Raw genomic sequence first — 72089 nt, 5'->3', positions numbered from 1 at the left:
AAAACAAAAAAAGGTTTTAAATACTAAAATTAACTAAAATATTCTAATGCATTGAGATTGACCTGTATATAGAGGGCTGGAGTTGTTATGTGTTTTGCAATAATAATCAAAATCTGCAAAGTAACTATAGTAACTAAAGTCTTCAAATAAATGTAGTGGATACAACATTTGCCTCTGAGATGCAGTAGAGTAGAAGTATTGGAAATTGGAAATACTCAAGTAAAGTACAAATGCAACAACATTGTACAGTATACTTAAGTAAATGTACTCAGTTACTTTCAACCACTGATTAATATTGCAGGAGCTGGATGGAGGATCCATCGATGGTCCCCAAATGCAGGGAATTGTAGCTACGCGGCTGTGCATGCGGCTTCCCCCTGCAGCGCTTCAGAGAGACTGACGGAACGGAGGAAGAAGATGAACAACGAGAAGGGACGGACGACGGAGACGTGGCTGTGGAGGAGGAGGAGGACTGAGGAGCAGTGGTGCAAAGCAGTGGTTCCCAAACTTTGTCATGTCAAGAACCCCCAAATTGAACAAACAGGAAGGTAGGAGTGAACACCAGTAGTGGGGAGGTGCTGACCGCAGGAGATAGAACTATGACTGAGAAAGGAGAGAGGCCGCACAGCTCGTAGTCACGATGCCATCAAAATCTTTATTTTTCCAACGTTTCGGCAACAAGTTGCCTTCTTCAGGGAACCCCCAGGGAACCCCCAAATTGACATGAATTAGCCCCGCGGACCCCCCATTTGAAAAGATATGCCAGTGACCACCATAAGAGAAGATTTTTACGGCTCTAGCAGTGATTCTCAACCCGTTAATTTTCAAGGCCCCATGAGTTTGACATGCATTAGTCTACGGACCCCCATTTAATGGCATTTCTATCTCTGGGACCCCCAATTTATATTGTAAAATAAATGTTAATTTAACTCTGAGAGTGTACAAATCTAACCAAATGTACGTCTCTAAATGTTTTGATGATTTGAACATGGTGGACCCTGTTGGAAACAAGTGTAATGCTTAATTGGGTCGTCCACTCACAGTTAACAGCCTTTGTATTGAGTTTGTGCTTGAAATGTACTGTAATTCTGCAAACTGTTAATAAATTCTTCAATCAATCAATCAAAAACCCGTTTAGGGTCCATTTGTTCGACGTTGTGCGTGCGCATGTTGGGGGGGGTGAGAGGAAAAGTTGCAACCTTTGACCATTATCTTCATATAGTTGGTTCATTATAAGACATTTCTGTCTACTTGCTTTGTCTCTCGGAGGAGGGCTGTGGGCAGTTCAGAAACCATTCAGCGGTTGCATGTTGTACAACTGTGTTGTGTGCCAGTGTCGTCGTTCGCTGAAAGTGTCAGACGTACAAGCATAACGTGTCACAGCCTGCCATGACACGGGCACAGGCACGGGGTGCATACTTAGTTTAGACTAGTCATTGGTTAGACATGGGTTAAGGTTAGGTTTAGGTGTGCTGCCCCGTGGGAGGTTAGGGTTAGGGTGACGGTTTGTAGTTGTAGGACTAATAACTGGTCTAACCAATGACTAGTCTAAACCAAAAACTGTTTAAACTAAGCACTGCACCCACGGGCACACGACACCGTCGTACGACACAGGGGGTGCATACTTAGTTTAGACTAGTCATTGGTTAGACATGGTTTAGGTTAGGTTTAGGTGTGCTGCCCCGTGGGAGGTTAGGGTTAGGCCGGGTGAGGGTTTGAGATAGGTTGTAGTTGTAGGACTAATGACTGGTCTAACCAATGACTAGTCTAAACCAAAAACTGTACTGCACCCACGACGCAGCATAAATGAAGCAAAGCATAGATGTCTTTATTCGACGTTGTGATCTGGCTTCAAAAGGAGAGACCCAAAAGAGTGGAGAACAGGACAAAGCAAACGAGATTGGAGGGGGAGAGAGAGAGGGAGGGAGAGCGAGAGAGGGGGGGAGGGAGGGGGGAGTTAGTAGAGAGTGTGTTAGAGAGAGAGAGATAGAGAGAGAGGAGGGGTATAGGCTCCTGGGGGTTGTATGACTCACCGCTGCAGCTTTGTGCGTCACAGACGCTGGTGGAGGACACACACACACACACACACACACACACACACACACACACACACACACACACACACACACACACACACACACACACACACACACACACACACACACACACACACAGGGCTGTGCAGGAGGAGATAGTCAAGAGGGCTGTATGCAGTTAATTACAGCTTGACAATTCACATACTGTCTCATTCATTCTCTCATTCTGTATGTCGTCCTCTCTCATTGTCTCTCTCTTGTCTGTCTGTCTGTCTGTCTGTCTGTCTGTCTGTCTGTCTGTCTGTCTGTCTGTCATTGTCTGTCGCTCTCTCTCACTGTCTCACTTTCTCTTTTTCTGTCTGTTGTACTCTCTCTCTCTCTCTCTCTCTCTCTCTCTCTCTCTCTCTCAGTCTCCTCTCACTGTAAGACACACACAAAATATGCTTTTTTTTTAAATTGGTAATCACCATTCTCATTCTCAATCACCAATCATCATTCTCTCTCCCTCTTTCTGTCTCACGTCTGTCTCTGTCTCTTTTTTGTATGTTGCTCTCTTTACTTTTCTGTCTGTCTGTCTGTCTGTCTGTCTGTCTGTCTGTCTGTCTGTCTGTCTGTCTGTCTGTCTGTCTGTCTGTCTGTCTGTCTGTCTGTCTGTCTGTCTGTCTGTCTGTCTGTCTGTCTGTCTCTGTCTCTGTCTCTGTCTCTGTCTCTGCCTCTCTCTCTCTGCGTCAGTGTCTCTCTGCCATAGTCACAGTCATCAGATCAAGCAGCAGCAGGTGTGGGTTTAGTTGGGATGAAAACACAGAGACGATGAATGAATGAATGAATGAATGAATGAATGAATGAATGAATGGGGAGCAGAGTCCCGCACTCCACAGTTACCCCAGAGAACTCACCGCAAGGGTGCCTACACACGCACGCAATCATCATGCACGCTCGCACTCGCACGCACACACACCCCCCCCCCCTCCCCCCCCCGACAGTGAAGGAGAAGGAAACCAACGCAAGGCACCAATAACCTGCTGTGTCTCGCTCAGACACACACACACAGCTCCTGATGGAGCTGTGTGTGTGTGTCTGAGCGAGACACACACATGGTGTGTCTTGCATTGGTTTCCTTCTCCTTCGCTCTCTGTGTGTGTGTGTGTGTGTGTGTGTGTACGGTCACCTATGCTGGACACAGTCACCTGCTAACATCTACAGGTGCCAGACGAGTCCTCATGGATGTACACCAGCACCAACAACAACAACACTGGACTGGACTAAAACTCCAAGGGAAGCTTGCATGTCTTCCCCATGCTGATCACTCCGTTTCACACGCATTCATCAAGAACACTGCACTCAATGAGGACATTATCACATTTACAGTTAAGGCCAGACTACAAGTCCTTCCCACTAGACTCAATCTATCCATCTGGTTCCCCACCACTCAGGTCCCTCATTGCTTGCACCACACCACAGAACAGATCACTGAAACACTGTCACACATCTTGAATGGATGTTATGCATATAAAGGAATGTACATAGCACGCCATGATAGAATAGTGGAACTCATAGCAAAGGATATATCAAAATACCATGCCTCTTCAGTGAGAATGTACAAACATTCCAAGGTCATTCCATCCATGTTCCAACTCAGTGATAACTCAGATACCTTTACATCTCTAGCAGCTAATACACCAGATATTGTTGTGGTTGATGAAGAGTCCAGAGAAGTGTCTGTATTAGAGATAGCCTGCACCTTTGACCACAGCCTAGAGGAAGCCTTTATGACCAAGGTCATAAAATACCAACCACTTCTACATAACATCTCAGAGCTGGGCTATAGGTGCAGACTATTTGTCTTTATATTTGGCAGCCTAGGGCATATGCACAGACTGGTTGTTAGAGGGTTCCAACAACTTGGGATGCCCAAAAAGGAGGCAAAAAGGCTGGCAAGGTATTGTGGTGTCTCTGCTATAATTGGCAGCCGTCATATATGGCGGAGACGCTGTTACTTATACCCATAGAGTACTGTGTGACATGCCTGTTGTATCACGAAAACACATGCCATGACTTTGCAAATGTAACTCTAATGCACCTATAATATTTGTGTCCTTGTATGCATACCCTTTGTGTGGACATAAATAAATGGTTAAAATGTGTGTGTGTGTGTGTGTGTGTGTGTGTGTGTGTGTGTGTGTGTGTGTGTGTGTGTGTGTGTGTGTCATTCACAGTGACGACATATAAACACCACACACATGTCCCGACCTCATTCTTCATGTGATTGTTGGGAAAGCAGAGCAGAGACACAGAAATAGCACCGGAGAAAGAAAAAAGTTTGTCCAGGGCAAACCTATTTTCGACGCTAAAGGACGGCTAAACCTATAGGGTAGGCTATACCACCAACATCATCGGCTGACCGGCAGTAATCACACCAGCCCCGCTCAGCACCACCCTGTTGCTGCTTTTACATTCACTAGACTAGACGAGTGCATGTGTTTGGTCCGACTAGTCATTGGTCCGAAACACGACAACCCACCTCAAACCCTAACCTAACCATAACCGCAAGTACGGGAGCAGGCGCTAGTCCGAGGTGCGGACGCATGTCGAACCAATGCTCCGTCGGACCATATATGCCTCCCAGACTAGACCTGTACGTGCCCGTCGGCCTACTTGGGAACAATGCAACTTGGGAACCTAATAATACCTGTTGTCATAGCACCCGTTTTAACTATCTGTCCGTCCCTTTTGTGCCCATACAGATCTAGTCTATAGTTAGACTAGATCCTTTACATGCCCGTTGGCCACCGGTCTACTTGAGAGCGATGCAACTTGGGAACGTAATAATACCCGTTGTCAAGTTGTTGCACCCGTTTTAACTATCTGTCTGTGTCCCACATGGAGATCTCTGTATCTGCCAGCTCTGCCTGTGTGTGAAGAGTGCAAACTGACTGTGAAAAGTGGAGTGGTTAATTAATCAATTTGCAGGTGTCGGGTTGCCATGGCAATCAATTGGCTGAGGCAGAGGCTGGAAATTGCACGGGTGAGGGGATTTAGGCTGATTAGGGTCACTGGCAGAGCCTGAGCAGAGCCTTTTGTGGTGGTTCTGGAGAACCGTGGGTCCGACCGACTCGATACCGGGCACTGCACTCCCTGCGGGGGTGTGGAAGGCGTGTGTTGAATGTGAAGTTGGTGGGGCAAACAGTTCTCGAGTTACGTGCATTACAACCGTACAACACACATGTACGCAGACACACACACAGGATTGTACTGTCGGTCTCTACAGAGGAGGAAAATCTGCAGTATTTTCAATAGGCTACTTTTAACAAAGTGTCGCAAGCTTGTAGATCTGCTATTTTCCAAAGATTTTTATACATTTTGTCTATTTGAAAACTTGTGAAATGGGACATTCTGCATAATGAGTACTTTTGGTACTTTAAAGGTATATTCAGTGATTTGACTTAATTCAAATATAACTTATTTTTTCTTTTTTTCTGGATAATCCTCCCTACTATAGAGTGTGCTGACCATATAAGGAGTTCCTCCCTGTCCCCAGTGAGCCCCTGGGGTCAAAAAACCCTAGTTTCAGTTTTGGTGGCGGGTGGCAAAACCTTCATCCAATCAGGATAAGTGGGGCCTTCCTCCAATCATGATCGAGTGGGGGCGGGCCTTGGTGCACATGCTGTTGGCCTGTTGCACTTCCCCCCACTGTAGAGCGTGCATGTGCACATTTTGTTACCGGGGCGGACTGGGTGGTTTTCCAAATCATCCAAATCACTGAATGCTCCTTTAAGTGCTTTTTGATACCAAGACTTTTGTACTTTTACTCAAATAAATGCTGAATTCTGGACTTTTACTTGTAACAGAGTAAGTATTATTGCAGTATTGATAGTTTTACTTAAGATACAAATTTGATTAGGCCTACCTTTTCCACCACTGGTTAAATCTTGCACGCATGCTTCCTTTTCTTTCTCTTTTTTTCCTGGGTTGTTTGTAATTTTGCTGCATGGATTACCTCAACTCCACTCTCCTGCCATCTCTTATGGCGGCGATTAACAGCAGTCAAATTTGCAAATGTGATGTGTGTGTGCGTGTGCGTGCGTGCGCGAAACTCATCACACAACGTGTGAGTCATCATGTTTGGGTGGCTGAAAAAGTCAACGATGCCCTTGTATGAGTGTGTGTGTACAGTACGTGCCGTGCGTGGGTTTAAAATACAAACTGATGTCTCCGTATATACTCTCTCTGGCAGGCACGTCGTGCACACATAGGGGCGACTCACACGGTCGCAACAGATTGATGTATGCTTGTTGTATACAAAGGGTGTGATACATCTTGCCCCAATGCATTTCCAATGGGAGTCACATGGTTTGACACAACATTTGTGTTGTATGAGGGGGTGGGGGGGCAGTCGAAACACAGCCGAAAGCCATACAACAGCTTGTAGTCCAAAATGTGGACTACAAACCATGTGACTTCCATTGGAAATGCATTGGACGCATGACACTCACAACATTCATACAACAAGCATGCATCAATGGTGTATGCTAGATCGTTAAGGTGTGAGTGAGGCCCTAGACATCAAAGGGAGCTTGAGGCCCTGCTGTTTTTCCCACTGGTAAAAAGGTATAAAAAAAAAACTGCCCTAGCTCTCAAAGACCATGAATGCAGCATTTACTATGGTGAAAGAAATACAAATGCCCCCTCTCTCCAATAGACAGCATTCAGGAGAATTGCCTTTTTCCGAACCCTCCTTCCTATAACCCTCTGTGTATAGAATTCCATGTCGTATGCTGCATCTCCAGTAGCTAAAGAGTGCATGTCCAAAACAATAGCTGATCTACAGGTTCTCAATGCATTTGTTTTATTGTTGCAATTTTTGGACAAAAGTGTACCTTTAGGGAATTTAGGGCGGGAACCCCTTTTGGTGTTTTAAACATTATGTTATAATTTAGCTATTGAAAAATAGCAGATCTACAAGCTCATAGCGCGCCACCGAGTGGAGCGCTACGAGCTTGTAGGTCTGCTATTTTTGGAAAATCGTTAAAATGTGCCGCAAATCATTGAATATATATTTCAGAGCGAACATTTTTAACTAAAATATTTGCTTCTGGGGGGGTCCCTGGAACTACATGTTTTGAGATGGGGGTCCGTGGCCCAATAGAGATTATTCTGGGGGTCCTTGACATGAAAAAGGTTAAGCACCACTGACATAAAAACATAGGTTTTCAGAAAAAATAGGATTTAGAAGCCTTTTTTTTTAATCGACCTCAGTCCAAAATGGGTTAGGGAATTTCCATCCCCTGAAGAAGGCATCTTGTTTGCCTGAAACGTCGGTTCAATAAAAGTTTCTTGCATCGTGACTACGAGCTGTGCGGCCTCTTTTCCTTTTTTCAAGCCCCTGAGGGCAGTATTATGCGTGTCTTAAGTACCAGGTCTTATGACTTAACTTAAGACCTGGAGGCGTGATCAATTCCATTTGGCTATTCTGAGTGGCCAAACAGCATTGACCACGCCTCCAGGTCTTAAGTTAAGTCATAAGACCTGGTACTTAACTCAATGGTCGCCAAGGACTTATTTAACTTCTTTTTCATGATGTCCTGGAGCGCCAAGGACGTGTTTTTCGTGTTTTATAACATGGTAAAAAAAATACTTAAAAAAAAAAAAAAGAAAATATATATAAAATAAAATAAAAGATATATGGTGGCGGTCTGGGACTTTTGGCGCCCCCTGGTGGCGGTGGATGACACGCATAATATTGACTCTCTAACATTCTCTGCACTTCCAGTGGAGGAAAAAAGTATACACACAGTTTATACCAGTGGTTCCCAAACCCTTTCATGTCAAGGGCCTCCAAATTGACACCAATTAGCCCACCTGCGGACCCCCATTTGAAAAGATATGTGATTCTTAACCCCTTTTAATTTCAAGGACTCCCCAGTTTGACATGCATATTAATCTGCAGACCCCCATTTAAAACACATTTTGTGCCCACGACGTCTGTTTCTTTTTTTTTTTTTTTAATACAAAAAATAAAAAAATAAAAACAATGATTTTTTTTTAATACGTGGTGCCAAAGTTTGTGTTTTCGCCATTGAGAATGCATTTGGCGTTTAAATTAAATAACTGCCCACGCAGTTTTGCGTGGGCTCTAATGGCATTTCTATCTCTGAGACCCCAATTTATATTGTAAAATCCTTATGAATTTACCTCTGAGAACCAAATTTGGTTTTATTTGTACACTCTCAGAGTTACAGACCCATAAGGGTCCATTTGGTTCCTAACTATCATTACCTGGGGACCCCCTGGAACTCCCTGAAGGACCCTTGGGGGTCCCCAGACCCCACTTTGGGAACCACTGCTTTATACGTATTTATATGTAGGGCTGAAGTATAGTTATGATCAAAGTAAAAGTGTAATAATGATATAGTAGTGGAGTAGAAGTAAAAGTATTGGAAATTGGAAACACTCAAGTAAAGTACAAATACCTAAAAATTGTACTTAAGTACGGTACTTAAAATGTACTTTCCACCACTGCCATGATCTCTGGAGTCCTCGGTGTCAGGGGCCCATTATCAAACAGGACACATCAATTCATCGGATGCTGCCTAAAATGTCATCAAATGTCAGCAGGGCCATGCACTGCTCTATAACTATAGAAGTATAGATTCTTCTCTTACCCATAATACAGTAGGCTATACAATCGATCAATGATAATGATAACGAGTAGACACAAAAATAATTCAAATGGATTTCTTTCTTTTTTTTAAACATGCGCTTGCACTCAGGGAAAAAAAACATATTGGTGGACATGCATGGGGTCTAACTGTAGGCCTACTGTATATCTCAACTGCTGTGCTGCCTCTGACAGGATCAATAGGTCTATCTATCTAAAATATGACATTTACAGGTCATTAAAGGTCAACCCCTCTGGGGTCCCCAAATTATTTGACTTTTCATTTCGAGACCCAAAAGACTATAGTGAAAATAGCGGATCTACAAGCGCATGCAGAAACGTTGTGAGCTTGTCTATCGGCTATTTTCATTACTTCTTAATTATTTTTGTTTTGTGTTTGTTTGTTTAAAAATTTATAAAATATATATATTTATTTTATATTTATTCAAAAACATATATTTTTTTAAATGTAGGAAAAGAACATTGGTAGTCATGACCCATAAGAATTATTGGTCCACGACCCACAAATGGTCCCGACCGACTGTTTGGGAAACTGTGATGTAGGAGAACTATTATTATATTGGTAAAGAAAAAACTTGTGTAAAGTGTAAAGTGAATACATATACTGTATACATGTACATGACATCTTACGTCATCATTTAGTGCCCCTAAACAAACATCAAACGATTTACATCACAAGTGCTCTAAACAACCCATAGACTTGGCTTCCATATGATGTAATCTTCAAAGGCCACGTATTGGAGAGGGGCCTCAAAAACATGCACAATGACATACCATTCCTCAATCCTCATCCACCCCAATTTCCAGCTTTGGCAGACGCAAATAGCCGACATGAAAGTGTCACATTGGGCATTGTGGCTGAATGCTGCATAAACAAGTGACAGACAGCACTTACGTGTCATCGGGGAAATGCAATTTACTCTTCAGTTGAGAGTTGATAATAGCAGTGACTGATGGGAGGTACGTTGACCTGGCCTGGCTGGCAGCGAGCGTGGCACGACCACATCGGCACAGGAACATTTGTCTGGTTTCCAGGCTATGTCGACCGTGTGTGTGTGTGTGTGTGTGTGTGTGTGTGTGTGTGTGTGTGTGTGTGTGTGTGTGTGTGTGTGTGTGTGTGTGTGTGTGTGTGTGTGTGTGTGTGTGTGTGTGTGTGTGTGTGTGTGTGTGTGTGTGTGTGTGTGCGTGCGTGAGCTTGTCGATCTGCTATTTTCAGCAAAAGCTTTCCCCATAATACGGATGCTGGGGTTTAGGTGGTTAAGCCGGGCCTGCTACCCATTGTGAAGTTGTAGATCTGCTCTTCTTGCTAGTTTTGAAATAGGGTTTAGTTGCATACCGGTAACTCTCTCTCTCTCTCTCTCTCTCTCTCTCTCTCTCTCTCTGTGACGAGTCTTAATGTAACAGCACCATAAGTGCAGCCTCCTTCCCAGCACCCCATTGTCTAATGGGTTTCATCATGGAGACATTTACCATAATTATCATCTCATGCTGCTGCCACTGTTGTGGATATGTGTGTTTGTTTCCATGTGCGCGCACTGCACACGCGTAGCATCAGTTCCTCTATGTGACTGTGCGTGCGTGTGTGCGTGCGTATGAAAACACCATATTAATGACAGATACCGGTAATATAAGAAACTATTAGAACAGTGACCCCCTACAAATATGGACATTTCACAGCATCACAACACATTTCCCGCATTTGTGGCACCCACTATGGGCATAAGTGAAAGCACAAGAGGTGCGCTCTATAAAGGCTGCTTAGTTAACTCACTCAGTGCCACAGGATGCCTTTGGACGCCTCCCCCTTATAGGGATATTTCTTTAAAAAGAAAAGAAATGTTGGTCATTTCATCATCTACTCAGGCTTTGTGAATACCCCAGACAGTTTTTTGAGGGGAGCTATAGCCCCTCCTATATGCACAGCTTTGTGTGTTTGTAGTACCACGGAATGTGATGATTTGATTGGCTGAGCACGGAATGCGTATGTATGTAAGAGCGCCTCTCACTTCACACAAGTGTGATTTTTGAGGGGAGCTAGCCCCTCCTATGCCCAGCTTTGTGTGTCTCTCAGTTGGACCATATGGGTCTATTTGGTTCCATCTGTACACTCTCAAAGTTAGAGACCACTTAGTGGTCCCCAGACCCAACATTGAGAAACAGTGATCTGTCTATGCTACCACCGATTCCGTGACATCATGAACATGCTCTGTCCAATCAGCGTGCAGCTGTGATGCACTAACTTAGGAGAGTTTTGGGATATGAATAAATGTGTCAGTGCCACCCTCATGCCACACTAGAAGATGGAAGAGAAGACAGCGAGCCTCCAATTAACAGACAAGTGGAAAACACAGTTTTGTGTACTCGCGCTGGACGCGAACACAGCAAACGTAAACCTTTCTCTCTCCGAGAACTACAGAAAGGTGGCACACGCAAGAGAGAATCAGTTGCATCCCGCTCACCCGGACAGATTTGACATTTGGCACCAGGTTCTGTGCACAGAGGGTCTGACCGGGAGTGGTTACTGGGAGGTGGAGTGGAGTGGAGGGGTATCTATAGCAGTGACATACAGAGGAATCAACAGGAGGGGACAGTGTGACGATAGTCTGTTTGGATACTATGGCATGTCCTGGTGTCTGGATTGTTTTGAGGTCCACCAGGGCAACTGGTACTTTGTCCGGCACAATCGGAAGACGACCATCCTCCCCGTCCGTCCCTCTGGCTCCAACAGAGTAGGAGTGTACCTTGACTGTCCTGCCGGCACTCTATCCTTCTACAGAGTCTCCTCTGGCGCTCAGACACACCTGTACACCTTCCAGTCCACATTCACCGAACCGCTCTACCCTGGGTTCTGGTGCTGGTATGACTCCTCAGTGTATCTGTGTCGGATAGAGGAGGTACAGTAGCATCCCATGGTCCAGAGGAACCTAGGATACCGCTCACACAATAGTGCACTTAGCAGTGGCCCACGACCACCTGTAGTGGTCCGTGGCACATCCTGTACTGGGCCACATGGGAAGGATACATCTTTTTGATTGCCCAGCTTTCCGGGTCTGTGTGAACACAAACATTGGCTGATGATTGGCTGATCACACCATAGTGATGATTTGATTGGCTGAGCAAAGTCAATATTGAAGATAAATGTTAGGGCAGAAATGTGAAGATGCCAAAAGTGATTGGCCAGAATGACATTTGTGATGGTTTGATTGGCTACGCACGGAATGTGATGTATGATGATAAGAGCGGGCTCTGTAAGAAGCAATCTATACATCTGGCATTTGTTTTGTTTATCTGTCCAGGGCTTATCTGCTTACCACTGGACCCCAATCAGTCCAAGGTAATAGAATAGCTCCATTCTCTTTTTTCAACATTTTATATTTTTTGAAATATTCAGATTTAATTTCATACGTCAATTTCACTCAAACGACCGTGCCCAAGTATAGCCATACCAGTGCGTAAGGAGTCAAGGACCATGGCACCAAACCACCGAATTACAACATCGTTACCATGCATTAAGCCCCCCCCCCCAGTAAATCCGCCCCTGACGCACACACGTACGCACACACACACACACACACACACACACACACACACACACACACACACACACACACACACACACACACACACACACACACACACACACACACACACACACACACACACACACACACACAGTCTTCATGTTGTTAATACATCACAAGCGGAATGTCCATGGTGAACACTGGCAGCCTGAACAGTTAGTAAAGTGTGTAGTGTGGCTGGTCAACAGCTCACAACACAATTAACTTGCCATGCAGGCCTGTGTTAAATCCAATCCAATTCAATAAAGCCGCAAGGAATATTTCATGGCTTCACTCTTTCAAATTGGTACATCAGAAGATGTTCTCAGAGGCTGCAGAATTTAGGAAAGATATCTAAGGATCAGTTGGTTTGACCACAAAGTAATTATATTGTCTGCCAGGAATGATATTGTTATAAGTAATTGTAGCCATACATTTTAATCCATTTTGGGCGGGAACCCCTTTTGGTGTTAGCATTATGTTATGCTTTAGCTATTGAAAAATAGCAAATCTACAAGCTCATAGCGTGCCACCGAGTGGCGCGCTACGAGCTTGTAGGTCTGCTATTTTTGAAAAATCGAAGAACGACTGACATAAACATAGCTTTTTCAGAAAACTGTCAGGATGTAGAAGACATTTTTAGAATCTGATCTCAGGTCAAAGGTTAAATCACCACCACATATACACAAAGGTTTGGTGAATATTAAACGTGGCAAATTAATCAATGCATGCTCTAGTCTTTAATGTTTATCCATCCTCACCCCCAGCATGAATAAACACCTCGCCACCTCGATGTTGCCCTTGAAAACTTGTCATGATCAATGGACTCCATTTACCTCCATCCAGAGAACTGTCCAGTTGGCAGTTACTGTTGTGGAGTACCCAAATGTGACACAACAGGGACCCCTGGTGGCAAAATGCAGAACATACAGAAACCCTTACAGGTCGCTTATTGAGAACCACTGGTTTCCACTGAATAAAATAATCATGGGGAGCCTATACGGTTGTGATTTCTTGTCATTTTGTCAAGTAGTTTTTTGGTACCATATCCTTTATTGTCGCTGAACAATCAAGCACTGGCATTAAAGCCATGCATGCAACAAAACCATTGCACAATATCTACAATAAACAAGTTAAAATAGCCTATAAAAGCTTATACGTCTCATTGAAATAATCATTGTTCTATTTGCCATAGTTAATAGTAAGACCAGTGGTTCTTAACCCATTTTGGGCGGGAACCCCTTTTGGTGTTAGCATTATGTTACGCTTTAGCTATTGAAAAATAGCAGATCTACAAGCTCATAGCGCGCCACAGAGTGGCGCGCTACGAGCTTGTAGGTCTGCTATTTTTGAAAAATCAAAGAACCACTGACATAGAAACATAGCTTTTTCAGAAAACTGTCAGGATGTAGAAGACATTTTTAGAATCTGATCTCGGGTCAAAATGGGTTGTGGGGTCACAGGAACCCCCGGGGGTCCTGGAGGAGGTTCCGGGGGGTCCCCAGCGAAAACACCCCAATCAGTTTAAATATGTAAACATACGTATAGATGGCGATGAGCATATATTATGACCATGGATATGCTCTGAAAGAGTGGAAAACACCACATCCACGTCACCACGTCTTAATTTAACCTCTTTAACCTATGCATCCGCCATTTAATTTGAAAATAGCAGATCTTCAAGCTCACAATGCGTAGCGAGGCGTTGGGACACACATCTTGTATGGGGTCCCCATGGCATAAAATATTTTCAGATGGGGGTCCACGGCCAAACACACTAATTTGGCGGCCGGTAACCCATATAACCTCACACTAACCTACAGTTTGTCCGACTATTGGGATGTTGGATTAATGGGTTTGTCAGAATTATGAACGGACCACAGCCAGTAGGCCTAATTTACGGAGCCACAGTGTAAAGAAATCAAACTTGTGTGGGTACCTGTAGCTGCCACATGACATGATGTCAATGTTTTGCTAAAAGTGCTCTAAACAAACATTAAAAGTCCATAGACTTGCGGCGCGTTCGGATATAGGCACACTGAGCACACTGCCAATGCAAACGAAAAGGCGAGTGTGCTCCTGGTGCGCTTTTCCGAATGCACCCTTAGCTGCCATATGACGTAATTTCAAAAGACATTGGAGGGGATAGTTAACCTGACTCCGCCAGATGGGGCAGCAGAGAGTACACTGGGTTCCCCCCTCCTGCTCCCATCTGGGAACTCTCAGGCAGACTTGATGCCCGGGCACAAAACGGCCTGGCCAATCAGCGGCAGCTAGAGGCGGGATCAAGGTATTGTGTTTGTCAATCAGTGGACCATGACACAGGTTTAACACAACTCTTCTTTACTTTCAAACTTAGAATAGAACAACGCAGCAAGCAGCAACATCACAACATGTTGTGTATCAAGACTCAAGTACTAGATCCCAGATAATCCCCCCAATCATCACACAGGCAACACAGGAGTATGCAACGAGCGCAGCACAATCAAACAGCTGTCAGTTCACAAACAGCTGTCAGTGAGACATAACACAAGGCAGCATTGATCCCGCCTCTAGCTGCTGCTGATTGGCCAGGCCGTTTGGAGGGGGGAACCCAGTGTACTCTCTGCTGCCCCATCTGCGGCGGAGTCAGGTTAGGGGATAATGCCCCTCAAAAAGATTGCATTGGATCTATGTATATAAAACCATATCATGACGTTGTATATAAAACCATATCATGACGTCGTCAAAATACTGGATATAAGCGTGGTGCCCTGACCCAGTGTTAGAGTTGCACCTATAATTAGAGTAACTACCAAAGGTTGATTACAATTACACCATCCAATTAGTAGAGTTGCATCTGTAATTAAAGTAACTAGCTAAATTTAATTACAAACAGATGTTAAATGTGAAGGTTTTCAGTGCCGGTGTCGGTGTGGCAGCGGTAACACTTATAGTCGGGTACTCTTACATGCGGAAAAGAGAAAAAAGACCAAGCACCCTCCAGAAGGCCGTGGACGAAGATGGAATCAACCAGGCCTTCAAAGGCATGGAGGGAGAGAGGACGACCGTAGAGAGCAAGAGCCTGGAAGTGGAAGCTAGGGAGAAAAGGATCATCTTCCTGATAGATCCGTTTCTCCTCTGCTTCCACATCCTCCACGAGCGGAACAAATGGGAGAATGAGAGACTCCAGCTCATTGGGGAGAAAGAGGGTTTGTCACAGCGGTTACTCGCCGCAGAGCGGAAGAACCGAGACGCGACGGGCGCGATCCTGAAAATGGAAGAGAAGATGGAGCACGTTCAGCTGCGGAGCAGGTGTAGAATCGAGGTGATCGTGTCCCTCCAGGAGGAACTGAGCAGGGAGAAGAGGAAAAAACAAGAGGAGATACTCCAACTGATTCAAGACAAGGACGCGTTGGCGAACACGTGGGACGAGGAGAGACTCCAGTTGATTAGAGAAAAGGAAGCTTTGGCCGACAAATCAGAGCAAGAGAGACTCCAACTTATTCAAGAAAAGGAAGCTTTGGCAGACACATCGGAGCAGGAGAGACTCCAACTTATTCAAGAAAAGGATGCTTTGGCAGACCAATGGGAGGAGGAGAGACTCCATCTTATTCAAGAAAAGGAAGCTTTGGCAGACACATCGGAGCAGGAGAGACTCCATCTTATTCAAGAAAAGGAAGCTTTGGCAGACCAATGGGAGGAGGAGAGACTCCATCTTATTCAAGAAAAGGAAGCTTTGGCAGACACATCGGAGCAGGATAAACTCCATCTTATTCAAGAAAAGGAAGCTTTAGCTGACCAATGGGAGGAGGAGAGACTCCATCTTATTCAAGAAAAGGAAGCTTTGGCTGACCAATCGGAGGAGGAGATATTCCATCTTATTCAAGAAAAGGAAGCTTTGGCTGACCAATCGGAGCAGGAGAGACTCCATCTTATTCAAGAAAAGGAAGCTTTGGCTGACAAATGGGAGGAGGAGAGACTCCATCTTATTCAAGAAAAGGAAGCTTTGGCTGACCAATCGGAGCAGGAGAGACTCCATCTTATTCAAGTAAAGGAAGCTTTGGAAGAGGAGGAGAGACTCCAACTCGTAAAAGGAAAGGAACACATGGCAGAATGTTTTCTCTCTGCAGAGCAGAAGATCAAGCAGGAAGAGAGGCAGTTGTTGTCATCGCATGCGCGCAAACTCACGCTGGACCCCGCAACGGTAAACGCCTACCTTGCTCTGTCTGAGAATGACAGAAAGGTGATACGTGTGGGAAACAAAGATCCTTGTCACAAAGACAGATTTGTCTATTTGCCGGAGGTTCGGTGTACAGAGGGTCTGACTGGACGCTGCTACTGGGAGGTAGAGTGGAGCGGAGTGGTTTCTATATCGGTGACAAAGTCCTGGTATCTATTATGTAATGATGGTTCCCATGGGAACTTTTACAAAGTCAATCACAACGGGAAGACGACTGAACTTCCCGTCTGTCCCTCTGGCTCCGACAGAGTAGGAGTGTATCTGGACATGCCCGCTGGCACCATGTCCTTCTACAGAGTTTCCCCTGCCACGTGGACACACCTCTACGATGTACAATCCACATTCTCGGAACCCTTCTACCCTGGGTTCAGGTGCTGGTCGTCTGACGCCTCAGTGTATTTGTGCGAGATAGAGGAAGTGGGATGATGTGTACGGATTGGAGAGTTCTTCCCAAGGGACCAGTGAGGCACTCCAACGTTGAAGCACTGGGCCCTAGTGGTAAGAGGAGGGACTACAGGCGGACCCGTGGATTCATGACCGGGAAACCCTGTGCAGCTGGGCTCTAACATTGAGCGCTCGGTTGCACTTCCGCATTTGCTAACCAAAATTTGGTTGACAAATGCGGAAGTAGACGTTTTGAGACGGTCCTTCCGGGTGCTTCAAAACGCCACTGAGCAACTTCCACTGACATGAATAGCGGAGGGGGCGGAGCTTCGTGCCAGATCAGTCTCTATCCTTTTATATACTCTTCCCCAGGAAAGAGCATCTCGGTCAGATTCCAAACTAAAGGGCTGAATTACTGTCCGGGAAGCTAGAACGCCCGATTACGGACCATCAGCACCCGAGTCAACGAGAGAAGTGGTTCCCAACCTTTTTTGTCTTATGTAACCCTTGAGCTGTATTAACATACTGATAGTAAGTAACACCCTCAATGTTTTACATTCTTGACTAAAAAAAATGCCCTTCCCCCTGTGACGTCATGTGTCACACATCATCATGATGAAGGGCACTGCTCACTTTACACAAGTTTTACGATATTACAAACAGTAAAGTTGTGGTTGTCTTGATATAGTGGTGACTGCATGCTTCCTTGTCAATCATAGTCTCAGCCCAAACTATGCTATGGCTGCAGGGTGAATGAGATTTTGTACAAATTGCAACCTTTTTGAAGGGCGCTATAGCCCCGTCAGCCAAGTCTTAAGGAGTTCAATGTTTAGGGAACTTATGATGTTGTTTAGGGCACGTTACATCATACGAATGATGTAAATCATTTGCCAGCCGAGTCTAGGGAGTGTTTGTTTAGGGCAGTAAAGACAACGTAAGACGTCATATGGCCAATATAAATACATCTTACATTTTCACTGCCCCTCACTTGTGACTTTTCTTTTTACTTGGCTACAAAGACAACACCGGTTGCGGTAGGTAGGTACAGGTATAAAGCCATATGAAATGTAATTTCCACCAAACTGCAGGTGCAGGTACTTAGTTAATTAGCCAACTGGTAGTGCGTGCATAAGGACTTTCTGGGTCTCTACCATACATACAGCATTGTTGGTGTTATATAGTCTCTGAAATAATCACTCAGTTGTTGGCAATATGTACTTTACTTTTAGACTCAGCACGTAACAACAACAAACATGGTCAACATCATAGTCAAGTGAATGCAGAACATCCGGGGAACACAGTACACTCTGACCTGTAACCCACAGCCCCAAAGATAGTCCGTTGCTGCCCTCTCCAGGCCTGGCTGCATTGGCAGTTACTGGAATGTCACCAAAACCCAATATATCACATTTGGATAAAACCCTGACACAAGGGCTCCGGATCCTGGACATAGGGGTCCCTCCTGGACACCAGAGGTGTAGACTGTATAGACTGAGCTGCCGAGTGCCGAGCCTGATGGAGCATGGTTAGATTAGTTAACTCAGTGGTTCCCAAACTTTTTCGCGTCAAGGACCCCCAAATCAACATTTATTAGGCCACGGACCCCCCATTTGAAAACATAGGCCAGTGACCCCGATAAGGGAGGATTGTTACGGCTCTAGCAGTGATTCCGAAACATATTATTTTTCTACGCATTGATCTTTTTTAGTACGAACGCCTCTGTCAACGACAGATTAAGGCTAGCATTATGCTACGGACTCCCGATTTAATGGCATTTCTATCTCTGGGACCCCAATTTATATTGTAAAACCACTGTTAATTTAACTCTGAGAGTGTACACTCTCAGAGTTACAGACCCATAAGGGTCCATTTGGTTCCCAACTATCTCTAATTGAGCTAGGTACCCCCTGAAACTCCCTCAAGTACCCCCAGGGGTCGCCGGACCCCACTTTGGGAACCCATGAGTTTACTAACCAACATGAACCCTAAGTCTGTATTCTGAGGTGAACCTTCAGCGAAAATAGCGGATCAACAAGCTTACAACGTCTCATGTGGCATGCTGATGAGCTTGTGGATCGGCTCTATTAGGCGAGGAGACTTGTAGAATAAGGAGCGGGGACAAGATTTAGAGCCCTGGGGAACATAATCTGGCAACAATGTTCAAGTGTATGCGATAAGCTATAATTTCAATGGAGCAAACACCAAACTGAACAACGCAGTCGAATCTACGTACATAGCTTTGTCATGAGATCAAAAGCCTTTGTTTTTTTATACAAAAATGATACAAAAATGACATTCCTGTTATGTAGTGGCTTACTTTCCTCCTATACACAGGTTTAATGTTTGTCTTTAGTTCAGTTTGTTTTGTAAACGCCATTGACAATGAAGGGAAAATGTGGGTCATAATGTGCCTCATTACGTCATATTGTCTCTTTATTGTTAATGGCGTTTAATGTTTGTGTTGGCACCGTTTGTTTTACATCACCTAATCCACATGAGTTAGACTTTAATATATTAGCTCCCCTCACTTCACAGTCACACGGGTGTGATTTTTAGTTACTTTATATTACACATTGTTAATGTGCATGCATAATTTCTATCTCCTTACATCGTTTGATTTCTCTGCTTTAGTGTCTGCAATTTGTCATTTATTCACGTGAATGCTCTTAATGCGATTGTTCAGGCTTCGGCTTTGAACAGAGCTTTTGTCACAATGGCAATCTTTGTTCTTCAATGTTCATTCATTGATTCATTGTGTTTAAAGCTGAATGATCTTCCCTGGTCTACTTCGGCTCATCACAGCACAGAAATACTGTATTTATTTTATAAAATTTTCAAAACATAGTATAACCGAGTGAAGAAAATAAACGGTTCATGTCATAAAATAATTTATTGGTACAGTATATACTATTTACAAATGAACAACATTCCGGTGTAGTGTAAATATTGCAGGATAAGAAAAGAATATTATAATAATACATATTGTTTCCCCCCTCTCAACCAAGCCATGTGTTATGTAAGGAGAAACACTATTTACTTCCACTTGGCACAGTTTACATTTCTCTTTACCTCCTCCCTTATCCTAGAGTCAAAATAGCTACAGTATGGCTTTCACACTGACAGAGAGCAATGACAAGTTATACTCTTAGAGTATATATGAATAGAGACGTCACCCGAGTTCTCCTCCCATCCACTTGCATTAAGTTGCTCAAAAGCGCATGAGGCGATTTCACTCCTCCTTCCTTGTAGGAACAGAGTGCATTCTGGGATTGATTGGGCCAAACACATGAACGCGCTGCCATTGCACTGAAACCGCGTTCACGTGTCATCATGAACGTGCGCAATGAGTCAACGGACCAGCGCGTTCATGTGTTTGGCCCACGCTGCAATACCAAATTCGGCCACTATGTCCATTGCGCCTCAGGGTTTCCTCCGGGTGCCGTCTCTATTCATATATACTCTAAGGCAGGGGTTCTCAACGTTTTTGGCCGGGGACCCTCGGAAATGCTTTGGCAATGTCTCGGGACCCCCGCCCCGCCCCCTCCCGACCCCCAATATAAATTGACTGCTACAATAACCTTAAACCATTTTGGGCGGGAACCCCTTTTGGTGTTTTAAGCATTGTTATAATTTAGCTATTGAAAAATAGCAGATCTACAAGCTCATAGCGCGCCACCGAGTGGCGCGCTACGAGCTTGTAGGTCTGCTATTTTTGAAAAAACGTGAAAAATAATAATTTTTTGAAAATAATTTGGGGACCCCCTAAAATAATTTGGCGACCCCCCGAGGGGTCGCGACCCACGGGTTGAGAACCCCTGCTCTAAGGTTATACTGCACCTGCAGGCAGTATGTTACGTCAATCAGACGTAGAGTAATGGTAATAATTAACTTGTCCAAATTGACTTTGGACATAGGCCCATTTAATATCTCCTGCTGCAAGACATGGCCAGTATTTTTGGGGGTCCCCGACTCCCCAGCCCAAAAGGTTGAGAACTCCTGGCCTATTTGACCTCCAACTGTCTGTATACAATGTCAGTTAAATATATCATTTACTGTTGTGGTGGAAACCTTGTATTCCCAAAACACAGAAAAAAACTGAACTAAAACTAGAACTTTCAGAAATTGTCGATCTGACTGAAGTTTGTAGATCAGCTATTTAATACCTTAACTCAATGTTTCCCAAACAATGGGTTCAGACCCAAATTTGGGTCGCAGACCAATTTTTATGGGTCACAAGAAAATATTTAAATTGTTATTTTAAAAGATTTAAAAAAAGGAAATCTCAAAATATTTAAAAACTCCTCAACAACAAATCTTTCATACGTGTTCTCTAAAAGAATCTACGGAATTCCATAAATGTTATACTAAAAATGAGTGAAAATAGCAGATCTACAAGCTCGTTGTGAACTTGTAGATCGGCTATTTTCACTCGTTTTGGGTCCTTAGGAGACAACACATTTCTCCTTTGGGTCTCAAGCTAAAACGTTTGGGAACCCCTGTCATACCTTGGCACTCTTCTATAACAAAGAAGGGGCATCTCACACACACACACACACACTAGCAAAACCCAGTCTTGATGTGTACTTCATGTCATGTTACACGTTACAGGTTGACTTTACTGAAAACATCTTTTATCATGAATATGATCAATAAATGCCTCACAGTTAGAGAATATCAATGACAAGGCATTTTCGCCAACACAGAACTGCTGCTCAGTTTTTTTGTTTTGTTTTTCACCGCACCATTCTTTGTAAACCCTCAAAGTGGTTGTGAGTGAAAAACACCAGTAGATCAGCAGTTTTTGAAATACTCACGCCACGCCAACCACGCCACGCTCAGAGTCAGGTTAAATCACCTTTCTTCCCCGTTCTGGTGCCCGTTTCCTTTAACCGCGGCGAACCCGTTCTCCACGACTTCATCTTTCACCGCCTGTTCGGTCTCACGCATGAGGTTCTGCAGTTTAAACTTAAACTCGGACAGATGGTCCGATGGCAGAGACCTCATGAAGTCTGCCACGTGAAGGACGTATCGGTCACATTCGTCCCGTTGTTCCAGCAGTCTTCCAATGACGGCGGTTCTTCTCTCCCGTCCGGCTTCCATAGCCGCCTCCCTTTCTGCCCTCCTTTGGTCGAGAGCAGCAAAGAGACTTTGGTAATTGAGGCCTTCTGGCTCTGAGGTCCTCTTCCGCTTCCTTGACCTTGGAACGGAACGATCGGCACTTGGACCGCGACATGAAGGAGTGGAAGGACCAGGACACGAAGGAGTGGAAGGACCAGGACATGAAGGAGTGGAAGGACCAGGACATGAAGGAGTGGAAGGACCAGGACACGAAGTAGTGGAAGGGCCGGGACATGAAGCGGCGACATCAGTTGGAGACGGGGATGGAGCTGGGAGTGGAGAAGGATCAGGACGAGAACTTGCAGTGGGAGTGGGTGATGTCGGAGGTGGACACAGAGGAGGAGGAGTTGAGGGCGGACACGGACCAGGAAGAGGGATCGATGGAGCTGGAGTCGGGACGGGAGACGGTGCCGGACACGGCGGGTCCAGCGCGGAGCAGTCAAATTCATCCGCGTTCACCGCGGAAAAGTCCAGCTCTAGATCGGTGGACGGGGAGTGGGAGATGGGCTGGTAGCTTGGGGACGGCTGCTCTTGCTTCATGACAAACTGTGTGTGTGGGGGGGGACAAAACAAGTGTTTTAACAAAACCTCAAGATCCTAAAAGGATACTTAAGCCACAACACAATCTTTTCATAATGTTTCTAACTAATCCACCCTCAGTGGTGATGTTTTTTTGTTAATAATAATAATTATTGCCTGTAATGTCTATCTATGTCTGTGTATGTATGCACCCACAAGGTGGCAACGGTGTTTCAAGCATTTAGCCAAGGATAGTGGTGTAATTTAACCGATGTCATTTTCCTGTCTACATGAATGTTTAGACGTTGTTTGAAATATAGCTTGACATCGAGAAGCTATAAGAGAAGAGCTTGTAGATATTATATTTTAGAAACAAATTAAAGAAAACATCCTTGACATGACATCTTATGAGAACCACTGAACTAACAGTAGTATAGCCTCAGGTTAACGTGGCGGTCTGCTAAACATGACCTAATAACAGAAACGGCTTACCTCGGCTTGGGAGATGGTCATTTTCATTGATGGTTTGGGTTTGATGTGACAATCGAGCCACCGGAGCACTGTGTACAGCACCGGAACCCTGTTCCTGCCACCCGGACGTCGTCTCCAGGTCATCATCCTCCGACGCGCCTTGGTGAATTTGTCTCGTAGGTTTTGCCACCTTTTCCTGCAATACGTTGCGTCGGCGGAAAGAGTGTCCGCGATCTCCGTCCACGAACTGTTCACCGCCCGGCTGTCTTTGTGGTCCCTCAGGGAGCTGTTGTAGAGGTGTTTGTACTTCCTGACCTCCTCGGATAACGCCACTTCAAACACGTCCATCGCGCTCAGCTTTGTTCTTCGTTGTTCCGTTTGTTCCCTGCTGCCGTTTCGCAGCGTCTGCACTGGTAGGAAAGCTGTGGGGAAGAATGCGTAAACAAAAATAAATATAACACGGCCAACCCAACGCCTGACCAATCGCACTGTGTGAACTAGTAGGGACAGTAGTGTTGATTTTGTCATCCCCATCAGAGGTGTAATCACCTGTACAACAAAAGCAGTAATTTACTTACTTACAAGGCATATGTGGGTATGACTACCCGTTAACTTAAAGCTGTGCATAGCAGAGCGCCACAGCACCATTAGGTGCAAGAACATGAATTATCCTGTTGCCGCACATTTTGTGGAATCTCTGTCTCTTCCCTTCAGTATATTTGTATACTGAAATAGTATACAAATTTAATTTAGTTTTAGTCTGTTAGTTTTATTGTTAGTCTAGTTTTAGTCGACCACATCTACAGATGATTTTGTCGACTAAAATGTGTTCTGGCGGGCCTTGATAATCCCAGATTTTACACTTGCATGCAGAAAATAGCAGATCTACAAGCTCACAAACATAAAATGACTTGTCTTTTAGTTCTACTGGATCTCTTCTCCATTAGTCCCTCCCTATAACATTTTAGTCTAGTTTTTATTTGTTGACGAAATTGTCAATATATTTAGTCTTAGTTTTAGTCATCATAGCTTAGTTTTTATTTAGATAAAAAAGTAGTCGACAAACATTTGTTTTAGTCGGCGAAATCAACACTGATGGACAGTCAGGTGTGCAGGAGCGTCGGAAGAAACTTCTGAGACCGACCGCCCATCCGAAGTTCTTCTTGACCTCATTTTGTAGTCATAATAACCTACCCGGTCCGAACAAAGTACTGACGTTGGACGGAGCATGTAGGCCCCGTGTAGGATCATCAATAATTTCATCATAAAGTTCGTATTGCAAGTGCAGACGGTGTGCGGGTCTTTGTGCACTTTGTGTGCATTTTTCTGAGTACATTGAGCCCTGCCTAGACTTTATTGCCTATCAATAATTTCATCATCAAATTATAATTGATTAGTTCAATTAAGTCTTACAACCCCTACACTCAGTCGGTGTCCCTAGCGAGGTACATATCGTTGCTGTCCGGAAGACACCACCCAACTCCATTTTTGAGATGTTTGATCATTTTTTCTATTTTAATTTTGTCATAAATCGATGCTATTGAACATTGGTTAAAACATATATTCAACCAATGAAAAGTATTAAAAAGCACAGGATGTTTTGTTATTTGTTTTTTTCCTGAAAAATTTACATTTTGGAGTGTCTTCCAGACAGCAGAGATATGCATTACGCACCAGGATTGAGCTCATCATCATCATCATCTTGGAGCTCATCTTCGTGTTGCACTGGCTCCAGCTCCTCTTCCACACACTCCATGACAAAAGCTGTCTCCATAATGCTGCTCACCCACAAGCACACACACACGCGCGCACACACACACACACACACACACACACACACACACACACACACACACACACACACACACACACACACACACACACACACACACACACACACACACACACACACACACACACACACACACACACACTCTAAGCTGTATAGCAGGCTGACATTTATTTATCTATCTATGCTAGTATGTATGAATATGATTAATATGAGGTTAATATGAAAATCTGCATTGCCCGTCAATGTCACGCCTCGTGACATCACGTGACACGTCACAGCACGCCACCATATATGGCCGTCTCCATGTATGAAGATCACGACACTGACCTCATCAAACCCTGGATAGCCATACATGCAGAAGACTGGATCATCACCTAGATCTGCATGTATGGGAGCCGGCCAGCAACTCTACATTTGACCTCAAACCCTTAGATCTCCATATATAGAGCTAACCTGTTCTGACATTCTATATGTTGATCCTTCCCCACCCGTCCTTCCTCTTCGATGTCTCCCTTTTGCCTGGCCATTCAAACTCTAGACAGGCCCGCCCCAAAGTTATTAGTAGAGTTCTCAACAGGCCCGAAAATTAAGGCCCGGCCCTACCTTCAAAACCTGTACAATCAAGACGTTGCCACCCTTAGATCTCCATATATGGAGCTGACCCGTTCTGACATTCCATATGTTGATCTGACCTCATCAAACCCTGTACACTCAAGACACGCTCCATATATGGCCAGCCCTCATCAAACCCTGTACACTCAAGAGTCAAGACACTGCCCCCCTTCTCCATATATGCAGCTGACCTGTTCTGACATTCCATATGTTGATCTGACCTCATCAAACCCTGTACACTCAAGACATGCTCCATATATGGCCAGTACAGAATTCATACATACAGAATTCAATCATATGTTGATCTGACCCCCCATGTCAAAGCGCCAGCCCTCGCCCAGCAGTCTGCCGTCACCCAGGCGGACGCGTGCACGCGATCTCCCTTTGCTGCTGCTAGAGCTTTTACCATTATGTAACGTATTGTATTGTAAGTCTTACTGTTGAATCGAGTAGAATGGACCACAATCAAAACAAGCTTTTCTATTTTCTGCCGTATTGTTACCAAGCTCCACTCTGGAGTCTCTCACGTCACTCACGGAAGCGGGCTCGCTCCACTGGTCACCATTGTAGATGTTCCTAGCTAAATTATTGATAGCTAGGAACTAGTCTTGCGTGGCCAGACTGTTGCCTCCCACAATTTAGGGCTCCAGACTCTAGCATTCGGAGCTCATGGAATAGGTGTCTGGCTACGCGATACTAGTTAGGAACCAAATGGGACCCTTTCAAATTGCCGAGAGAGTACAAATGGTATCAATAATGGGACACTATACAGTTGGTTCCATTTGTACACACTCAAGAGTTATGGGGATCCATACCAGAACTTGCAGGGTACTTGAAATAAAACAAAGTTGCATTTAGTGTCCCATTGTGGCATCAGGACCACAGAGTCTGTGTTGAAACATACAAATATAAAGCATTGTCATCACCCATGGCCAGTGTTGCCAAGTCTGCTTATTATAAGCAATGCTTGTTATAAAATTAATATATTATATAATAAATATAATATAACTATAATTGGTAGTTTGCGGCTTGTTTCTATAATGTAAATGTTTATTTTATTGTATATTGATGATCATTGCATGGCCCTATAGTCACATCTTTTGGGCTTGTTGTAGTACACCCAGTGATTATTTCTCTCGCAAAATCTGGCAACACTGCCCATGGCATCATGTAGGACAGACAGACCATTATTCTAATGCCCCCTCAGGTAAAATGTTACTATTTTTAAAAATTTAACTATTTTCAGCAATGGGATACGTTTACTGGTGGGGTAGATATTGTTGAGCTGGTCATTTTGAAAGTATAGCTCTCAAATCAAAAATATGTGGACACCCTGTAGGTAGTTTACAGAGACACAGAAGCATCCAGCAGGGCATTCATGTCGCATTCCGTTTTCTGTGACTTTCTGTCTCATCTTTTAGACGTCCTACTGGGCTTATGTTGTGTGGTGCAACAGTGTAGATTATTATGTGCTGTGTGAAATGTACAATACGTAATACCACTGGCAGTGTGTTTTATTTAACCAACCTGCTGTAAGTCGTTTGAATGATGTGTGGATTCAGTTTGTTGTGTTTGTAGCTCGTCTAGCTCTCTGGAACAGGTTGCACATTCGCTCCGCAGCCGCCGGGTGGCGCTCGCTGTCTGACAAAGACAAACACTGACCAAGCTTCAGCTGTTTTTTTCCCCAAAAACACATATTCTCTCTGACCGACGCCAATTATTAATTTACCGACGAGACTCAATCTTACACATTTTAAGTGATTTATTATTATCATTCTACAGATGTTTCACTTGTAGCCTACAGGTATTCACTTGTATTCCTCAGTCTTCATCAGAATAGAATGGACGAGAATGTAAACAAAACACAACCATCAGTAGAGTTCCGGGTCAGCGTGTTTCGCGCATGCTCAACAGAGAATCCATTCCAGGCATGGTTGTGAAATGTTGCCTATCGCCACCTGTGTGTGGTTCCAGTTCAGTTTAGTTTTCCTCCGAGGTGGAAAGCCTGGTGACGCGAGGTTACAGGTTTAGTGGTTTTATTTAAATATGTATATTCTCTAGGTGAACTGTAACTATTTGAAGTTCCAGGTCTCAATTAGGTTTGGAATGAATTTCTTTCTTTCTTTCTTTCTTTCTTTCTTTCTTTCTTTTAATTTAGTAGGTTTTATTGAATTATGGTATGATGAGGCCTTTGTCTGTTTGAAGATAAGGATAATCCCACAATGTTAAACTTGTTGCACAAAACCATAATTTGCATATTTGTAGTCATGTTTAAATCTTTTTTTTCTTTTTTGAGAATTACAAAAAGCAAAAATAGCAGATCTATGAAGTCAAGTCATTAAAATGATCTCTAACTTTAATAGCTGAAATCCAATTGATTCTGCATAATGCTATACAGGCAACTTTTAGTATGTGTATTGTTACACTGTGCTATTTCTACTTTTACTAACCAGTAAGACGCCTGAGGGGGCAAGAAGCGACCGTGCCGTGCACGCATCCGCCTGGGTGACAGCAGACTGCTGGGCGAGCGCTGGCGCTTTGGAATGGGGTTTCAGATCAACACATCTGCCTGGGTGACAGCAGACTGCCGGGCGAGCACCAGCGCTTTGGCATGGGGGGTAAGATCTTAATTTTCGGGCCTGTTAAGAACTCTAGTTTTCGCCGGCTGCAGGGCACGGCTGCACTAATAACTTTGGGGCGGGCCCGTCTAGAGTTTAAATGGACAGGTTATCAGTCAAAAGGGAGACATCGAAGAGGAAGGATGGATGGGGAAGGATCAACATATGGAACAGGTCAGCTCCATATATGGAGATCTAAAGGTTTGAGGTCAGATGTGCAGTTGCTGGCCAAAATTGATGAAATCAGGGATCTCCATGGACTTAATATTGATGACATCAGGGAACTCCATCCCTGATGATGTCACAAACATCCATTTGTGCATTACTTACTTTTTTATTTTCTTTCTTTTTTTGCGACTGTAGGTCGCAGTTTACTATAAAAACCTGCTGCCCGCCCGGCAGCAGGTGAAAACTAGAGTTCTCAACAGGCCCGGAAATTGTTCCGTTCTGCACATTCCATATGTTGATCTGACCTCATCAAACAATGTACACTCAAGACACGCTCCATATATGACCAGACCTCATCAAACCCTGTACACTCAAGACACTGCCCCCGCTGCCATCCTTAGATCTCCATATATGGAGCTAACCTGTTCTGACAATCCATTTGTTGATCTGACCTCATCAAACCCTCTACACTCAAGACACGCTCCATATATAGCCAGTACAAAATTCATTCCATATGTTGATCTGACCCCCCCCCTTGCCAAAGCGCCAGCGCTCGCCCAGCAGTCTGCCGTCAATTTATGAAACAATGCAATAATGTGAAAAATCAGCCTGGTTTTAAACTAAATCCTTTTAACATTTACTTTTCCCAATTGACACCATAACCGACAGTGCTGTCCAGATAGAGACCCATATATACTGTATAACTGTCTAGACAAAATATAAAATGTGAAGCAGTTAGGTTGTGTTCTCGATGTGAATAATTTCAGTGGAGGCTGAATGACTAGCATATGCAGGCAAGGTTACTCTGTGTTCCGTTTGACAACTTACCAGACTACCAATATTTGATTGTAGCTATTCAGTGGTTCTAAATTCCTGGAACACTAATATGTAGTGCTACTGCCTAAGCCTCACTAACTTTTAACGAATCAAATGTAATTGTGTCCAATCGGTATGGTAGAGTATGTTAATACAACATAAGTTATGGGGTTGTTCTCCCTGCTCTTCTTTTGAGACATTTCATCAAATCCGGGGTAGAAGAAGTGCTGCTTTAAACATGTAGGCCTAAGGCTCCTATATTATTATTATTCTACAGGTGAATTCAATCATTTGATGTTCCAGGTCTAAATTTGGTCTGAAATACTTTATCCTCACACTAGTTTATATTTCAGTTGTTTCACATTAAAATTTTCAGACAGTCTTAAGTGGTTAAATGTACACTGAAATACAACATAGCATTTTACGAAGTTAAATATTTATTTTTGAACATTTATTCTATTCAAATGTTTGATAATCTGGTGTGACTACAAATGAAAAATAGCAGAAAAGGACTTAAGGACCAGTAGGTGGCAGTGTTGGCTCAATAACCGGACAGTAGCCGTAGCAGTGAAGGAACACATGAATTAATAGATGTAGATACAAGTACAAGTACCTTGATATTGTACTTGAGTACTGTACTTACTTTCCACCACAGGTCTTTCCCTTTAGCTACTTGACATATCTGGGTCAACCACATGAACCCTATAAGTTATAACTTCCCTGTTCTGGACATGTCATAATAGTCGAACACAAGGCGAAAATAGCAAAATAGCAATGCTGTTTCCATGCCTGGCTACCATTAGACTGTTGAACAAGGCCTCAACTGTTGAACAAGGCCTGAACATGCACGCACGGCGCACGCACAATGTTTTGTTTGATAATGCATCACACCATCATACAACAAAGCATAGGCCTATTATGATGAATGTATAATGTATGTCTATGTTAGTTTGTCTGTGTATACTGTATGTGAGTCATGTATGTTTGTGAAAAAATGGAAAAAAAAATGACTGAAAGAAAAAAGAAAGTTACATAGTGGCACTTTAATATACATTCATTAAAATGATCTCTAACTTTAATGGCTGCAACATTAAAGTGTTTAACATTGAACCCATTAGTTATCCATAGGCTATTTATAGTCCAATAGATTTGACACTGTATTTTACACTGTTATTGCTACTTCATCCAATAGTGGCAAAACCTTTACTGAGCCGATAACGAAAGTATAAACTCTTCAAGAGGTGGGTGGGGAGCCAGGCAGGAAAGGGCAAGTGCTGTAATCTGATCTGATCCACCAATCCTCTCTCACACACACAATGCCTACGCGGTTTCCCAACATGCATTTGTGCATTACTTGTTTTTTTGTATTTTCTTTATTTTTTTATTTTCAAATGTTTTCTCAGTTAAGGAACAATGGAATAATGTGGAAAATCATTTACACTAAATCCTTGTCACATTTAGTTTTCCCAGTTGACACCATGACTGACACTGCTGTCCAGATAGAGACCCATATATAACGGCTTACGCAGACCTACAGTTGTGAAGATGTGAATGGCAACTCAGCCGCATGGATGGGGAACTAGACACACGGATGGGGAACTAGACACAACTCCACAATCAAAATGGAGTATCAAAAACATGTATAAAGTGCAAGTCATTCAGTGGCAGCTGAATGGCATGGATGAATGCATTGATTGCTCTTCGTTTTGTGACAATATTCCTGTTCCAGAAACCCTAATCACTGCTTTTGTTTTATTTTTCATTCTACAGGTGAACTGTAATCAGCGGCAGCGGTGGCCGAATGGATTGCGGAGCGGTCTTGATACCGGAAGGTCGCCAGTTCGAATCAGCGGTCCGACACGTTAAAATTACCACCGCTGAAGTGCCCTTGAACAAGGCATTGAACCACTACGATGAAATGTTCTATGAGCAGGGCCTGGCTGGAAACAAGTTCTTGAGCTTAGCCCAGATACCCTGGGTAAATATAGTAATCATTTCATCATACAATTAAGGTTTATTTGACTATGCATGCACCTCTTGGTAAGTTGGTACCACAGCACCTCAAAGGCCCTTAAAACAAGGCTCCAGACTTCCCAAAATAAACTGGTCAGGCTACTACTTGGCCTCACTCACCGAACCCACCTCACCCCTGCCCACTTTGACAGGCTGGAATGGCTTAGGGTTGACCACAGAGTACAGCATCAATTGCAATGGGTCTGGTCCACAAGATTCAATACACCACCAAGATACCCATGTACCTGTCTAGATACTTCCTTAATGTCAATGAAGTCCACACCCAACCACTACACCAGAGGGAGCTCAACAAACTATGTGCAACCCAGATTTGGCACTAACAAGGGACTAAATTCATTTTGCTCCTATGCCACCAAAATGTGGAACGCCCCCTACCAACGGTCATTAAGACATGCGAATCCCTTGACTCCTTCAAAACCGCTCTCAAAGGGCACCTACCGACGGCTTCAATTCGAAACTGGCCCCCGTAAAATCTGAATCCCCCCACCCACCCCTTTTCCCCCTCACTGTATATGTTTTCTTTTCCATTTCTACCTCCCTTATGATGATTTCCTGTTTTTTTTGTGGCTATATAGAAGTGTATATTTGTATGTCTTTAAATGTTATGATCAATTGAACAAGGTGGACCCTTGTAGTGCTTTATTGGGTCGTCTACTCACAGTTAACACCTTAGAGGCCCGGAACTATTTAATCCATTTCATCCAGGGTGCCCATCATTTGTAGCGCACGGACCACTTTTACCGGCGCACCGGAAGCTGGTGTGTATGTCTGTGTAGCAGCTAACAATAGCCACACCACTCTAGAGTCGATCGACAACAACGGGAGGTAATAATAAATATATCGCGACTAGCGACTGGACCGCGGAAGGCCGTCAAACACAGGATCTTTTTTCAGAATTAGACGGGATGATTTAGATCGGGAGTTATGATCGTTTTAAGATTTTCGTTTTCGTCAGCTAAACAGGCAGGGGAGATTTTCAATGACGTGTCACTTTTTGACACGTCATCGGATCGGGCAACAAGCGCTCCAAGGCTCTAGAGCGATGCGAACGGTTTTGTTATCATTAATCTCCGTCCTGTTTATCAATCTCCTCGGGCAACTGACCATGACCTTGAACTTGGACGGAGAACTCCGCCCTGGGCCTCCATGGTGTTAACAGTTTTTGTATTGAGTTGTGCTGGGAATGTACTGTAATTCTGCAAAAATTAACTCATTTTGCTGGGGACCCCTGGAAACCCTTCACGGACGCCTGAGGGCCCGAACCCCTTGGGGGGGAAAATGTATTTTATTTTGTATAATATTTCTGTAATTTTATGACTTTACTGCATTTTACTGTTGGCATATGCTCCTCTCAGCCACTTTATAACTAACTTCATTATGAGCTCTGTCTTTTAAACCATTGTATATGAATACCGGTATCTACATTTAATCACAATATTACATTAAGCTTAAGGAAACAAATCACAGGATTGTCCAAATGTAGGTTTATTTTTATGTGGCTAGCTAGGTTACTTAATGTTTTGAGTTACTTTGTACGAATAACTTAAAGCCAAATGCCAAAGGTCATCACCTAGACAAAAACACCTTTACAAAAACGAAATACCTCGCAGCAATTACCCCACCTGTTCCTGTTGAATGTTTATATGCCATTAATTTCATATTTCATACACTGCACAAATAAAAGTTAGCTATAGAAAACTACATTTAAAGACAAATGTTTATCAGAGGTACTTATTAAGGATTACTTATTCCAATAGTGGCAAGTATAAACTCTTCAAGAGGTGGGTGGGGAGCCAGGCAGGAAAGGGAAAGTGCTGTAATCTGATCCACCAATCCTCTCTCACACACACAATGCCTACCTGGTTACCCTACATGCATTTGTGCATTACTTATGTTTTTGTATTTTCTTTATTTTTTAATTATCAAATGCTGTTTTCTCAGTTAAACAATGAAATAATGTGGAAAATCATTTACACTAAATCCTTTTCACATTTATTAATTTCCCCAATTAACACCATGACCGACAGTGCTGTCCAGATAGAGACCCATATATAGCTGCTTACGCAGACCTACAGTTGTGAAGTTGTGAATGGCAAATCAGCTGTAGCTGAGGCTGCAGATGGGAAGCTAGACACATCGCCACAGACAAAAGTACACACAACCTTGGGGGGATTGTTTGTGTCACTTTTTTTCCCCAATTTTAATTTTTTCATAACTTTCCAGATTATCAATATTGTCATTGTATTCAGTGGTTCCCAGTCCCAGGACCCCTAATCACCGCTAGTTTGGAGGTAGTCCAACATTGTTTTTGCACAAATCCATAACCTACATTTTATGTTAAAAATCGAGAATTAGAGGGGGAAACAACTTAGGCCCCATTTACACTGGCAGACAAATCCAGCCTGAATCAGATCTGAGCCACATCCAGATTGGAATCTGATTTGTTTAAATGAGTCATGTGACCATTTCACATTATGATGCCTTGTCTTCCTGGTGCCCAGCGCCCGCACTCTTGTCCCCCCAAAGTGCCCACTGACTCTTATGATTCTGCATAATGCTAAATACTTTTGTAGTTTGAATTGAAATGTAGAATGCAGAACTTTAACTTGGTATTTTTACACTGTGTTATTGCTACTTTTACTTTTTTTTTGCTCAATAACAAAAGTAAAATCTTCTAGAAGTGGGCAGGTTACCAGGCAAAAAGGGCAAGTACACAGTAACAAATCACTAGTAGTAGTAGTAGTAGTAGTAGTAGTAGTAGTAGTAGTAGTAGTAGTAGTAGTACAAGTACAGATATTTTAGGTCTCCATTAGGTCTGACTTTGCCTTGTTCATAGTTCCACAAACCCTCACAGACTAGTTTATATTTCAGTTGTTTCACATTTTGTACCTTCAGGCAACAGTCTTACCTTGAGCAATTTACACTGCAGTGTGCAACATAATGAAATACATATTTACTCCAAGTTTAAGTTAAATATTTATTTTTAACATTTATTCTATTATTATATTTTGTTTGAGCAATGACCAATTTGCACATAATCTGGTGTGACTATTATGGAAATAGTAATGAAACACAGTAAAGATCCAGTAGATGGCAGGGTTGGCTCATTAACTGGACGAATACAGAAAAGTCGGGGAAAACTGGGCACCAATAAGAGTGAGCACAGCACGGGAATGCAGTCTCACAGGCAGCAGTGCAGAGTGTGTGACAATGAATGTGATCTCAAGAAAAGATTCAATTATCTACCTGCATTGCATTTTAGAGGCTAATCTGTCCAATGAGAAAGTTAATTTAAAGTAATCAAAAGTCAACCAAAGAACAAGATTGTTGTACAGGGTCTCCTCACTGGTCAATAAGAATACATTGAGGACTGTTGTGTTGCCTCCCATGTCACTTTGACTATGCATGCACATCATGGTACCGCCACAAAGGCCTTAAAAACGGGCAACAAACAGGTCATACTGCTTGGCCTCCCATCTAGAATCCATTTGAACCCCTGCTCATTTTGTTAGGGTAGGATGGCTCAGGGTAGAAGACAGAGTACAGCAACTTGCAATGGACCTGGCCTACAGTTGGTTACTGTACTTTATTTGTTTGTTTTTAGTTTCCTACTTTCCTACTACGTATTGTGTATATTTGTCTGTCATTAATATTTTTGAGTGGTGCAACCACTCCTATAGACAGCTATGTGTGTCCCTGGCTGGCTGTGTCCCTAGCTGGCTGGCTGGCTGGCCGTGTCCGAGCACGAAAATAGTGTTTGGTTGGTTTTCACTGTTGCGCAGCCTAACACACAGACACATATTAACTGTATATGATTTCGTGTGTGACAGTAGCCTACAGTACAGTGCCAGTACAGTACAGTACAGTAGAGGGACCCCCTGGGGACCCCCACACGGTAACTCTGTCATTTTTCAACCATTTCAGACGCGGAGCAGATCGCCGGAACCGGGCCGACCCCCTGGGGGTGTTCATGGGAGTCTGGATGTTCCGGGGACCCCCACACGGTAACTCTGTCATTTCTCAGCCGTTTCGGACGCAGGGCGCCTCGCCGGAACCAGGCCGGCACACTGGCCGCGATCCTGTGAGTCTGGAACTTCTGAGAACCCCAACACGGAATTGCACAACTCACTGTGACAGACTCACAGGCAGGTAAAAAAAACTCCAGCAACTGCCAACATTTATGCATTATGATGCCCGGTCTTCCTGGTGCCCAGCGCCCGCACTCTTGTCCCCCCAAAGTGCCCACTGACTCTTCATTATGATTCTGCATAATGCTAAATACTTTTGTAGTTTGAATTGAAATGTAGAATGCAGAACTTTAACTTGGTATTTTTACACTGTGTTATTGCTACTTTTACTTAAGGTTCAAGATTCAAGGTCAAGGTTGTACTTTATTGTATACATGCAGGTACAGTACATAAGAGTAAAACCTATTTTTGGTTTCCTTTAGACAATGCGGCAGCGTAGATAGCAACAACAACAATGTAACTGGGGTAGTCTTAAGGATTACTTCATCCAACGGTCGCAAAACAGTTACTGGGCCAATAACGAAAGTAAACTCTTCAAGAGGTGGGTGGGGACTGGGGAGCCAGGCAGGAAGTGCTGTAATCTGTTCCACCAATCCTCACTCACACAATGCCTACCCAGTTACCCAACATGCATTTGTGCATTACTAACCTTTGTGTATTTTCTTTCTTTTTTTAATTATCAAATGCTGTTTCCTCAACAATGCAATAATGTGGACAATCTTGCCTGGATTTACACTAAATCCTTTTCACATTTTGTTTTCCCAATTGACACCATGACCGACAGTACTGTCCAGATAGAGACCCATAAATATCTGTTTCTGCAGGCTTACAGTTGTGTAGTTGTGTGCGGTGGTTTAGCCGCAGCAGAGGCTGTATAGCTGAGACTGTATGGTTGAGGCTGCGGAAGGGCAATCAGACACAGCTGCACAACCACAACAAATCAAAAAAGGTGTGCATAGTAAGTTTGTACTATACGGAGGTGATTCAGCGGCAGCTGGATGGCCTGGATATGAGTGCAAACTTACTGTGTGTGCTTTTTTGACAATTTACTAGATTATAATGATCTTTATTATTTATTGAATTATATAGCACCTTTCCATACATAAAGTGAAACTAAAAGTGCTTTACACTTGCCCTATAATTGCATCTTCTCAGCCACTTTATAACTAACTTCATTATGAGCTCTGTCTTTTAAACCATTTTATATGAATACCGGTATGGTATCTACATTTAATCACAATATTACATTAAGCTTAAGGAAACAAATCACAGGATTGTCCAAATGTAGGTTTATTTTTATGTGGCTAGCTAGGTTACTTAATGTTTTGTGTTACTTTGTACGAATAACTTCGATGCCAAAGGTCATCACCTAGACAAAAACACCTTTACAAAAACGAAATACCTCGCAGCAATTACCCCACCTGTTCCTGTTGAATGTTTATATGCCATTAATTACCTAATTATTCAAATTTCCCAACACAAAATAAATGTTACATTCTTTGCAACAATTTCATATTTCATACACTGCACAAATAAAAGTTAGCTATAAAAAAAACTACATTTAAGGAAAAATGTTTATCAGAGGTACTTATTAAGGATTACTTATTCCAATAGTGGCAAAACCTTTACTGAGCCGATAACGAAAGTATAAACTCTTCAAGAGGTGGGTGGGGAGCCAGGCAAGAAAGGGGAAGTGCTGTAATCTGATCCACCAATCCTCTCTCACACACACAATGCCTATCCGGTTACCCTACATGCATTTGTGCATTACTTATTTCTTTGTATTTAATTTATTTTTTAATTATCAAATGCTGTTTTCTCAGTTAAGAAACAATGAAATAATGTGGAAAATCATTTACACTAAATCCTTTTCACATTTATTAATTTCCCCAATTGACACCGTGACCGACAGTGCTGTCCAGATAGAGACCCATATATAGCTGCTTACGCAGACCTACCGTTGTGAAGTTGTGAATGGCAAATCAGCTGTAGCTGAGGCTGCAGATGGGAAGCTAGACACATCGCCACAGACAAAAGTACACACAACCTTGGGGGGATTGTTTGTGTCACTTTTTTCCCCAATTTTTATTTTTTCGTAACTTTCCAGATTATCAATATTGTCATTGTATTCAGTGGTTCCCAGTCCCAGGCACCCTAATCACCGCTAGTTTAGAGGTAGTCCAACATTGTTTTTGCACAAATCCATAACCTACATTTTATGTTAAAAATCGAGAATTAGAGGGGGAAACAATTTAGGCCCCATTTACACTGGCAGACAAATCCAGCCTGAATCAGATCTGAGCCACATCCAGATTGGAATCTGATTTGTTTAATTGAGTCGATGTGACCATTTCACATTATGATGCCCGGTCTTCCTGGTGCCCAGCGCCCGCACTCTTGTCCCCCCAAAGTGCCCACTGACTCTTATGATTCTGCATAATGCTAAATACTTTTGTAGTTTGAATTGAAATGTAGAATGCAGAACTTTAACTTGGTATTTTTACACTGTGTTATTGCTACTTTTACTTTTACTTTTTTTTTGCTCAATAACAAAAGTAAAATCTTCTAGAAGTGGGCAGGTTACCAGGCAAAAAGGGGAAGTTCACAGTAACAAATCACTACTAGTAGTAGTAGTAGTAGTAGTAGTAGTAGTACAAGTACAGATATTTGAGGTCTCCATTAGGTCTGACTTTGTCTTTTTCATAGTTCCACAAACCCTCACAGACATTTTGTACCTTCAGGCAACAGTCTTACCTTGAGCAATTTACACTGCAGTGTGCAACATAATGAAATACATATTTACTCCAAGTTTAAGTTAAATATTTATTTTTAACATTTATTCTATTATTATATTTTGATTGAGCAATGACCAATTTGCACATAATCTGGTGTGACTATTATGGACATAGTAATGAAACACAGTAAAGATCCAGTAGATGGCAGGATTGGCTCATTAACTGGACGAATACAGAAAAGTCGGGGAAAACTGGGCACCAATAAGAGTGAGCACAGCACGGGAATGCAGTCTCACAGGCAGCAGTGCAGAGTGTGTGATCTCAAGAAAAGATTCAATTATATACCTGCATTGCATTTTAGTGGCTAATCTTTCCAATGAGAAAATTAATTTAAAGTAATCAAAAGTCAACCAAAGAACACGATTTTTATACAGGGTCTCCTCACTGGTCAATAAGAATACATTGAGGACTGTTGTGTTGCCTCCCATGTCACTTTGACTATGCATGCACATCATGGTACCGCCACAAAGGACTTCAAAACGGGCAACAAACAGGTCATACTGCTTGGCCTCCCATCTAGAATCCATTTTAACCCCTGCTCATTTTGTTAGGGTATAGGATGGCTCAGGGTAGAAGACAGAGTACAGCAACTTGCAATGGACCTGGCCTACAGTTGGTTACTGTACTTTATTTGTTTGTTTTTAGTTTCCTACTTTCCTACTACGTATTGTGTATATTTGTCTGTCATTAATATTTTTGAGTGGTGCAACCACTCCTATAGACAGCTATGTGTGTCCCTGGCTGGCTGTGTCCCTAGCTGGCTGGCTGGCTGGCCGTGTCCGAGCACGAAAATAGTGTTTTTTCACTGTTGCGCAGCCTAACACACAGACACATATTAACTGTATATGATTTTGTGTGTGACAGTAGCCTACAGTACAGTACAGTACAGTACAGTACAGTACAGTACAGTACAGTACAGTACAGTACAGTACAGTACAGTACAGTACAGTAGAGGGACCCCCTGGGGACCCCCACACGTTAACTCTGTCATTTTTCAACCATTTCAGACGCGGAGCAGATCGCCGGAACGGGGCCAACCCCCTGGGGGTGTTCCTGGGAGTCTGGATGTTCCGGGGACCCCCACACGGTAACTCTGTCATTTCTCAGCCGTTTCGGACGCAGGGCGGCTCGCCGGAACCAGGCCGGCACACTTGCCGCGATCCTGTGAGTCTGGAACTTCTGGGAACCCCAACACGGAATTGCACAACTCACTTTGTTCACACAGGTGTGATTTTTTATAAATTGAGTACACGTCGAGGACCCCAATGGAAACAAACCAATGGGGCTTACTTGGATTCATCCTTTTCGCAGACTACTGTACTTCCGTGTGTCTGTCTGCCCATGCAAACTGTTAATAAAGTATTCGATAGATAGATAGATAGATAGATAGATAGATAGATAGATAGATAGATAGATAGATAGATAGATAGATAGATAGATAGATAGATAGATAGATAGAATACTTTATTGGCAGTTTAAGAAATTACAGTGTCATAATTCTTTCTAAAACGCCAACATGGACTATACACAAAAAAGCAGAAGCTTGTTTCCATTGTGGTCCATTGATTTGGTTCAATCAATCAACCAATCAATCACTTTCCAACGACAACATAGCAGCATGCTATAGGATACTACATCGGACTATAGTGAGTGTACGTGTGACAGACTCACAGGCAGGTAAAAAAAATAAAAATAGCACTCCAGCAACTGCCAACATTTATGCATTCTGATGCCCGGTCTTCCTGGTGCCCAGCGCCCGCACTCTTGCCCCCCCTAAGTGCCCACTGACTCTTCATTATGATTCTGCATAATGCTAAATACTTTTGTAGTTTGAATTGAAATTTAGAATGCAGAACTTTAACTTGGTATTTTTACACTGTGTTATTGCTACTTTTACTTAAGGTTCAAGATTCAAGGTCAAGGTTGTACTTTATTGTGTACATGTTGGTACATAAGAACCTATTTTTGGCTTCCTTTAGACAATGCAGCAGCGTAGATAACAACAACAACAATGTAACTGGGGTAGTCTTAAGGATTACTTCATCCAACGGTCGCAAAACAGTTACTGGGCCAATAACGAAAGTAAACTCTTCAAGAGGTGGGTGGGGACTGGGGAGCCAGGTAGGAAGTGCTGTAATCTGTTCCACCAATCCTCACTCACACAATGCCTACCCATTTACCCAACATGCATTTGTGCATTACTAACCTTTGTGTATTTTCTTTCTTTTTTTAATTATCAAATGCTGTTTCCTCAACAATGCAATAATGTGGACAATCTTGCCTGGATTTACACTAAATCCTTTTCACATTTTGTTTCCCCAATTGACACCATGACCGACAGTACTGTCCAGATAGAGACCCATAAATATCTGTTTCTGCAGGCTTACAGTTGTGTAGTTGTGTGCGGTGGTTTAGCCGCAGCAGAGGCTGTATAGCTGAGACTGTATGGTTGAGGCTGCGGAAGGGCAATCAGACACAGCTGCACAACCACAACAAATCAAAAAAGGTGTGCATAGTAAGTTTGTATTTGTACGGAGGTGATTCAGCGGCAGCTGGATGGCCTGGATATGAGTGCAAACTTACTGTGTGTGCTTTTTTGACAATTTACTAGATTATAATGATCTTTATTATTTATTGAATTATATAGCACCTTTCCATACATAAAGTGAAACTAAAAGTGCTTTACACTTGCCCTATAATTGCATCTTCTCAGCCACTTTATAACTAACTTCATTATGAGCTCTGTCTTTTAAACCATTTTATATGAATGGTATCTACATTTAATCACAATATTACATTAAGCTTAAGGAAACAAATCACAGGATTGTCCAAATGTAGGTTTATTTTTATGTGGCTAGCTAGGTTACTTAATGTTTTGAGTTACTTTGTACGAATAACTTAAAGCCAAATGCCAAAGGTCATCACCTAGACAAAAACACCTTTACAAAAACGAAATACGTCGCAGCAATTACCCCACCTGTTCCTGTTGAATGTTTATATGCCATTAATTACCTAATTATTCAAATTTCCCAACACAAAATAAATGTTACATTCTTTGCAACAATTTCATATTTCATACACTGCACAAATAAAAGTTAGCTATAAAAAACTACATTTAAGGAAAAATGTTTATCAGAGGTACTTATTAAGGATTACTTATTCCAATAGTGGCAAAACCTTTACTGAGCCGATAACGAAAGTATAAACTCTTCAAGAGGTGGGTGTGGAGCCAGGCAGGGAAGGGGAAGTGCTGTAATCTGATCCACCAATCCACTCACACACACAATGCCTACCCGGTTACCCTACATGCATTTGTGCATTACTTATGTTTTTGTATTTTCTTTATTTTTTAATTATCAAATGCTGTTTTCTCAGTTAAGAAACAATTAAATAATGTGGAAAATCATTTACACTAAATCCTTTTCAATTTATTAATTTCCCCAATTGACACCGTGACCGACAGTGCTGTCCAGATAGAGACCCATATATAGCGGCTTACGCAGACCTACAGTTTTGAAGTTGTGAATGGCAAATCAGCTGTAGCTGAGGCTGCAGATGGGAAGCTAGACACATCGCCACAGACAAAAGTACACACAACCTTGGGGGGATTGTTTGTGTCACTTTTTCCCCCAATTTTTATTTTTTCGTAACTTTCCAGATTATCAATATTGTCATTGTATTCAGTGGTTCCCAGTCCCAGGAACCCTAATCACCGCTAGTTTGGAGGTAGTCCAACATGGTTTTTGCACAAATCCATAACCTACATTTTATGTTAAAAATCGAGAATTAGAGGGGGAAACAACTTAGGCCCCATTTACACTGGCAGACAAATCCAGCCTGAATCAGATCTGAGCCACATCCAGATTGGAATCTGATTTGTTTAAATGAGTCATGTGACCATTTCACATTATGTGTTACGGCTCACTCCTCCTCACCTTCACATGCAAGCACTGCTTAGCCACTCCCCCCTCTCTGACTACTCCATGGCTCTACTCAGCACACCTGCTCTCCTTCACCAATTATCTGCACCTGTCTTCCATCCTGCAATCAAGCACTGCCTCTACAAAAGCCCAGTCTGCCCTTCATTCCACGCCAGAGCTTCACATGTCAACATGTATGGTAAAGTACAGACAAAGCTTATTGTGTTGTTAAACTGAGTTATAGTGCTAGTTACACTTTTAGCTTTACACAACTTTCCCAGTTTATTGTTGTTCTCTGAAGACTGACGCTTCCTCTCCTCCTCCTCCCCAGTGCTTGGATTCCCACGCTGTTTGGCCAACCTGGAGAGCCACCACCCTTCTACTACATTTCCCACTCCTTCCCCCTGTTTGTGAATAAACCTGAACTACCTTTGAACAAACGCCTCCTCTATTGCTGTGCACTTGGGTCACACTTACTAAACATAACAGTAAGCTCTGGCCATCGGGACCCAGCCAGCATGGAGAAGACGTTTCAGGCCCAGGGCCAAGTCTTGGGCGAACACTCTCGCCTATTAAAGGAGGCTTCTATTGCAGTCATAAGTATTAAAGAGGATCTCCAAGGGGTTGCGACTCGTCAACAGTCCCAGGCCAATCAACAACAAGCCCAGGTGGACCAGCTCACTGCCGTGGTCCAGAGTCTCGCTGACCAGGTTGCTGCACTCAGTGCTCGACTCCTTCCACTTGCTTCTGCCCAGTCTGGGCCTGCTCCAAACCCGGCCCCTGAGCCCGAGACGCCCCCTACTCGGGAGCCCCATCTGGTGGCACCGGCTCTTTATGACGGATCTTTCGCCTTCTGCCGTGAATTCATCATGCAGTGTGAGTACATTTTTGCCCTTCAACCCAGTATGTACTCCACTGCCCCCGCCCGCATTGCCTACATCGCTAACCTAACCACAGGGCAGGCTCGCCGGTGGGTGATGGCTAGTCGGGAGGGCTCTGCACCTTACATGCATGACTATGCTGCATTTAAGGAGGAGTTCAAGACTGTTTTCGATCATGATGTCCATGGGCAGGATGCAGATTCAGTTCTTTCCACCCTCCAGCAGGGTTCTGGCTCTGTGGCACAGTTTGCCACAGAGTTTCGCATTCTAGCAGCTCGTTGCCAATGGAACGAGCCTGCCTTGTTTAGTGCTTTCCGGCGGGGCTTGGCAGAGCCTGTGAAGGATGCCTTATCTGGTAGAGAGAAGCCCGCCACGTTGAACCAACTCATCTCCCTCTCTATTTCGCTTGATGAACGTCACCGGGAGCGCAAGCGTGAGAAGGCTCACCAGTTTCGTCCTGCTGCTTCCTCGCCTTCCTCTTCCTCGCCTCCAACCAGCCTTAACCGGCCTGCTCTTCTCCCTGTTCTCTCTACATTTGCTGGTGAGGAGCCTATGCAGTTGGGCCGAGCCCGCTTAACCAATGCTGAACGTGATCACAGAAGACTACAGGGGCTCTGCATGTATTGTGCCGGCTCAGCACACTCTGTTGACTATTGCCCCATCCTACATTCCAGAGCCTCCTCAGGCCGGCTGCCAAAAGACAGGGCTCACCCGCTCGGGGGTTCCGAGTGAGCCGCCTGTCCGACCCCCTGTCCCGCTCCAGCAAGTCCAGGTTCATTGTCACTCTTGCCTGGTCAGGGCGCACGCTCACCGTTCCTGCCCTGATAGACTCTGGGGCTGATGAGAGCTTTGTGGACCAACTTTACGCCCAGAGGGTTGGACTCCCCATTGTGCCTCTGGAGAAGTCCCTCTCGGCGTTCGCTTTGGATGGCCACCCCATGGGTCCTGTTACACACCAATGCGAGGCTTTCACCCTCACGGTCTCAGGAAATCATGTAGAGAGCATCCGCCCCTACGTCATCGTCTCCCCTGACACCCCATTCATCCTAGGCAGACCTTGGCTGGAACTCCACAACCCTCACGTCTGTTGGAGTTCGGGCCGCATTCTCAGCTGGAGCATTCCCTGCCACGCCCGCTGCCTTCGGTCTGCCCAGACACCTTCTCTGCCTGAACGACCCAGTCGTGCTCCTCCTGATCTTTCCAGGGTTCCCCCTGAGTACCACGACCTGGGTGAGGCATTCAGTAAGGAGCGAGCATGCACGCTTCCCCCCCACCGCCCCTACGACTGTGCCATCGAGCTCCGTCCTGACGCTCCGCTTCCAGCCAGTCGCCTCTACAACCTCTCACTACCTGAGAAGGCAGCTATGGACAGTTACATTAATGGCTGTCTGGCTGAGGGTCTTATACGTCCATCCACATCCCCGGTGGCAGCGGGCTTCTTCTTCGTCAAGAAGAAGGGTGGAGGCCCTGTATAGACTACAGGCAGCTCAACAACATCACCATCAAGAACAAGTATCCTCTCCCCCTCATGAGCTCCAACTTTGAACCCCTTGTCGGTGCTACCATCTTCACTAAGTTGGATCTCCGGAACGCATACCACCTGGTGCGTATCCGTAAAGGGGATGAATGGAAGACCGCTTTCAAGACCCCCCGTGGACACTACGAATACCTGGTCATGCCCTTTGGTCTCACAAATGCCCCCTCAGTCTTTCAGGCCCTCATGAACGACATGCTCCGGGACATGCTAGAGGTATTCGTGGTCCTTTACCTTGATGACATCCTGGTGTTCTCCCGGGGCATTGAGGAGCATATCCAGCATGTCCGTCTGGTCATCCAGCGCCTCTTGGAGAATCGCCTGTACATTAAGGCTGAGAAATGCGTCTTTCACTCGCCTTCTGTGGAGTTCCTTGGACTTATTGTGGAGGAAGGCTGTATCCGTCCTGACCCCCACAAGGTCCAAGCCGTCGTCGACTGGCCGCAACCCACGACCCGCAGACAGCTCCAAGGTTTCCTCGGGTTTGCTAATTTCTACCGCCGTTTCATTCGGAACTACAGTCGCATAGCTGCCCCTCTTACTCAACTCACCTCCACTCTGCGTCCTTACGTCTGGACGCCCGCTGCCGGTGCTGCTTTTGCTGCCCTCAAGGAGCACTTCACCACAGCCCCTGTCCTTCTCCATCCAGACCCCTCCAGGCCATTCATAGTGGAGGCAGATGCTTCTGACATCGGTCTAGGGGCTGTCTTATCCCAGCGGTCGGTAAAGGACCAGAAGCTACACCCCTGTGCCTTTCTCTCTCGCCGGTTTGACCCAGCCGAGGAGAACTACGATATTGGGAATAGGGAGCTGCTAGCTGTGGTGGCAGCCTTTGAGGAGTGGCGCCACTGGCTGGAGGGCGCTGAAGAGCCCACGGTGGTCTGGTCCGACCATAAGAACCTAACCTTCATCCGGGGGGCCAAGCGCCTCAACTCTCGCCAGGCACGGTGGGCACAGTTCCTGGATAGGTTCAGCTACACCATCACCTACAGACCTGGCTCCAGTAACACCAAGGCTGATTCCTTGTCTCGACTCCATGCTCCCGAGAAGTCCTCAGCCGAGCCTGAGCCCATCGTTCCGGCTTCTTGTATCATAGGGGCGGTCACCATGAACATTGAAGCTGAGGTCAAACGGGCCCAACAAGCTGAACCCGGCCCAGACAATGGTCCCCGCCACCGGCTCTTCGTGCCTGATTCGGTGCGGTCTCGAGTGCTGCAGTGGGGCCATTCCAGCCAGTTTGCTTGCCACCCCGGGTATCAGCGCACCCTCTCCTTCCTGAGCCGGAGGTTTTGGTGGCCGTCTATGAGGACTGACGTCCGGGAGTTTGTCGCTGCCTGCGCCACCTGCTCCCGTGCCAAGGCGTCACACCAGCCACCCGCTGGCCTTCTTCGCCCACTCCCTGTGCCCACCCGCCCTTGGTCTCACATTGGCTTGGACTTTGTGACCGGTTTTCCCCCTTCCCATGGGAACACCATCATCCTCACTGTGGTGGACCGGTTTTCTAAGGCAGTGCACCTGGTGGCGCTCCCAAAACTCCCATCCTCTGCGGAGACGGCTGCACTCCTCACCCAGCATGTCTACCGCCTTCATGGGCTTCCCAGTGACATTGTCAGTGACAGAGGTCCACAGTTCACGTCCCAGGTCTGGCGAGCCTTCTGTAAGGAGATCGGCGCCACCGTTAGCCTCTCCTCGGGATACCACCCACAGTCCAACGGCCAGGCTGAGCGGACCAACCAGAGCTTGGAGTCGGCCCTCCGCTGTGTCTCTGCCCTCCACCCCACCTCCTGGAGCAAGGATCTACCCTGGGTGGAATACTCACTCAATGCCCTTACCTGCGCCGCCACTGGCAGGTCCCCTTTTGAAGCCTCTCTGGGTTACCAACCCCCGTTGTTCTCTCTCCAGGAATCTGAGGCCTCTGTCCCTTCTGTCCAGGCCCACTTCCGTCGGTGTCGGCGCGTGTGGAAGAAAGTCCGCGCCGCCCTGCTTCGCTCCAACGAGCGTTCCTGCCGTGGAGCCAACCGTCGCCGCATCCCTGCTCCGGTGTACCAGGCTGGGCAACGTGTCTACCTCTCCTCTGCCGACCTACCGCTCCAGGTGTCCTCCAGGAAGCTGGCTCCCCGGTATGTCGGTCCCTTCGAGATTGATCACGTCCTGAGTCCGGCGGCTGTGCGTCTCAAGCTCCCGGCCTCCCTGCGTGTACATCCCGTGTTTCACGTGTCCAAGATCAAGCCTGTGTCCTCGAGCCCTCTCATGCCCTCTGCCCCTGCTCCTCCGCCACCTCAGATGGTCGACGGGCATCCCCAGTGGACAGTTCGGCGGCTGCTGAAGGTTCGGCGCAGAGGTCGAGGTTTCCAGTTTCTGGCGGACTGGGAGGGGTATGGCCCCGAGGAACGCAGTTGGATCTCCAGAAAGCTCATCATGGACCCCTCTCTCCTTCGGGACTTCTACAGGGCCAACCCCGACGCCCCCGGGAGGTCGCCAGGAGGCGCCCCTCGGAGGGGGGGTCCTGTTACGGCTCACTCCTCCTCACCTTCACATGCAAGCACTGCTTAGCCACTCCCCCCTCTCTGACTACTCCATGGCTCTACTCAGCACACCTGCTCTCCTTCACCAATTATCTGCACCTGTCTTCCATCCTGCAATCAAGCACTGCCTCTACAAAAGCCCAGTCTGCCCTTCATTCCACGCCAGAGCTTCACATGTCAACATGTATGGTAAAGTACAGACAAAGCTTATTGTGTTGTTAAACTGAGTTATAGTGCTAGTTACACTTTTAGCTTTACACAACTTTCCCAGTTTATTGTTGTTCTCTGAAGACTGACGCTTCCTCTCCTCCTCCTCCCCAGTGCTTGGATTCCCACGCTGTTTGGCCAACCTGGAGAGCCACCACCCTTCTACTACATTTCCCACTCCTTCCCCCTGTTTGTGAATAAACCTGAACTACCTTTGAACAAACGCCTCCTCTATTGCTGTGCACTTGGGTCACACTTACTAAACATAACATTATGATGCCCGGTCTTCCCAGCGCCCGCACTCTTGTCCCCCCAAAGTGCCCACTGACTCTTATGATTCTGCATAATGCTAAATACTTTTGTAGTTTGAATTGAAATGTAGAATGCAGAACTTTAACTTGGTATTTTTACACTGTGTTATTGCTACTTTTACTTTTTTTTTGCTCAATAACAAAAGTAAAATCTTCTAGAAGTGGGCAGGTTACCAGGCAAAAAGGGGAAGTACACAGTAACAAATCACTACTAGTAGTAGTAGTAGTAGTACAAGTACAGATATTTGAGGTCTCCATTAGGTCTGACTTTGTCTTTTTCATAGTTCCACAAACCCTCACAGACATTTTGTACCTTCAGGCAACAGTCTTACCTTGAGCAATTTACACTGCAGTGTGCAACATAATGAAATACATATTTACTCCAAGTTTAAGTTAAATATTTATTTTTAACATTTATTCTATTATTATATTTTGATTGAGCAATGACCAATTTGCACATAATCTGGTGTGACTATTATGGACATAGTAATGAAACACAGTAAAGATCCAGTAGATGGCAGGATTGGCTCATTAACTGGACGAATACAGAAAAGTCGGGGAAAACTGGGCACCAATAAGAGTGAGCACAGCACGGGAATGCAGTCTCACAGGCAGCAGTGCAGAGTGTGTGACAATGAATTTGATCTCAAGAAAAGATTCAATTATCTACCTGCATTGCATTTTAGAGGCTAATCTTTCCAATGAGAAAGTTAATTTAAAGTAATCAAAAGTCAACCAAAGAACAAGATTTTTGTACAGGGTCTCCTCACTGGTCAATAAGAATACATTGAGGACTGTTGTGTTGTCTCCCATGTCACTTTGACTATGCATGCACATCATGGTACCGCCACAAAGGACTTCAAAACGGGCAACAAACAGGTCATACTGCTTGGCCTCCCATCTAGAATCCATTTTAACCCCTGCTCATTTTGTTAGGGTATAGGATGGCTCAGGGTAGAAGACAGAGTACAGCAACTTGCAATGGACCTGGCCTACAGTTGGTTACTGTACTTTATTTGTTTGTTTTTAGTTTCCTACTTTCCTACTACTTATTGTGTATATTTGTCTGTCATTAATATTTTTGAGTGGTGCAACCACTCCTATAGGGACAGCTATGTGTGTCCCTGGCTGGCTGTGTCCCTAGCTGGCTGGCTGGCTGGCCGTGTCCGAGCACGAAAATAGTGTTTTTTCACTGTTGCGCAGCACACAGACACATATTAACTGTATATGATTTTGTGTGTGACAGTAGCCTACAGTACAGTACAGTACAGTACAGTACAGTACAGTACAGTACAGTACAGTACAGTACAGGGACCCCCTGGGGACCCCCACACGGTAACTCGTCATTTTTCAACCATTTCAGACGCGGAGCAGATCGCCGGAACCGGGCCGACCCCCTGGGGGTGTTCATGGGAGTCTGGATGTTCCGGGGACCCCCACACGGTAACTCTGTCATTTCTCAGCCGTTTCGGACGCAGGGCGGCTCGCCGGAACCAGGCCGGCACACTGGCCGCGATCCTGTGAGTCTGGAACTTCTGGGAACCCCAACACGGAATTGCACAACTCACTGTGACAGACTCACAGGCAGGTAAAAAAAACTCCAGCAACTGCCAACATTTATGCATTATGATGCCCGGTCTTCCTGGTGCCCAGCGCCCGCACTCTTGTCCCCCCAAAGTGCCCACTGACTCTTCATTATGATTCTGCATAATGCTAAATACTTTTGTAGTTTGAATTGAAATGTAGAATGCAGAACTTTAACTTGGTATTTTTACACTGTGTTATTGCTACTTTTACTTAAGGTTCAAGATTCAAGGTCAAGGTTGTACTTTATTGTATACATGCAGGTACAGTACATAAGAGTAAAACCTATTTTTGGCTTCCTTTAGACAATGCGGCAGCGTAGATAGCAACAACAACAATGTAACTGGGGTAGTCTTAAGGATTACTTCATCCAACGGTCGCAAAACAGTTACTGGGCCAATAACGAAAGTAAACTCTTCAAGAGGTGGGTGGGGACTGGGGAGCCAGGCAGGAAGTGCTGTAATCTGTTCCACCAATCCTCACTCACACAATGCCTACCCAGTTACCCAACATGCATTTGTGCATTACTAACTTTTGTGTATTTTCTTTCTTTTTTTAATTATCAAATGCTGTTTCCTCAACAATGCAATAATGTGGACAATCTTGCCTGGATTTACACTAAATCCTTTTCACATTTTGTTTTCCCAATTGACACCATGACCGACAGTACTGTCCAGATAGAGACCCATAAATATCTGTTTCTGCAGGCTTACAGTTGTGTAGTTGTGTGCGGTGGTTTAGCCGCAGCAGAGGCTGTATAGCTGAGACTGTATGGTTGAGGCTGCGGAAGGGCAATCAGACACAGCTGCACAACCACAACAAATCAAAAAAGGTGTGCATAGTAAGTTTGTATTTGTACGGAGGTGATTCAGCGGCAGCTGGATGGCCTGGATATGAGTGCAAACTTACTGTGTGTGCTTTTTTGACAATTTACTAGATTATAATGATCTTTATTATTTATTGAATTATATAGCACCTTTCCATACATAAAGTGAAACTAAAAGTGCTTTACACTTGCCCTATAATTGCATCTTCTCAGCCACTTTATAACTAACTTCATTATGAGCTCTGTCTTTTAAACCATTTTATATGAATACCGGTATGGTATCTACATTTAATCACAATATTACATTAAGCTTAAGGAAACAAATCACAGGATTGTCCAAATGTAGGTTTATTTTTATGTGGCTAGCTAGGTTACTTAATGTTTTGTGTTACTTTGTACGAATAACTTCGATGCCAAAGGTCATCACCTAGACAAAAACACCTTTACAAAAACGAAATACCTCGCAGCAATTACCCCACCTGTTCCTGTTGAATGTTTATATGCCATTAATTACCTAATTATTCAAATTTCCCAACACAAAATAAATGTTACATTCTTTGCAACAATTTCATATTTCATACACTGCACAAATAAAAGTTAGCTATAGAAAACTACATTTAAAGACAAATGTTTATCAGAGGTACTTATTAAGGATTACTTATTCCAATAGTGGCAAAACCTTTACTGAGCCGATAACGAAAGTATAAACTCTTCAAGAGGTGGGTGGGGAGCCAGGCAAGAAAGGGGAAGTGCTGTAATCTGATCCACCAATCCTCTCTCACACACACAATGCCTACCTGGTTACCCTACATGCATTTGTGCATTACTTATTTTTTTGTATTTTCTTTATTTTTTAATTATCAAATGCTGTTTTCTCAGTTAAGAAACAATGGAATAATGTGGAAAATCATTTACACTAAATCCTTTTCACATTTATTAATTTCCCCAATTAACACCATGACCGACAGTGCTGTCCAGATAGAGACCCATATATAGCTGCTTACGCAGACCTACAGTTGTGAAGTTGTGAATGGCAAATCAGCTGTAGCTGAGGCTGCAGATGGGAAGCTAGACACATCGCCACAGACAAAAGTACACATAACCTTGGGGGGATTGTTTGTGTCACTTTTTTCCCCCCTTTTTATTTTTTCGTAACTTTCCAGATTATTAATATTTTCATTGTATTCAGTGGTTCCCAGTCCCAGGAACCCTAATCACAGCTAGTTTGGAGGTAGTCCAACATTGTTTTTGCACAAATCCATAACCTACATTTTATGTTAAAAATCGAGAATTAGAGGGGGAAACAACTTAGGCCCCATTTACACTGGCAGACAAATCCAGCCTGAATCAGATCTGAGCCACATCCAGATTGGAATCTGATTTGTTTAAATGAGTCATGTGACCATTTCACATTATGATGCCCGGTCTTCCCAGCGCCCGTACTCTTGTCCCCCCAAAGTGCCCACTGACTCTTATGATTCTGCATAATGCTAAATACTTTTGTAGTTTGAATTGAAATGTAGAATGCAGAACTTTAACTTGGTATTTTTACACTGTGTTATTGCTACTTTTACTTTTGTTTTGCTCAATAACAAAAGTAATATCTTCTAGAAGTGGGCAGGTTACCAGGCAAAAAGGGGAAGTACACAGTAACAAATCACTAGTAGTAGTAGTAGTAGTAGTAGTAGTAGTAGTAGTACTGTAGTAGTAGTAGTAGTAGTAGTAGTACAAGTACAGATATTTGAGGTCTCCATTAGGTCTGACTTTGCCTTTTTCATAGTTCCACAAACCCTCACAGACTAGTTTATATTTCAGTTGTTTCACATTTTGTAGCTTCAGGCAACAGTCTTACCTTGAGCAATTTACACTGCAGTGTGCAACATAATGAAATACATATTTACTCCAAGTTTAAGTTAAATATTTATTTTTAACATTTATTCTATTATTATATTTTGTTTGAGCAATGACCAATTTGCACATAATCTGGTGTGACTATTATGGACATAGTAATGAAACACAGTAAAGATCCAGTAGATGGCAGGATTGGCTCATTAACTGGACGAATACAGAAAAGTCGGGGAAAACTGGGCACCAATAAGAGTGAGCACAGCACGGGAATGCAGTCTCACAGGCAGCAGTGCAGAGTGTGTGACAATGAATGTGATCTCAAGAAAAGATTCAATTATCTACCTGCATTGCATTTTAGAGGCTAATCTGTCCAATGAGAAAGTTAATTTAAAGTAATCAAAAGTCAACCAAAGAACAAGATTGTTGTACAGGGTCTCCTCACTGGTCAATAAGAATACATTGAGGACTGTTGTGTTGCCTCCCATGTCACTTTGACTATGCATGCACATCATGGTACCGCCACAAAGGCCTTAAAAACGGGCAACAAACAGGTCATACTGCTTGGCCTCCCATCTAGAATCCATTTTAACCCCTGCTCATTTTGTTAGGGTATAGGATGGCTCAGGGTAGAAGACAGAGTACAGCAACTTGCAATGGACCTGGCCTACAGTTGGTTACTGTACTTTGTTTGTTTTTAGTTTCCTACTTTCCTACTACGTATTGTGTATATTTGTCTGTCATTAATATTTTTGAGTGGTGCAACCACTCCTATAGACAGCTATGTGTGTCCCTGGCTGGCTGTGTCCCTAGCTGGCTGGCTGGCTGGCCGTGTCCGAGCACGAAAATAGTGTTTTTTCACTGTTGCGCAGCACACAGACACATATTAACTGTATATGATTTTGTGTGTGACAGTAGCCTACAGTACAGTACAGTACAGTACAGTACAGTACAGTACAGTACAGTACAGTACAGTACAGTACAGTACAGTACAGTACAGTACAGTACAGTACAGTACAGTACAGTAGAGGGACCCCCTGGGGACCCCCACACGGTAACTCGTCATTTTTCAACCATTTCAGACGCGGAGCAGATCGCCGGAACCGGGTCGACCCCCTGGGGGTGTTCCTGGGAGTCTGGATATTCCGGGGACCCCCAGACGGTAACTCTGTCATTTCTCAGCCGTTTCGGACGCAGGGCGGCTCGCCGGAACCAGGCCGGCACACTGGCCGCGATCCTGTGAGTCTGGAACTTCTGGGAACCCCAACACGGAATTGCACAACTCACTTTGTTCACACAGGTGTGATTTTTTTTATAAATTGAGTACACGTCGAGGACCCCAATGGAAACAAGCCAATGGGCTTACTTGGATTCATCCTTTTCGCAGACTACTGTACTTCCGTGTGTCTGCCCATGCAAACTGTTAATAAAGTATTAGATAGATAGATAGATAGATAGATAGATAGATAGATAGATAGATAGATAGAATACTTTATTGGCAGTTTAAGAAATTAGTGTCATCATTTTTTCTAAAACGCCAACATGGACTATACACAAAAAAGCAGAAGCTTGTTTCCATTGTGGTCCATTTATTTGGTTCAATCAATCAATCAATCAATAAATCAATCAATCACTTTCCAACGACAACATAGCAGCATGCTATAGGATACTACATCGGACTATAGTGAGGTGTGACAGACTCACAGGCAGGTAAATAAAATAAAAATAGCACTCCAGCAACTGCCAACATTTATGATGTCCCGTCTTCCTGGTGCCCAGCACCCGCACTCTTGTCCCCCCAAAGTGCTCACTGACTCTTCATTATGATTCTGCATAATGCTAAATACTTTTGTAGTTTGAATTGAAATGTAGAATGCAGAACTTTAACTTGGTATTTTTACACTGTGTTATTGCTACTTTTACTTAAGGTTCAAGATTCAAGGTCAAGGTTGTACTTTATTGTATACATGCAGGTACAGTACATAAGAGTAAAACCTATTTTTGGCTTCCTTTAGACAATGCGGCAGCGTAGATAACAACAACAATGTAACTGGGGTAATCTTAAGGATTACTTCATCCAACGGTCGCAAAACAGTTACTGGGCCAATAAGGAAAGTAAACTCTTGTAAAGTAAAGTGCTGTAATCTGTTCCACCAATCCTCACTCACACAATGCCTACCCGGTTACCCAACATGCATTTGTGCATTACTAACTTTTTTGTATTTTCTTTCTTTTTTTAATTATCAAATGCTGTTTCCTCAACAATGCAATAATGTGGAAAATCTTGCCTGGATTTACACTAAATCCTTTTCACATTTTGTTTTCCCAATTGACACCATGACCGTCAGTACTGTCCAGATAGAGACCCATAAATATCTGTTTCTGCAGGCTTACAGTTGTGTAGTTGTGAGTGTTGGTTTAGCCGCTATAGCCTGTGCTATACCTGTATCCTTATACCTGTATGGCCGAGGCTGCGGAAGGGCAACCAGGCACAGCTGCACAAAAGGTGTTCATAGTAAGTTTGTATTTGTACGGAGGTGATTCAGCGGCAGCTGGATGGCCTGGATATGAGTGCAAGCTTACTGTGGGTGCTTTTTTGACAATTTACTAGATTATAATGATCTTTATTATTTCTTGAATTATATAGCACCTTTCCATGCATAAAGTTAAACTAAAGTGCTTTACACCCACTATGTAAACATAAAAATAAGAATAAAATATTTAAAAAATCACACCCGTGTGAAGTGGGGGCGTAACATGTCTATTTGCTCAGACACATATGACGTAAATTCTCCATTCATTGTCAATGGGAATTTAATCCTTGTGTAGGACAAAAATACAGATTTGCGCAGATACATATGACATAAATTCTCCATTCATTCATTGTCAATTGGAATGTAATCTTTGTGTAGGACAAAAATACTGATTTGCTCAGACACATATGACGTAAACCTTTCATTGTCAATGGGAATTTAATATTTGTGTAAGATGAAAACTAATACACACTAATAGCTGAATATACACCCGTCAAAAAGGAAGCATAAACAACAGCCTAAAAACGTAATTAACGAATTACTTAATTTTTTCATAATTCCATTTTTTATATATATGGACTTTGTTTGTTGATTAAATAGGATAAATTATGATGTAAGTCGTACCAGCCAAGTCTCTTCACTTTAATGATTGTTTAGGCTAAATTATGATGTAATTCGTGTCAGACAAGTTTAGCGACTTTAATTTTTGTTTAGGGTAAATTTTGATGTAATGTTATGAAAGCCAAGTCTATGGATATACATCTTGTAATACATTATTTTATTCTCATTCTTTTGAGCAGCTTTGAGGGTTTGTGTAAAGTAAACATAAACATTTTTTTGCTACTGTTTCCTATGACTAGTTTTGACTGTAAAAAAAATCACACCTGTGTGAAGTGAGGGGCGCTCTTATCATCGTACATCATCATACATCTCAATCAGAATTTGCGTCCTCACCTTCGTCTTCAATGTTTGTGTTTACGCAATGTTTGTGTTTACGCCAACACTCAAAACTGGCCATTCAAAATTGTCAATGGCATTTACGTTTTGTGTTTACACACACCCTCAAAGCTGGACATAGGAGTGGCTATAGCGCCCCTCAAAAACTAGTTTCTAGAGTCTAAACACAAACATTGTTTTGCTAGTTTCCTATGACTAGTTTTGAGTCAAACACAAACATTGATGACAAAAGTGAGGACGCAAATTGTGATTGGCCAGAATGAGATGATGTATGATGATAAGAGCGCCCCTCACTCACTTCACACAGGTGTGACCTTATAGTAAACTAGGTTTTGTTGAATTCCAGTAAAATGGATTTTTCATATTTCTATGAACATAAATAATCCCAGTAGTAATTTCACATTTATAATTTAACTTCAGCAATGGTCTTATGTGGAGCTATACACTGCAACATAATGAAATATAAAACATACTGTATACAGTACCCAAGTGGTCAGCCAAGTTCAAGTTTACTTCCTCCACCACATTTCATAGAGATTCCGGTTGTATTACTATTTTACTCCCCTATTAGTTACTTTACAGATTTATCTTATTCCTAAAAATATGTGTATTTTATCCAGCAACATATTTACGTTATAAAAATACATCACCAGCTGCATGAAAATAAAGTCTAATATAGTTTAAAAAATCACACCCGTGTGAACTGAGTGGTGTAAGGTCTTATATAGACTGATCAGCTGTGGTCTGACGTAATGTCTGACGTAATGAAATCACACCCGTGTGAACTGGGTGACCATAGCAACCATGCTCATTTTTTGGTACGAACAGACAGACAGACAAACAGACAGACACGTAAACTAACAAAGCCAGTTGTAGGAGTGGTTTACACCACTCAAAAATATATCAATAATAGTGAAAATAGCAGTTCTGCATGTTCACTATTGGAGTTGACCCTGATGAAGGCCCCAGGCCCCAAACGCCTTAGTCGTTTTTTAACCCTTGTTAATAGAATTAAATAAAGGATTTTTCTACCTCAACGGCACAGAGCTGCCTTGGATCCTCTTTAAAGTTCACCACCTTTACTTCTTACCTCCTTCAACACATTGATCTTGACTGATTCAAAGGTATAGAACTTTTAAAGAACTCTTGTCCTGCATGTTCCCTGTATTTGAAATACACGTCTATGAATGTAGTGCAAATGTAGTGCATTCTAAACTACAATATTCGTCTTTGAAATATAGTAGAGTCAAAGTCAAGTATCCCAACACAAATACTTTAAGTAAAGTAGGCTACAGACGCTCAAGAATGTGTAGTAGATCTTACTAATGTAGGATATACTTCATTACTGTCCACCACAGCTTGTGTTTTACACTACAGTATGTACTACTTTTACTATAGTAATACTTTGCTCAACTTTGGCAAAACAAAACCTTTGCTGAGCCAATAACGAAAGTAAAATCTTCTAGAAGTGGGCAGGTTACCAGGCAAAAAGGGGAAGTACACAGTAACAAATCACGCAGTGCTATAATCTGATCTACCAATACTGGCTCACACAGCCGCTGCCTATACCTACTTTCCCAGCATGCATTTAAAGGAGCATTCAGTGATTTGGGTGATTTGGAAAACCACCCAGTCCGCCCCGGTAACAAAATGTGCACATGCATGCTCTACAGTGGGGGGAAGTGCAACAGGCCAACAGCATGTGCACCAAGGCCCGCCCCCACTCGATCATGATTGGAGGAAGGCCCCACTCATCCTGATTGGATGAAGGTTTTGCCACCCGCCACCAAAACTGAAACTAGGGTTTTTTGACCCCAGGGGCTCACTGGAGACAGGGAGGAACTCCTTATATGGTCAGCACACTCTATAGTAGGGAGGATTATCCAGAAAAAAAGAAAAAATAAGTGATATTTGAATTAAGTCAAATCACTGAATATACCTTTAAGCTTTTCTTATTTTTATTTTTGTATCAAATGTTGTTTTCTCACTTCACAAATACTATCGTGTATGTTGGCATGCATCAAATCCTTTCATTTCATATTTAGTTTCCCCAATGGACACCGTCACTTAGGCCCTCATTTATCAACCGTGCGTACGCCAAAATATGGGTGTACGCCGAAATTACCGCAATTTTCGGCATTTACCATTTGCGCCAACGTTTGATTTTGAACTTGAGCCAGGACAAAACTCACGTCTGGTCGGGAGCTGTCGTACGCTTTGTCCTCACCTGTTTTTCTGTCGTAGAACAGCGGAGCAGCATTGTCTGAACTGCTGACACGCTGTCACAGGCATCTAAACATATGTTTTCACTCCTAAAATGTTAATATAAAACTGTATGTATATACATGTAAAAAGAAAAAGAAAAAGAGAGATTTCCAACTTTACAAGTAATTAAAATCGCGCAATTAAAAACAATATAACATGTTTACAATGTATTAGTTTGTGCTTAATCAAACAGTGCTTTACTGGCCTTGTTATGCGAGCGCACTTGTGAGATGATTTGGGAGCGCATCGCATGCGGCATGAGCGTGACATCAGATGCCTATAGAATCACTGTGATATTATAAAAAGAAAAGGCACATGGACTGCACGCTTTTATTTCCAAGTGACAATGACAATCATACAGCTTGCCTATTTGCAATTGTAGCAGGCTATAGGCGTAAGGGGCTTAATCATTCACCATTTAAATAAGCGCTTTGACAGTTCAGATAAAAGCGAGATCATTTTCGGGGGTCGGGAGGCGTGCGTCGCCAGCCCAGGCCAGCACATACCGGCACACATGCAAACCTTCATCCATATGTTTATGATTCGTTCATCAATGATCAAATCACTCCATAAACGTTGATTATGACTGCCTTGACGACATGGTAGCCTATCTCTCATGCAGGCATCACTGACTCACCCACAGGACTTATCACAGCAGTGCGCAGTCTCACTGATCGCCTTCGCCGTGCACTGCGCACGAATGGGTAAAATTATTATAGGCCTACAAACGTATTCCATTCATGGCGATGCGATGTGTCATGTAGCCTTGAGGTGCGTGCGTGCGTGCGTGGACATGACAGAAAGGCAAGCGAGGTGAGAGGGAAACAGGTGAGAGGGAATTATTTAATTCATGCAGGTGTTCGTTCTTTATTTATTTAAGATACAACACACCAGTTAGTTGGGCTTGCAAGTTGTGTGTGTGTGTGTGTGTGTGTGTGTGTGTGTGTGTGTGTGTGTGTGTGTGTGTGTATGAGAGAGGGGGGTGAGGCGGGCAGTACGTTTTTCCTGTATCCATGGTTTCCAGGTCGTATTGCAGTTGTTCATGTCGCAAAAACGAGGGCGAGGCTTGATTTCATAGGGCGTGCCAGATAGATTTCAGCCGTCACATTTATAAACGTCCGAACGAAATTAAGGAAGAAACAGCTGTCTGCGATCACTTTGTAAATGCCGACCCGACGTGGGTGTACTACGAATCCTACACTCGAATTTGGGGCAGATTTTACACTCGATTGATAAATGAGGGCCTTACAGTGCTGTCCAAACAGAGACGTATATATAGCTCTTTCAGCATTCCATTGTGTGTGCGACTGAGGATGCGCTTCAGCGGATGTGGGCTGCAGCCCTCAGTGGCACAGGTTGAGCTGGGCACAAAACAACACCCTGTACACCACAATAACCACGATGGAAGAGAGGCCTGGTGAGTTTGCATGACGATGCAAGTTCTACAGCGGAGGCTGGACATACTTAAATCATCATGCAAACTCACCGGGCCTCTTTTTGGGTGCGTTCGGAAATTCACACTATTCACACTAGTAGTATGTTGTCAAACATTTTGAATTACATCATGAACTTGTGACAGGCGTTGTCCCCCATTGAACTATATTGTTTGTGAACTGTTTTTATTGTGTCAGTCAACATTGTTTTTATTCAATATTTGAACACTGAACACCCATTCTCCTCTCCTTGGTTGTTGTAATACAGACCTTTGTGTTCTCACCTCCAGTGCTGTGCGCTCGTGCACCACACCGTTAACATAGACAGGAGCTGGTATGAAGCTCAGAGCTACTCTCGTGAAGACAGATAGCAGGCCTTACTGGATCGTTCTAAGGAGAGGAGACAGCATGCAGTGGCACTGGTTTCTGTCAGATCCTGCTTTCTATGGACCAGCTCAGACTACTTACAGGAACTGGTCTACAGGAGAACTTGCAGACAGTAACCACATACCACACCAGTGATGCTGGTAAGGACTGTGTCCAGGTCAGTGGAGGTTACTGGTCCTCCACCGCATACTGTACAAATACAATGCCCTTCATCTGCTATGGTGAGTGACTGACTTTTTATTGAATACTGTATGTCTATGTGAGATGGAGGATGACTGATTTAAGCAGTCACACCTGGCCTGAGTAAAACTAGAACTGGACTCAGAGCTGGGTGTGGCTGTGCACCTGTTGTGCATGGACTTGATCAAGGCACAACAGGATAAACAGTCATCTCCACAAACACTCAGGAGATAGCCTCTGTCCGGACAGTGGAGAGCTGTCGCCTCTCCTGTGTAAAATGTCATATGTTGTGTTATTCCTTGCACATGGAGGAATAAACCAGTCTACTTAAGGAAGCTGCCCTGTGTTGTGTCCTTCCTTGCCCTGGGTAGTGACTAGTCGGTCACAGTCACATTTAACCCATTATAAGACCTTGCCATTTTTTACTCACCCCATACAACCTTGAATTCATGGAGATTTTTGAGTTTTTGTCGCATTCCTAAGCCAATAATTTGATGACCGGCAGACTCAAAGAGTATCCATTGATTCTTTTAAGGGCATAATAGGCTATTGGTAGATGGCAAAGGTTGTTAGGCCCCATTTACACTGGCAGACAAATCTAGCCTGAATCAGATCTGTGCCACATCAAGATTGAAATCTGATTGGTTTAAATCAGTGGTAACCAACCTTTTCAAGCCCAAGAGCCCATTTTATTCCCAATTGTAAGCCATGATCTACCACTAAAATAGGCTATGTTTAAAAAAACACTTTGACAGGCTCAATGCATGTGCACACAAACACTATAGTTTAAATAAGAATAAATACTGATAATCAATGCCAAAATATTAAGACAAATGTATTTTTCCATAGTCAGACTGCTTGCCTGTGTAGGTATAGTAGTGAGTGAGAGGCTGTTTAGCTCTGTGGGTTTTTAGTTGTGCATCACAAGTTCACAGCGGATAGCGGTCAAACAAGAGAACAAACAAACTGCAGTTGATGACTCGATACACATGTCTGGGGCCATCACTGCGAGCTATTCAAAATCCACATTCTGTGTATTGGTAGTGATGGCTGGCTGCCTGTCAGTCTTTACACCTGCTCACTCCGGGATCTACTTGAATGGCTCGTGTGAGCTACTGGTAGCTCCCGAACCCCTGGTTGGTTATCCCTGGTTTAAATGGTCACATGACTCATTTAAACAAATCAGATTCCAATCTGGGTGCGGCTCAGATCTGATTCAGGCTGGATTTGGCTGCCAGTGTAAATGGGGCCTTACTCCCTATAATCCCTGATAACTGAGCCCAAGACGTGGAGGGATCGATGCTCGGCTCTACTGCAGGAAGAAGCACACTGACCTCACCTGGCCAGTGTGAGGAACCGGGCAGAGAACCAGAAGATCCACACACTCACCAAACGGAAGCGCTGTCTGGATCGGCCTGTTCAGAGACCACTGGAAGTGGTCTGATGGAAGCAACTCGTCATTCAGAAACAGGGAGCCAGATCAGCCTGTGGCAAACATGAGATTCAACCATGTACAGCAGGGGTGCCCACACTTTTTTGACTTGAGGTCTACTTTTAAAATTGCCAGCTCAAGGTGATCTACCAACCAAAAAATAATTATCCCATTGCTTAAAATACTCAAAATATGTACCTATATGGCAAAATAAATAACATTAAGGCCTTGGGACTGTTTCAAAATCAATTACCCCACATTGCAAAGAAGAGATTTTTTTGTTAGTTACTCTTTGTAATAACATATTGCTCATAGAATGTTACAAATATTAAAACTATCACAGTACCACACATACAGACATACAGTATACTGTACATTGTACAGTATACTGTATGTGTGGGATGGACATTTTGTGACATTTTGTGATGAGCGTGCATCTACGACGTACTTCACAATTCATTTTGTATGACACCCATTAAGCTTGACATAAGTGGTGTAAAGTAACTATAGTACATGTACTCAAGTACTGTACTTTTCCCCCAGTATTCTTCAGTATTTCAATAGTTTTACTTATATACTATATTATATTATGCATGGCCTACTTTTACTCCACTACAATTATATGAAAACTTTATTTTTGTTGTAGATTTCGTCAGCTGTATATATTTTGCCCATTTGAAAATAGCCAATCTACAAGCTTTCATAATGTGACGCATTGTGCGCTTGTAGATCGGCTATTTTCAAAAGATGTTTATATTTATTTATTTTTAATACATTTTGAACTTTTTGACATTCTGCACAATGAGCACTTTTACTTTTTGTACATTTGTACATTTTGAATACGGGACTTCTACTTGTAACAGAGTATATCTACATTGCAGTATTGATTATTTTACGTAAACATGAAGTTGTGAGTACTTCTTCCATCACTGGAAAAGGTTTGATATTCATATTTCAACTGGTAAGATTCCGTTTTGCTCATGTCCCACAGTCTCCACAGTGACCCGCTCTGTCCCACAGTCTCCACAGTGACCCGCTTTGTCCCACAGTCTCCACAGTGACCCCAACCCCCCTCAAAAAGTTTTTTCTTTTTTTACTCTGTCCCAAAAATTGAGGAGACACTGTGGAGGCACTGGGGGGACAGTGGGGACACTGTGGAGGCACTGTGGGGACACTGGGGAGGCTCTGTGGAGGCACTGGCGGGACACTGGCACTGGGGAGACACTGGGGAGGCACTGGGGGGACACTGGGCAGACAGAGTTGGGACAGAGTAAAAAAAACTCTGGCACAAATCCACGCTCCTGATTAATCATGACCATAAAACAAACTGATTCTATTCATACCATAAAACAACTGATTCTGTTCATGAGAATATTTGGAAAATGCTTTTATGTTTTGTTATGTTATGTTATGTTATGTTATGTTATGTTTTGTTATGTTATGTTATGTTATGTTATGTTATGTTATGTTATGTTATGTTATGTTATGTTTTGTTATGTTATGTTATGTTATGTTATGTTATGTTATGTTATGTTATGTTATGTTATGTTATGTTATAGTGTTATAGTTGACTTGTAGTTATTTTTAGTGACAATTGAGTACCTTTTCCACCACTGCATTTGATTATTACATGACCGTAGTATATCATCGTTTTACAACCAGGAGTTTACACTGGACTGCTACAACATCATAGCTGATAATAAAAATGCCATATGAATAAAAGGAATTGTTTATTTGTTTTTTTTTACTTCCGGAAACTCACTTTTGAGTTCATATCTGATGAGGACAATCACAAGGTATAGTGTGCGTCTCTCAGGTGAAACAGCAGCTGAAGGACAAAGGGGTGAGTGGAGATGAGGTCAAGCTGACATGGAGAGACACAGCCTGATGGAGAAGTCTTCCACAAGGAGGAAGAGATGATGGAGAGGAGGACAGAACTCTAAATCACACGCACACAAGCACACGCATGCAGGCACGCACGAACGCGCACACACACACACACACACACACACACACACACACACACACACACACACACACACACACACACACACACACACACACACACACACACACTCATATGCACCAGAGGCCATCACCATACCGGCTTGGTAGCCGGAGAACCGGCCAGTTTACCAACTCCGAGATTTAGTGCATTTTAGTTTTACTTCACCTTCATTTAAATTGCATTGAATTGAGAGAGAGAGAGAGAGAGAGAGAAAGAGAGAGAGGATAGTTGTTAAAGAAACACCAAAACACCAAAGTACAGAAACAATGAATTCATTAGTAAACAATATCCTGAAATGGTAAGCCTACTTATCATTGGTATTCACATACCTCACCTTTTTATCATTATCTAGCTGACCATTTAATTTGCACTAAATAATTTGATCACTTTGGAAATGAATCTGAGTTTAACATACTACACTGATGAATACAGGATGTCAGCATAACGATGAAGACATTGATGAAGAATTTTCACCGCGGGGACTTGGTAAACTGCCCTGAATGACCATAACAGGTCTGTAACTCTGAGAGTGTACAAAAGTACACTCTCAGAGTTAAGGGGATCCTTGCAAAAAATAAAACATTTGAGAACCACTAGTACTAGTTGGACTCGTAATATATGCCATAGTGTGACAAATAAGTGTCATACATATTCTTGAGTCTTGAGTCTTGACATTCAATAATTGGGTCTTGTGAACAAATAAGAACATTATAATGGTGTGTAAAAAAGAGTAAAAGACAGTCTCCTCAAATGACCCCAACAAATTAAGAATTTCAGGACTTTTAAGACCTTTGTAATACCTAAAAATAAAGCATAACCGAATCAAAAGTAATTAACAAAAACTGGTCAAGAATTGGCATAATTGGACGGGACGGGGGAGTGATGGGCCTGAGAACCACTGAAGTAACTGTAACTACACGTATATACACAGGTTTGATTATGACTTTGACCACTGCCATTATATTATCCTTTAGTTTTTGAGTGGTGCAACTTTGAATGGTGCAAACCGTTAGTACCCGTGTGTGTTTGTGCCCGTACGGGTGAGCACGGTTGCTATGGTTAGTGTGTGACGTCACTGCACCACTCAGTTCACACGGGTGTGATTTTTTTGTTAATATTCAGTTAACTTTAATTGCCCGGAACTATTTAATCCATTACATTCATGCGCCCAGTCGATTTATAAACACGGACGCCTTTTCCGGACGGACCGGCCGGAAGTTCATGATGTTGTGTAGCAGCTAACAATAGCCACAGCAATTTAGAATCGATCGACAACAACGGGAGACAAGAATAAATCTATCGAGACTAGCGACTGGACCGCGGAGCGCCGTCTAACACAGGATCTTTTTTCAGAAAAAGACGGGATGATTTAGATCGCGATTTATGAACGTTTTAAGATTTTCGTTTTCATCAGCTAAACAGAGGAGGGAGTTTTTTGATGACGTCTCAGTCTTGCGCGTCACAGAGGAGAGCCCAGCAGGCGCGCCTGGGCTATACAGCCAGGCGATCTGTTCTCGTATCAATAAACTTCGTCTTTAGGACAATACTTCGTCCTGAGCGTCGGGCGTTACTAATAGAAAGGACAAAGAACTTCGTCCTGGGCGATTAATCTGTTAAGTGTGGTCATTTATACAATTGGTTCTCCAAACAACTGAAGGTAACATCCAGCCAGACTGTACCCTGGCTGGCAATATTTGGTTGCTGTGTCGGCACAAGGGCCCTCACAATTTCGCTCTCACCAAAAAACGGTCAAGCAATGTGGTAAATAAATGGTGCATTTATATAACGCCTTTATCCAAGGCGCTTTTACATAGATTGTGCATTACATTCACCCATTCACACACACATTCAGACACCGATGGCGGCGGAAACCAAGGCAACAACCAGCACCATCAGGAGCAATTAGGGGTTCAGTGTCTTGCTCAAGGACACTTCGATACTAACTCTGGGGGAGCCCGGGTTCGAACTGGTAACCTTGCGGTTACCATGAAGTTACCACGTTCTATGAAGTTATCTATGAAATCTATAAAAAAAGTTTAATCTGCAACACAATTTTATACAATATATAGTGGGGGTCCTTTGGCCTGAAAATCATTGTAGAGATGTTCTGCTGCTGCTGCTGCTGGATTCTTTTCACCCATAGACTCCACTTCTCGTTCTTACTGGTCACTATGGCTCGTTCCCCCCACGTGTCCCTTTTAAAAACAGTTTTATTTTCTTGTTAGATATGTGTTCTGTGCTTGAGGTTTTTTTGGTCAGAATAAAATATACAAACAAACAAAAGAAGTCAGAGGGAACGGAGTGGCTCCCTGGTTTGAGGCCTAGGGGCCACCCACAGATTTGTGTGCGGCAACGTGGCGGATACGCTGCTGGGGGAGAAGGGGAGGCACGGGTAAGGGGGAAGGGGGGCAGGCCGCGACACAGCGCATGCGTGAAAACCATGTGACCTCTATAGTTGTCGCTCGCCCATGTGAGTGGCCTCTACACTTTCTTGGCCAGAGGTCCAGAGAGTACACTTGAATGGAATGAGCAGGCCGTTCGGTGGTCTCGTTTTTTTGCGAGTATCCGTTTTATTTGTTTGTGTGGCTTGCCGACACCTTAATCATTAAGTTAATTGATATAGGGCCGCTGGGTCCTACTTCTGCCACCTCGGCAAGTCCTTCAGCAATGATTCCAAGATGCCTTTTAAAATACTTTTTTTTTTTTTTTTCACAACCGTTAAGCTTCGAGAACAACCGTTAACCTCTGAGAGACGACAGTCCGGCTCTCATGATCTCATCCACTAGCAGGATATTGGTAGCGATTACGGTGCATGAATGGAGGAGCTGTCTCTTGACGTTATAGTTGTCCCACACGCCTGCCTCCCCTGAAACCATAGGCTCGCCCGTGTCCAGGTCCACCCCCACCAGCTGCCCCGACTCCTTGTGCTCAATCTGCAGCTTGACCAGCGTCTCCATCGGGTCGTAGCCTGCGTTCTGAGCGAGCACCTTGGGAATGATCAGGAGAGCTTCGGCGAAGGCTTGGACGCCGAGCTGGGCCCTGCCCTTCACCTTGGGCTTGTAAGCGACCAGAGCGTCCGCTACTGCCACCTCGAACGCACCTGCTCCCGACACTACACTACCATCTTCGATGGCGTTCTTGACCGCCCGCAGGCCGTCCCTGACGGCGTCTTTGATCTGCGTGAGGGTGTGCGTGTCGGGTCCCTTTACCAGCAGTGTCACGGAGCGAGGGTTCCTGCAGTTCTCGAGGAACGTGTACTTCTCCTCTCCCAGTGTTTGTTCGTACACCAGCCCAGCGTGTCCCAGGCAGTCTGGGGACAGGTCATCCAAACAGTTCATAGGATGGCCACCACAAGCCAAGGTGAGACGCTCCATGTTCCTCCTCTTGGCCCTGCGCAGAGCCACGATGCCTTCCTTAGCGAGGGTGTCCAGGGAGTTTGGGTCGATACCCTTCTGGTTGATGACGACAAAGCCCTTGTCCCCATCGGGACAGACAGCGTTCTTCAGGGCGACGATCTTCTGCACGCGGTCTTGGATGAACCTCTTCTCGGCGGCCACCAGCTTCTCCCTCTCGACTGCGCTGTTGTAGAAGAAGCCGGAGTTGACCTCCGTCTTCTCGTACTCCAGGGAGACATTGCAGGTCAGTATGTAGGCGTCCTCCACCCTCTTCTTCATGTTCGGGTGCCTGGCGCCGTGGTCCAAGACCAGACCTCTGACCAGCTGTGTGTCATTGTCCGTCATGTGCCTCATGTCCGCGATCTCCACCATGAACAGGTCGATGGGCTCGTTGGGTTTGGTGATGGCCAGCACAGCGTCTACAACAGCTTCTGTGAGGAGATCTGCCAGCTCCGCGTGGACCTTGGTTCTAAGGGAGGTGCGTGCTACGGTGATGAGGGTCTCCCTGTCCATTTCCTTGGTTACCTTCAGCTCCTCCAGGAGCGCAAGGGCCTTCTCCTTCGCAGCCTCAAAGCCCTCGGCGATGATTCTGGGATGGAGGCCCTCCGACACGAACACGTCGGCCTGCTTCAGGAGCTCGCCGATGAGGAGAACGGTAGAGGTGGTCCCGTCTCCCGCCACGTCATCCTGCGCTGTGGCCACTTTGGCGATGAGCGACGCAGTGGGATGCTTGATCTGCATCTCTTGCAACAGGACGTTGCCGTCTTTGGTCAACTTTATGTCCCCGGAACCTGACACAAGCATCTTCAAGGTCCCTTTGGGTCCCAGGTTACTTCTCAACACATCCTGAAGTCCACGGGCAGCGCTGATATTCACGGCCAGCGCGTCTCGTGCCCTGGCCACTTCTGCGTTTGGGTTCAGGGCTTTTATGGAAGTCATGGTATCGGAATGGTCTGTTCAGCCTAAATAAATAATTAGCCGACCGCGTCTCTTCTCGTCTTATAAAACCTGAAAGAGCTCTCGTCTGACATCATACAGCACAAACTGTGCATATGGGCATGTGTGTCCACTGTCATTATTGAGGCCCGTTAGCCCCTCCTATGTCCAGCTTTTGGTGTGTGTGTGTGCACAAACGTTAAAATGCCATTGACAATGAATGGACAATTTATAGTGTAAACACAAACATTGTGTGAGACAAACATTGATGACGAAGGTGAGGACACAAATTGTGATTGGCCGGAATGAGATGATGTATGATGATGTACGATGATAAGAGCGCCCCTCACTTCACACAGGTGTGATTTTTTTTATTTTGTATTCAGCCTGGGTGGTGTCTTCTTAAGCATCGTAAGCTGCAGTGCCACTACAGTTTAGTAATTATTTTAATTTCTTAATATTTTATCCACCCATTTAATGTGTTATAGGTGAATGAATACAAGAAAAACTCTAATATATTCCTCAGTTCAATACATTTTGAGGGGCGCTAGCCCCTCTAATTGCTAGCTTTCATGTGTGATGTGACATCGTGTGGTAGCTAAGTCTATGGACTTTTAATGTTTGCTTCATAAGAACCCTCCCCCGTGACATCATGTGGCAGCCAAGTCTATGGACGGTGGGTTGGCTTGTCTTATTCATGCCCCCCCCCCCCAACATACAATAGCAAACAAAGGCGTCCCTCACTTCACACGAGTCACGAGTGTGATTTTTCTTAAATGAACTTGGTTGCAGTCATTTTTGAGGGTCCAATGCATGGCTCTCCCAAATTATTGCGTATTGCTGGGTTATAGTCTGAAATGAAATGAAATGATTACTATATTTACCCAGGGTATCTGGGCTAAGATCAAGAACTTGTTTCCAGCCAGGCCCTGCTCATAGAACATTTCATCGTAGTGGTTCATTGCCTTGTTCAAGGGCACTTCAGCGGTGGTAATTTTAACGTGTCGGACCGCTGATTCGAACTGGCGACCTTCCGGTATCAAGACCGCTCCGCAATCCGTTCGGCCACCGCTCCCACTAATGATCTAATGATCATTATAACTAGAATTGTACTCTGCCGAGTGCCTATACTTGCACGTTGCACACAAGTAGGCCAAGTCGCAAGCAGAGCGCGCAAGTACTGTCGACCGCTACAAACTTTCAATTCTCAGCTCGCTGTAAAACATTGAAATGAAATACTAAAGTCGGGTTATAACTGGCTGTCAATGGTGACGTAATTAAGATATGTTTCAATATTGGTTGGGTAACAGTTAACGTATGTATGTACTATACATGTATGTAAGTTGAAAGTACTATACTGTGGTCGGCTGGCTTTTTTATGTGCGTATGCTTGGTAGGTATATGCTCAGTGGCGTGCACAGATAGACACTAGGGGGTGCTAGAGCACCCCCTGCCCTTTTGGCAATGTGCCCTTTTGGAAAAAAAAAGAAACAAAAACTTTTTTTTCTCTTTTTTTTTTTGATTTTTCAAAAATAGCAGACCTACAAGCTCATAGCGCGCCACTCGGTGGCGCGCTATGAGCTTGTAGATCTGCTATTTTTCAATAGCTAAAGCATAACATAATGCTAACACCAAAAGGGGTTCCCGCCCAAAATGGATTAAGGCAACCGGCCGGTTCCACGCGCTGCACAAGGTGCCCTTTTTTAACTTGAGCACCTGCCCCTCTAAATGTCTGTGCACGCCACTGTATATGCTGATGTTGATGGTGACGTAATTAAGATATGTTTCAATGTCGGGTTATAACTGGCTGTCGATGGTGACGTAATAGGTTTCAGATTACATACATGTATACATACAGACATTACCTTTAATTCACCTGACACTGAAACATATCCTAATTATGTCACCCTTCATCGACAGCCAGTTATAACCCGACATTGAAACATATCCTAATTATGTCACCATCGACAGCCAGTTATAACCCGACATTGAAACATATCCTAATTATGTCACCATCGACAGCCAGTTATAACCCGACATTGAAACATATCCTAATTATGTCACCATCGACAGCCAGTTATAACCCGACATTGAAACATATCCTAATTATGTCACCATCGACAGCCAGTTATAACCCGACATTGAAACATATCCTAATTATGTCACCCTTCATCGACAGCCAGTTATAACCCGACATTGAAACATATCTTAATTACGTCACCATCAACATCAGTATATATACCTCCGAGCATACACGTGCATTCGTACGAGCACGACCACAATACTTGCACGCTCTGCTTGCGCAAGTAACTAGAGGTGCACGTGGGGCCTCTACGGCGGCGCCCGTTGGGCACTGGCCTTGAATGCCCCACCCAGATATTATGTCTGTGTCCCTTTTATGCCCAACGTCATAATGATGTCAGATTTCTGTATGTGTCTCTCTGTATCCCTTTATTCCTATATATGGAGTTCTGTGTCAGCCATGCCCAAATATGGAGTGTTGGGATGTCAGAACAGGCCAGCTTATGGAGTTCTGTGTCAGGCATGCCCAAATATGGAGTGTTGTGAGGTCAGAACAGGCCAGCTCCATATATGGACCCTGGGCAGGGGCCCGGTCCAGATCCCGGGCAGAGGCCTTTTTGTGGCGGTTCTGGACAACCGTGGGTCCGACCGACTCAACACCGGGCACTGCACTCCCTGTGGTGGTGTGGAGCACGTGTGTCGAATTTGAAGTCGGTGGGGCTAACGGTTCTCGAGTTACGTGGATTACAGATGTACAGACGTAGGCCTACACACCAGTCATCCAGAGTTGAAATATATTGTTCACAAGATAGAGAAACACTAGCTGTCTCTGGGGAGTTGACTCATAAGTCTTTACACAATGTATTAATGTACAATTGTTTACAATACAAAATGTTTACCCGCAATGTTCACCCACTCCTTTCTACTTGTTGTGACAAAAAAGTGAACTTGAAGTTAGGGCATTTGTCTTGATTAAATTTGGAGATGCCAAATGATTAAAAGTGAAAACAATCTAAATGCCATGGATCTGTTTTATAATAGCACTGTACATACCTGTATCAGAGTCCTTACGGCCATTAAATACCTGAACAAGTTATGGGAAATTATAATTTTGTATAAGACTTGGAAAAGTCTTATACAAAGGACTATTAATTAAACCAAACATTTAAGACTATTAATTAAACCAAATACCCTATTGGCCTGCATATATGACTATATGGTTTTTTTCCAATGGAAATTGGGAACTAGACTAGACTATTTGGCATTCAATGTTCTTTTTCCACAAATGAGTCTTGTAAAATATGGGTTGTCTTATAATCCGAGTCGTCTCTGCTGGGTGCATTGATTCTCCTCCAGAGCATCCACTCAGCTGGTGAACTGTTTTGTTTTGTTTTTGTAACAGCTTCCATTCATTGTCTTCAAATATTGTATCTGAAACTGAAGGATGATCAAATAAACTAAACTAAACTAAACTAAACTAAACTAAACTAAACTAAACTAAACTAAACTAAACTAAACTGAATGCATGGGTGAGACATACTGACACAGAGCCCCAAAACAATGTTTGCTTGTCAGTGTTGAGTGTACAGCTCAATGTGGGAATTAATTCAAGTCAATAATACAAAATTAAAATCAATTCTAAATCAAATGCTGCCATAAATTGTTGTGTCTACTACAACCATAGCTGTATTAAATGATGCCATTCTGACAGTTATATACATTTAACCCTGCAAGACCCACCGTTGCAACATTACAACCATTTATATTTTAATTAATTCATTAATACATTTTTTACTGTTGTTTTTTCACCTAAACATCATCATTGTTGATGTTCATTGTTTAGTCTTGCAATGCCATTGGTCATATTTGCATATAAATACCCCCCCACAGAGGCAGAAATTCACACAACTTCAAAATCCCTGAAAAAGTAAATGCCTGTAATAGGCCTATATATTTTTGTGATTATTAGAATGTCTAGAACATTAGTATTGTGAAAGATATCCCCCAAATGTATTTTTTTTTTTTTTAATAATTATTATAAATGTGCATAACATTTGCATAACACTTTTTTTTGTTAACATATTTTCCTCTGCTAAGTACAACGTAGTAGTAAGGTTAAAGGTTGGAATCTCTTTTTTTGCAAGTAGAAATATATCCGGGCTTTGAAGGGTTGGTCCATTTTTATGACCTATGTGTTCCCATTGCCATTTCATAACAGCATGATGAAATTAAATGATTACTATATTTACCCAGGGTATCACTATCTGGGCTAAGCTCAAGAACTTGTTTCCAGCCAGGCCCTGCTCATAGAACACATTTCATCGTAGTGGTTCAATGCCTTGTTCAAGGGCACTTCAGCGGTGGTAATTTTTAACGTGTCGGACGGCTGATTCGAACTGGCGACCTTCCGGTATCAAGGTCGCTCTGCTATCCGTTCGGCCACCGCTGCCACTAAATGCCAAATGACCAGTGAGAGAGGGACACAGTTCTTTTTTGTTTTAAATATCCCCAGAGGGATTGATTGATTGATTGAAAAATGTATTAACAGCAGAATTACAGTACATTTCAAGCACAAACTCAATACAAAGGCTGTTAACTGTGAGTGGACGACCCAATTAAGCATTACACTTGTTTCCAATAGGGTCCACAATGTTCAATTCATCAAAAACATTTAGAGACGTACAAATAGACACTTCTATAGACAGAACAGGAATTCATCATAAAGGAGGTAAAAAGGGAAAAGAAACATATACAGTGAGGGGAAAAAAGGGGTGGGCGGTGGGGGGGATTCACGTTCAGCTCCGTTAATTTGTTTGTTTTCCTTGGAGGAGCTGCGTTGGGTCCCCAAGTCGGCTCCGTGGCCGTACCTTGAGTTGGCTGTGTGGCCGTGACCGTCTCTTGTGTTGTCCTTGCGTTGGGTCCCCAAGTTGGCTCAGTGGCCATACCTTGAGTTGGCTGTGTGGCCGCGACCGTCTCTTGTGTTGTCCTTGCGTTCGTGTTTGAGGGATTCCGATTTTACAGGGGCCAGTTTCGAATTGCAGCCGTCCGTAGGTGC

At 43.7% G+C, this 72089-nt stretch overlaps 3 protein-coding genes and 1 long non-coding RNA gene across 5 annotated transcripts in view; 2 read left to right on the top strand and 2 right to left on the bottom strand.

Moving 5' to 3' along the window:
• Window positions 1–421, top strand: part of ap1s1 (adaptor related protein complex 1 subunit sigma 1) — a 67068-nt gene extending 66647 nt beyond the window's left edge. Inside the window, exon 6 of the mRNA XM_079491728.1 lies at window positions 302–421. Within this exon, the coding sequence (XP_079347854.1) occupies window position 302 (1 nt within the window). The 3' untranslated portion in view covers window positions 303–421. The remainder of the gene's footprint in view (window positions 1–301) is intronic.
• Window positions 422–20592: 20171 nt separating this feature from the next.
• LOC306914607 (uncharacterized protein) lies at window positions 20593–27332 on the bottom strand. 2 transcript variants are annotated; one of them, XM_079491725.1, is made up of 4 exons: window positions 26921–27332; window positions 24664–24767; window positions 23011–23411; window positions 20593–22545 (listed from the first exon to the last, which is right to left on the bottom strand). In XM_079491725.1, the coding sequence occupies exons 2-4, from the start codon at window positions 24761–24763 to the stop codon at window positions 21733–21735; spliced, it is 1314 nt and encodes a 437-aa protein (XP_079347851.1). In that variant the 5' UTR covers window positions 24764–24767; window positions 26921–27332; the 3' UTR covers window positions 20593–21732. The 2 variants fall into 2 exon arrangements, with proteins under 2 accessions (XP_079347851.1, XP_079347852.1); XM_079491726.1 differs by lacking the exon at window positions 24664–24767 and having other exon boundaries at window positions 26921–27330.
• Window positions 27333–30786: 3454 nt separating this feature from the next.
• On the top strand, window positions 30787–39588 carry LOC306914611. The gene is made up of 3 exons (XR_013788712.1): window positions 30787–30973; window positions 34954–35178; window positions 38860–39588. It is a non-coding gene; the product is annotated as an uncharacterized lncRNA (long non-coding RNA).
• A 25831-nt stretch (window positions 39589–65419) lies between these two features.
• LOC306914054 (T-complex protein 1 subunit zeta-like) lies at window positions 65420–67015 on the bottom strand (the record flags this gene model as incomplete). The annotated part of the gene is made up of 1 exon (XM_079490940.1): window positions 65420–67015. One exon carries the CDS (start codon window positions 67013–67015, stop codon window positions 65420–65422), a length of 1596 nt encoding a protein of 531 aa, XP_079347066.1.
• Window positions 67016–72089: the final 5074 nt, after the last annotated feature.

This window comes from Electrona antarctica, assembly GCF_951216825.1.
Source record: "Electrona antarctica genome assembly, chromosome: 21".
Taxonomy (NCBI): domain Eukaryota; kingdom Metazoa; phylum Chordata; class Actinopteri; order Myctophiformes; family Myctophidae; genus Electrona; species Electrona antarctica.
This window is presented reverse-complemented; position numbering and strand designations above follow the sequence as displayed.

What these genes read in the sequence shown, in the direction of transcription:
- LOC306914607 (XM_079491725.1), bottom strand. Translation starts at nt 24,763, where the DNA reads ATGGAGACAGCTTTTGTCATGGAGTGTGTGGAAGAGGAGCTGGAGCCA. An exon ending in TGATGATGAGCTCAATCCTG is followed by an intron (nt 23,412 to 24,663) that starts GTGCGTAATGCA and finishes TCTTCCCCACAG; the next exon opens with CTTTCCTACCAGTGCAGACG. An exon ending in TGACCATCTCCCAAGCCGAG is followed by an intron (nt 22,546 to 23,010) that starts GTAAGCCGTTTC and finishes CCACACACACAG; the next exon opens with TTTGTCATGAAGCAAGAGCA.